Source organism: Nicotiana tomentosiformis, chromosome 12 (assembly GCF_000390325.3).
Source record: "Nicotiana tomentosiformis chromosome 12, ASM39032v3, whole genome shotgun sequence".
Classification (NCBI taxonomy): Eukaryota; Viridiplantae; Streptophyta; class Magnoliopsida; order Solanales; family Solanaceae; genus Nicotiana; species Nicotiana tomentosiformis.
Window position 1 is genome coordinate 129,867,023 of NC_090823.1, and position 72,089 is coordinate 129,939,111.

General features: G+C 36.1%; 3 protein-coding genes and 1 long non-coding RNA gene across 5 annotated transcripts in view; 2 read left to right on the forward strand and 2 right to left on the reverse strand.

The window, feature by feature from the left end:
- LOC104116199 (protein arginine methyltransferase NDUFAF7 homolog, mitochondrial) overlaps positions 1-11,179 on the reverse strand; it is a 12,464-nt gene extending 1,285 nt beyond the window's left edge. The window contains exons 1-14 of the mRNA XM_009627011.4: positions 10,971-11,179; positions 10,778-10,854; positions 10,344-10,455; positions 9,552-9,634; positions 9,055-9,120; positions 8,785-8,885; positions 5,823-5,941; positions 5,699-5,739; positions 5,287-5,372; positions 4,638-4,815; positions 4,440-4,556; positions 3,334-3,378; positions 2,796-2,927; positions 943-2,706 (exon numbers count right to left, since the gene is read on the reverse strand). Coding sequence (XP_009625306.1) covers positions 2,572-2,706; positions 2,796-2,927; positions 3,334-3,378; positions 4,440-4,556; positions 4,638-4,815; positions 5,287-5,372; positions 5,699-5,739; positions 5,823-5,941; positions 8,785-8,885; positions 9,055-9,120; positions 9,552-9,634; positions 10,344-10,455; positions 10,778-10,854; positions 10,971-11,028 — 1,350 coding nt within the window. The 5' untranslated portion in view covers positions 11,029-11,179 and the 3' untranslated portion in view covers positions 943-2,571. The remainder of the gene's footprint in view (positions 1-942; positions 2,707-2,795; positions 2,928-3,333; positions 3,379-4,439; positions 4,557-4,637; positions 4,816-5,286; positions 5,373-5,698; positions 5,740-5,822; positions 5,942-8,784; positions 8,886-9,054; positions 9,121-9,551; positions 9,635-10,343; positions 10,456-10,777; positions 10,855-10,970) is intronic.
- Positions 11,180-13,751: 2,572 nt separating this feature from the next.
- Positions 13,752-16,339, forward strand: LOC138903397 (uncharacterized). Its single transcript, XM_070191370.1, has 3 exons — positions 13,752-14,698; positions 15,446-15,740; positions 16,274-16,339. The coding sequence occupies exons 1-3, from the start codon at positions 13,752-13,754 to the stop codon at positions 16,337-16,339; spliced, it is 1,308 nt and encodes a 435-aa protein (XP_070047471.1).
- A 25,573-nt stretch (positions 16,340-41,912) lies between these two features.
- LOC104116200 (protein PHR1-LIKE 2-like) lies at positions 41,913-47,397 on the forward strand. 2 transcript variants are annotated; one of them, XM_009627013.4, is made up of 6 exons: positions 41,913-42,239; positions 43,701-43,777; positions 44,293-44,344; positions 45,320-45,398; positions 45,485-45,554; positions 46,663-47,397. In XM_009627013.4, the coding sequence occupies exons 1-6, from the start codon at positions 42,041-42,043 to the stop codon at positions 47,071-47,073; spliced, it is 888 nt and encodes a 295-aa protein (XP_009625308.1). In that variant the 5' UTR covers positions 41,913-42,040; the 3' UTR covers positions 47,074-47,397. The 2 variants fall into 2 exon arrangements, with proteins under 2 accessions (XP_009625308.1, XP_009625307.1); XM_009627012.4 differs by having other exon boundaries at positions 41,914-42,239; positions 45,482-45,554.
- Positions 47,398-53,620: 6,223 nt separating this feature from the next.
- Positions 53,621-56,345, reverse strand: LOC138903704 (uncharacterized). Its single transcript, XR_011413056.1, has 2 exons — positions 56,147-56,345; positions 53,621-55,478 (listed from the first exon to the last, which is right to left on the reverse strand). It is a non-coding gene; the product is annotated as an uncharacterized lncRNA (long non-coding RNA).
- Between the last annotated feature and the right edge of the window lie 15,744 nt (positions 56,346-72,089).

The window sequence follows — 72,089 nt, forward strand, 5'->3', positions numbered from 1 at the left end:
AATCTCCCTTTCTATCCTCGTCTTCCTTTGTCAAATTTCTACCCCAAACACATATTTGATGGGTGCCAATTGGGGAGAGGGAGGAGAAAAGTAAAAGTAAAAGTAAAAGACAGACAAAAAAGAAAAGGCTAAAATGAATAAGCAAAAACAATAAAAGTAAATGAAACCACACATTGTTAAGTTGGTATTTTACCTTAGTTAAAATGATGTCATTTAAAAAATAACAACCGTGAAGCAAGAGACTCAAGACGCCACAAAATAGTGTCACAAAATTTTAAGCCTGTTTTGTTTTCGAGCTTCATTATTCTTAATTCAACTTTGCTAAATTCTGCATCTCCTTACATGTCCAAAGCTACTTTGGCACATAGAATAAGTGAAGCTATTCCCTCGAATACAACCAAGTCGGTTAAACTCATCAAATGTAACACTGGTAAAAACATTTCAAGAATAAAGTGCCCATCGCTGCTCACTCTTTCACCGTTATTACATATTGCAACAAGATTTTTCTAGCTCCCCTGCACCATATCTAGTGTGAACATTATCACCTCAGCTTGGACTACCATCAGAACTCGCAAGGGCGGTTAAGAAGTGGCAGCTCCCCAACTTTTCATGTTTAAAGTTTTCACCTTTCAAATCTCTAAAGGATTTAAGTTATATACATTGACACCGTAAATAATTTTTACACTATCAATGACAATTTAATCTGTTATACTATGTTATTATTCTATTTTCTTGTTTACAAAAAGTTACTCTATCGTTGTAAGTCAATTTAACCTGATAGTGTAAAAACCCTATAAGTCTCAGTACATAAATCATATATTCATTTCTAAAAGATGTGGATATTCATAGTCTGTCATTTTAAGCATAAATCAAATAGTAACCTGATAAATAAACTAAAATTGCAAAATTCCAAATTAAGAGAGATAGAGAGAGAGAGCTTACAACTCAATTACGCCGGAGAAAAACTGCCGATGAAAAAGGGGCAGCAAGTAGTACCAGCTTTGCCGAAGAAGACTAGCAAAACTTGACACTTCAAGAAACTTGAGGTCCTTATCTGCAAAAAATAGACTCGAAACCACCTACTCACCGTTGAATATAATTTCCGGCGCCGGTGAGAGAGAGTATACTCTCACTGTTTTCAATCTCACACACTAAATTAGTGAGCGCGTCTTTATATTCGGATAAGAGAGGTACTATAACTCAATGGTCATTTCCAGAAGAGGATTCTATTTATCCCTTCAAAAGAAGGGGAAAAAAAACAATATCTTTTATACTTATTTATTTATTAGATTTTCCTTTTTTCACCTATAGTATATGGTACTTTGGGCAGTGACTCATCTGAATTTGCATCGAAAAATAACACTCAGTGTTTCCTAACAAAGGTAACTCCATTCTTATGATTCAAATCCGAGACCTCTCATTAAAAATAATAGTGTATTTACCTGTATAAAATATATCTTTTATGTGCTCTCTTTCTTTAAAAGAAGAAATAGTTTATTTTACTTATTAAAATTAACAATTAAATGAGTAAACTCACTAGTTATGACATTTTTTTCTTTTCAAAATGACCAAAAAAAAAATTTAAATACTTCATTTTATTTTAATCTCAAATTAGCTAATTTTGAATTTACCATAATTAGATAGAAAATAAAAATTGCTAGAAACTTGATTATGTTTATGCTGGCTATTAAGAAGCACATGCTTAATAATGATTTGATAGTAAACATCTCATATGCACATAATCTAATGAATCTTCCTTCTGATTGATGTTAGAGGAAATAGTTTTTCTATTCCTCTGTTGATATTTAAAAATAATTTAAATTTTTTAAATATTAAAAATTAAAATTACAATGCCTGGTTGGGACATTCTTTCCACAATGCTTACATTAAGCAACTGGTTTGATAGACCAAAATCTAAAACAAAATTGATTAGACCAGCTTGAAAGGGTCCTATAAAACAAAATCTTAGAAAAATAAAAGAACATAAGATTCTCATTATTTCCTGTAGATAGGACAATATAGGGAGAGAAAAAAAAACCACCTTGCCAGTGCTAGAATTCCTGTTACAAAGAACTCTCTGATCTGTAGTCATGTTTTAAATTTTCATACTTTCATCACATTTATTTTGACTAAAGAACTTACCCCAACTCATATCACAATAATGTAGCAGTAACTCTAAAGAATCTGAAACATAAAGAATATCAATGTCTTCCACAACTCTCAGCTCTTGAATACCATCGTTCGAAACTAGGGGTGGCAGTTTGAACCCAAACCCATTTAACCTGTTCAACCCGCCTAAGGTTGGGCCAGTCATTGACCCGTCCATTTGACACCCCTACCCGAAATCAAGAACCACAAACATTCTTAATCTGATCAAACAGGCTCCCTTTGCTATAAAAGAACTTCACAAACTTTGTAACTCCAGCCTCTTTAGACTTTGTTACAGATGCTCAACTCAAGCTTGTACAATACTATGTTTTATCAATTTAAGCCACACTGAGAAGTGTCCTCTCTACACTGTGTAGCATGTCTCCTCGACGCCCTTGCTATAGAAGAGGAAAAGGGAATAGTCTATTTGATGTTATGTGTAGGAACGCTCAAATAAAATTTGGTGTTCTTGAAGTCATCAAGGAGAGGGTTATATCCATCTTTAGTTCTCGTCTTTGTTGGGAGACCAAATTCTTCCATGAACGCTGCTGTACCGAGCTACAACAATTTTTTACATGAATGAATATATACCAACAAAAAATAGATAAGGGAACTTTGGTTTCTCACAGCTGAAGAGTAGGACTTACCGAAAGAGTACGTCTTTTCTTTCCCCGCTTCAATGACGTGTCATCTTTTTGCAGCTTCATCCACCCAGAACAGTAATGATCCATCTGTTCCAAGAGCAAAAAATCTGTAGGAAAGAATATGTCGGCGTCCCCCTGCAAATAAAAAAAATATAAAACATTTCGGCCAAGTACAGATGTTGTTACACAATAGATATTCAAAGTTTCACATGTTCAAGAGCATAATGATCGAAACATCAAATACAAACACAACTCCTACATAAGTTAATAAAACAATTATTCAGATAACAAGTACATGCAGTGGTAGCTTAGGGCGTGTTTGGTATGAAGGAAATTATTTTCCACGGAAAATGTGTTTTCCTGGAAAATAAGTGGTTTCTTACTTATTTTCCGGTCCAAGAGCATTTATATATAATCTAGGCTGAAATAAAAAACAAAGTACTCTCTCTGCTGGAGTGAAAGTCCAACATACAAATACCTCTATAAACAACATTTCATGATAAAATCCAGGGAGGAATACAAAAGATAAGGATCGGATCACCTTTGCATCCAAATAACTGTTGTAATCAGAGCTGCTGCCATCTTTCTGCATTTATTTAATATGAAAAAGGTAAATGAATTTATAAAAATTATGTTAACTTGTTATCATAAAAATGCCTAAAAAGAGAAAATACATAAAGCAACTTGCCGTTTAAGATGACAGAGGATTATATTATCCCATGTGACATTTTGCAAGAAAAGGGTAAGTGCTAGAAAATAAATCAAGTGGAGATGCACGTACATGAAAATTGCAATCAACACTCACATTGGTTCTTCTGATACCAATCTTTTCTTTTTCAATCTCAATAGTTAACAGGTAAATTTGTAACCTACATGCTTTCAGAAGGGCTGAAGAATAGTGAAACAGTTCCGACACAACAACCACCACCCAACCAAACTTGCCTTGCGACTCACTAATTTAACCATTAGAACACAAAAATGTAAGAGCATGACTTTTTTGTCAGTTTAAGGCTTTAAAAGAATATCCAGGTTCTGCACAAGGACATCTATAAACCGGACCAGCTATTTGATTTAAATTTATTGATAAAACCAAGTTGCTCTTGGGCTTTGGTCTAATGGTAAGAGCGTAGCTTGTGATGTATAGGTTAGGCGCATGTCACAGGTTCTGAACCCCACCACAGGCAAAAAACCTAGTGTTTAAGTGGAGAAGGGTAGAAGGGCGGGGCCCATTACTCACCGAGTTACAAATGGTGCACAACTGTCAGAGATTTCTGAGTTATCAAGCCTATAGAATAGGAGAAATGATGGATCTACAGGCTCCTACCATGGCTTCCTATTTATTCTTGCATCACTTCTAGTGCCACGTATTCTTGACGTCTTATTTGCTCAAAATTTTCTCCAACTTCCAAATTAAAGCTATGCTATGTATTCATATATGAGGGTATGTGCAGTTTCTTCTACTTTTAGTAATTTTTCTTTTTTTTCTAATTGTTAGAGGGTTTAGGAGTCCAAAACATACACCCTTGTCTTGATTGATAAACTAATTTGACTAAGATGTTTTAGTATTACAAGTATTAATCAAAGATCGAAAGAGGCTACAACGAAGCGCAGAAAATCAATGGCATACGGAGAAAAAGTAAAATGTACCTTGGTTGAAACCAGAGGAGCTCTTTCACCAGGAATTTTAACATCAGGTAGATAACTGAAATCGGAAGCAATTAAAGACATCTTCGGTAAAGCTCCATGTAAAACTTCTAGAAGTTTCTGAATTTTAGGAAGTAGCACTGCATGAATATGTTAATCTAAACTGAGGAAAGAGCTCAATCAACATTGCAGAATTATTACCAAGCAACCAGTGGGAAGCCAACACCATCTTGGCTTAGGAAACACTTTTGCCCAAATACTTTTCATCGCTGAAGAAACCCTGCTCCCACCCGTTGTAGCATCAGGCATATCTATGATCTCCATGCAAGATTTGATTAAGGAGTCTTGAATTGGCCTATACAACTCTGAGAGTTTTTCCCTGTTAAAAGAAGACAGGCGTGTTTTAGCATTATATGCAGATTTGACAATCTTGCTTGGCCATCATATTCATACCTACTACTAATGGACAAAATCACCAATCCGAAATGATTCAATATTAAGCTAAATCCCGCTATAAAGCAAAAATATCTCTCTTATCTTCTCTTACTTCTTTGTGTAGTTTTCCTATTTTCCATATTTTTTAGGAGTGGAGTGGTATAAGAAATCCTTATGAAGAAAAGAAAACAATACTTACTGCTACTTCTATTACTAGTTCTCAGGATTTATCAACCAAAAGGCAAAGATAACTATGCTTGTGCAAATACTACATTGTTAGCAACATTCATAAGGCTATCCACCTATATACTGTTGAAGAAACATACCAGTCAAAAATGTAAAATTTGCTCAGCAGGAAAAAAAATTCCAGAGTACAAACATCAATATGTTGTTTCAACAGTATAAAGTGAATTACCCTTCTTTGCTTTCAACCCACACTTCCGTCCATGGCGAAATTTGATTCTCAGAGTAAATGAGATCATGCGGAAGATTGTCAAGCACCTAAAAGATTACTCGATCGTTAATAAGCTCGATGAATAAAGTTTATGACAGAACCTTTCAGGCCCGCAGTTTAATGGTATTGCAGAAACCAAGATACAAGAATTGGAATTGCATTCGTGTAGAATTTGTAAAGTGCTCATAGGAGCATGCCATATATTTGTAATCGGCATTTTAAGAGGAGTCAAGTTTTCACCAACTACCCAATTTCTCTCATCATGATTGAGCTTCATAAACCAAGTAAGGAAGCCAGTCGTCAATTTCAAAACACACCATATCTTCCTAGAGAAGAACATTACAGACAGAAGAAATAGAGAAAGTAGCCATACCTCTAACATGATAACCCAACAAGGTTGTTCATTCACATCTCCTGCTTCAACAAGATAACTTCAGTGTGCAAAATATATTAACCTTTAAATAAAAAACAGGGTCAGATAATTAACAGCATCATACCCCATCCACTCATGTCCGCAGCATCACGACACTCTACTCTAAACTTGGATAAGTGGCTATCAACTTCGCCAACAGTTTGAATCTGTTTCGCTGCAAGTGAGGAACTGATTTCAACCGAACTGTACTCAAGAGAAAAGGAGATTTAGTAGTTCTTTATGAAATGATTGAATGAAGAGCCTGCACAGAGAACAACGATAAAAGAAGAGGAACAGCATATGCTATGTCGCACTGCTATCTGACACTTCTGAAGCAAAACAATTTGCTCAAAACGTGTTTGAAACTCACAGACACCCTTATCAACGTGTAAGGTTAATATTAAAATAAGTGTTATCAAAGGTGAAAAGCGCAAAAAAGCTCTAAGGTCTGTTGGGGCTGTAAGCGCAAATAAAGCGTGGGCTTCACGTGCAAATGGAGAAAAACTATCAATATGTATGTGTAGTTGATGTTTGGCCAAAATGTTATACTTTTAGTACATTACTCGCCCTATATTTTGTTGGTTTAGTGATCGATTGTGCAACATTTGAGCTAAATTATGTTGTTTTATGTGTAGGAGCATCGGAAGAAAGAGTCGAATGAAAGTTGCACGAAAAGAAGACGAAAACGCAAGAAAAGATGCAAAATAACACCAAGTACCCAAGTTGTGCTACAGGCCAAGCGTAGCCAGCTTTGTAGCCAACTTTACCGTGCTACAAGGCCAAGCATAGCTAACTCTATAGCCAGCTTGACCGCGCTGCAGGCCAGGCGTAGCCAGCTTTGTAGCCAGGTTGACCGCGCTATAAGCCTGGCCTCGCGAGGTCTATAGCCCGATGATCAAAAATCGCGGATTAAAAGACTGACCCGGATTTGGACTCAAGGACTTCAACCCTAGCCTATAAATACTCCTTAAATATGTCTAAGAAGGGTGGGACGTTTTTGAGAGGGGATTAAATCTAAGGAGGCAAGAACATGCTAGGAGCAAGGCGGAAAATTCTTCTACGAGTTTTTCACTTTCTTCTTTTTATTTCCATTATTGCTTATGAATTATAGTATTGTACTTTTGCATACTATTATGAATAGCTAATTTGTTATCTAGGGTTTTGATGGAACCTTTTGTAGGATGAATTCTTATTACGTTTTTATATAATTGAGTCGTTGGATTTCTCTACTTGTTCAACTACGTGTTTATTGTTGTTTATTGAATGGCCATCAATTGACTGTGCTTATTTAGTGTGTATTGCTTGAGAGATGATACATATTTAGGTAGTTGTTGAACAACATCACTCCTAACATCACTCCTAACGTATGTGAGAGATCAATACGGAGGGTTTAAAGGCAGGATTAGAGATAACGAAACATTGATGCGAGCGTAGTGAGCGGTGAATTAAGGTCAGCTAGCGTAGTTCGAGAGAATACGTCTAGTACATTGTGGTAGTTTCTCGAGAGAGAGCTACGACACCCTAAGTACTCACGATCGGTAGAGAATACTTAGACGAAATTATATAAAATGTAGCGGGAAGGATTCCAACAATTGGGGAAATCATAATTCTAGACCTCCTTAATCTTTTCTCCAACCCTTAGTATCTCTAGTTGTTAATTTACTACTTTAATTTGTTAGTTAATTAGTTAGACATAATAATCTTAATAGTTATAACTTAGAAATTGTCCGAACTTGTCTTCTTAGTGATACTTAACAATTATAGCGAAGCCTTAGTTCTCTGTGGGATTCGACTCCAGACTCTTAGACCAGATTATATTTGCAGCGACCGCTTATCCTATCTAGGACTAGAGTTGGACGTGATCAGTAGTCCAAGACTAATATCTATAAGCATGAATACCAGATATATGGACAAAGAAATTGAAGAAAATTTACGACAAACGAAATATCAATTGTTTAGTATCGCATCTTCAGGATAACGCTCATGGGCAAGGAAAAGTATGCCTTAGAACCTTGATAACAACAATGAAGCACTTGCTAAGCGAGGCGAAGCGTTCAACATGTTTTGAGCTTCACTTCAAGGCTTAAGCGCGCCTTTGATAACATTGATTAAAATTATCACCTTCTATAAATCATTTCTTGTTGTAACGATAAGAAGATATAATCATTTTATGTTTACACTTTTGATATGTATTCAGCATCACTTATTCAATTTACCAGGGGGTTTTGAAATTTCTTAATTGATGAGAAACATATATAACATGTATTTTACTTTGACGTGTCATGTTGATATCAGGAAAATAGAAAGAACTTCAACATTTCAGTTTAATATGATATTCAAGTACTTGAGATGCATCATTTCTTGCTTAACTCTTTTTTTTTTACAACGGTGGTGTCCGGCCAGCTTGTACGTACCTCGACTAACTCCACCAGTTACCTACTATCTCCCACCAGTACAGGTTCTGGATAACTCTATACACCAAAGCTTAGACAGATGAGAAGAAATATCCTAGTGTCTTTGTCTCCACTAGGATTTGAATCTGAAACCTCATGGTTCTTCATCCACTTCATTGACCACTAGGCTACACCCTTGAGTGTCATTTCTTGCTTAACTCTACAGTTGACTGTAATATGTTTTAACAAAAGGCATGAACTGATATCACCACAGCACAGACCTGCTATCATCTTCCCAAAATCTAAGGAGTTAGACTTCTAAGTTATATTACTTCAAAAAACCTAGCAAATCTAATAAGTAATGTTGAATTTTAGAATTACATTTAAAAGTGCTTGCTAAAGGTCTACTCTAACACCATGTGAAAGAATCTAAGCATTCGACCAAAACCTTAACACCGTGAATGGAGTAGTGCAAGACTTTTATGAGCCCTTTTACCTCCAATGTGAAACATTATCAATTAGCTAAGGTACCTCAACAAAATTATTTCATAACTAATTTGTACAAAATGCTTTACTATGTAACGCTAAGGCCATGCAAACAAGTTCATCATCTGCAGCATTCTCAATTAGGTGAAGCAAAGCGTTATCACATACGTGTAACTGATATTATCATAAATTCTTGTCGGTGCATTTAATTTTATGTAATCCAAGATGCCTTTCGCACAGGTTCCTGATCCACCACCTATTTCGTATATCTACACCCAAAAAAAAAAACGGTCAAAATGTAAAGCAAGTGAATGATTGATCAATTAAGTCAAAATTTTAAGAAGAAAAATAGAGAAAAGAATATTAATAAGTTCCAGTGGACAATTAAAGATTGTATGCAGCTAAGAAGCTACATTCTCTAGATGTTAACGAACTTACTTTCAGTGGAACAGATAGGTTTGTAGTACGCAAAATGGCTTCAGCAATCCCATGGGCATACCAAGGCTGCAGAGAATTCCATATAACATGATTGCGACTAACAGGTAAATTGGAATACAGAATAGTAAATAATAAAAGGCGGTGAAAAAAAAAACCATATTGATGAATTTTCTGACTTCTGGTTACATGAACTAAAAGTGCCTATAAATTAAAAATAAAGTACTGTGGGGAACATAACAAATGAATGCATGACAAGATAGTTTCAGTCCATAACTTGCTTAACAGTGAAACAAGAAGAAAGAGAGAAAAACTCTTTGGTTGTTGGCAATATACAAGAGGGGCTCCTCATATTGGAGTCTAAGTAATAAGGTAAGTAACTATTCTGTGCTTCCATTATGATAAGTAATCATTCCAAGAATATTCTAAGAAATAGTCTACATAATTTCTCACATATAAAGAGCAATTACATCTAGAAGGACAAAAGATAGTAATATTACCTTAAAAAGCTCCACTGGAGTAAACCATGAAACGTCGCTCTGCTTGTAAATCTTATCCAAATGCTTCATGTATGCTTTCCTACCTAAAATATTCAAAAATCATATTTTCCATCTTCTAAGGACAACTTTTTTATTCTACAATCATGCCACTGAAAGTATCATAATATTTCATATTTCCTTTTTTTTATAACCACGGTGTCCGGGCCAACTTACGCGCACCTCCATTAATTTAACAGAATACCTGGTACTTTTCCCAACAACAGGTACCACCAGGTAACTCCGTCCACCAAGGCTTGGACAGATATGAAGAAATCACCTAGTGTTTTCGCCTCGACTAGGATTTGAACCTGAGACTTCAAGTTCTCAACCCACTTCATTGACGACTAAACCACACCCTTGGATGCATCATAATATTTCATATCTCCTACTTCCTTATTTTCAGTTCACACACAGGTATGACAAAATGCTTTTTCAGCTGGACAAATATAGTCAAGATTGCTATAACATTAAAACCCTGAGACGATTCACCCATAGCTAGTCCAAACTCAGATAAAGGAGGAGTATTGTAGCCTGACGAAGTTTAGAAAATAATCAAACCATGACAAAACCTCTTAATTCCACTTGAATAGAGCAAAATGTATGCACAGAATTACATAGCTGACTCCAATTAATAAAGGATTAAAGTGTAGAAATTGATTGGTTGCATCTGCCTTGTATCATTGAGAACTTACATCGCATTACAACTCAAGAATTCCCAATTAATTCACAAATAGATGAAGAAACACAAATTACCTTGGAGCTGATTGAACTTAATGCTTCTATCAAGCACTCCAACTGATGCCGATTTCTGGGAGAAATACCCGACATTCGGATCATACAATGACTTGTGAATAAAATCCCTAACCTTCAAATCACCAAGAAATGAACATAAGTCATAATCAAAGGTGTGTTTGGTATGCCAGAAAAAAGGCTTTCTTTAAATAATTCGTTTCCGAAATCATTTTCACTGTTTGTTAACTTGAATACTGAAAAAGTGTTTTCTCCAAAATAAAGTCATTTCCTTTGACAAATATGAACATTTTCACTAAATTAGCAAAGTTATTTTCTTTTACAAATATCGTAAGAGAAATGAAATCATTTTCCAAAATACAAATATTTTCCAGCATACCAGATGCACATATTTTATAAACAACAAAAATAGTAATAAATAGAATTAGAGAAATTACAAGAATTGGTGTGTCCCCAACAATGTGAGTAGAGAACAAAGCTGAAGAATGCTGACCCAAGAATTCAAAAGGAATCACTGAAGATAAAATTAGGTAAGTGTCAGAAAATCTTGAAGAAATTCTAAGTATAAAAAGAAAATTAATAGAAAAGAATGGAAAAAATTGTTTACAGAGCTAAAGAGAGAGAAATAACCTCTGGGTTTGTAGAAGAGGGAGAAGAGATTTCGTGAAGAGAACGATAGAGGGGCCATAATAATGGAAGATTAAGAGGGGATTTGAGGATGTTTCGAAAAGTTTTTTATTTTGTTGATGATTTTGAGTTTCAGGTTTGATTTGGAGGGTTTTGTTGCTCTTGAGGGTTTAAGGAATTTGCTTCTGTTTTTTATTTTTTCACTTCAAAATATAGTGTCTAGCCATATCTACTTATTCCATTTTGACATTTACAACAACAACAACAAAAGCCAATAAAATTACATAAATGGATCTGAATAGAATAGTGTGGGTGCAAAACATACACCTAATCTGGAGAGATAGAAAGTCTATTTTCAAAAGAGCCGAGAGGATGAATAGAAAATAATTAAGTATCAACAACAATAACTAGAAAAATAATAACAGAAAAATAGATGTAAGAAAGTAATAGCACTAGCAATAGCGATAGTAATAGCTACAAGCAGTAATCATGACAAGATACTAGGAAACTGAAGCGGAAAATAATAAGAAAACAACAATAATACTAGCAATCTAAGAATAACGACAAGATACTAACAGACTAGTCCTAAACAACCAGTAAGGATCAGAAAAATGTCTGACTACCTATTACCGTTCTATCCTAATTCTCAACCTCCACGCCCTCCTGTCAAAGGCAATGTCCTTAGTAAGTCGAATATAATATTTTTCATTTTCAAGCTCGATCAACTTTTTATGGAGTATAGATGAACTTTTACTATTTTACCATACCCTCGAGAGGTGAATTTCTTTAGCTAATTGAAGTTGGAATTCTTCTTCATTGGAGTTTAATAAACTCTAAAATTTACCATTCAAAGTTGAACCATATGGCTTACAAACGACTTGAACGTTGCAACCAATTAGGTCTTATTTTTCATACGAGATCTTGGTGGAGTTCTTTTTTTTTTTTGAAATAATTTAATGATTTTATTTACCAGTATTAATATGTACAATGTCAAAAAAGCACGATTTAATGCTTGCACTCAATGTATTATAAAAAAATTTATTTTGTGTCTCGTACAACTGATACTAGTTGTATGAGGGCTTTTTTTTGTCTCACAATTTTGTGGACCCAAAAGTGTAATTTGTGGATCCACAAATTTGTGAAATAAAAAAGAGTCTCACAACTAATGTTAGTTGTGGCACACACTCAATAAAACTTCTCATGTTTAATGATTGGCAAGTCTGGCTTCGCTGTAACATTTGAATTTTGACGTACCATTTGATAGGTTTTGGCACTAATTGGGTGTAGTTCTTTTGAAATAATCCAATTTAAAGGTTTATTAAAAGGAGCATTAAGCTATATTAGAAAAAGAAAGAGTTAAATTAATTTTACAACCCTACAACTGCACTTGAGGGTAGCTTAGCCATTACTGAAATGAGTGCAAAAAACAATGACAATAGGTAATTTTTTCCATTTAAGTCATAACGGGTACAATACCTATATTGATGAGAAATAGCAAGTATTAGATAGAATAGTCAATATATGCACAAGCTGATCCGAATAAAAAATGAAAAACTTCACAACTCCACAACTAGAAATTGTGGAGACCTTTTGCGGGAAAAAGTAGGGGGGAAGTACAGAGTTAGCCAGTAATAAGAGATGTACTTACTTTTAAGCTACTGTTTAAAATGTCTTTAGTTTTAGCCACTGCTTTAATAAACTTTTACTCGTCCGGACGAAAATACCCCTCGCTGAAACCTACGCTCCTTATTTATGTGATAACTTCGCGCAGCTTATTTGCGTGCAGAGAACGTAAATAAGCGTTTTGGGATTGCAGAGAACTTCGCTCAAACTTTGCATGTGATCATCCAAATTACAGAAAGTTTTCTCCTCCTATTTCAAACTAGAGAATTCAACTTTCTCGTCCAAATTTCGTCATAAAATTACAGTAAGTTCTAAAAATTCAGATATCTCTATATGCTTTTGTGTGTTTGTGTGGATTTTTATTTGGTTGGTGGAGAATAATATGCAAGGTATTTGATTTAATTTTTTTCCTTTTATGGATTGCATTGTATTGATAAAATTTCCTGTATTTACAACTTGTATTGATAAAGTTAAGGACATCGTGTCCTTAACTTTATAACTATTATGTAAATATTGAAGACAAAGTGTCCTGTATTTGCAACTTTTATTGATAAAGTTAAGGACATTGTGTCCTTAACTTCATGATTGTTGTGTAAATATTAAGGACAAAGTGTCCTGTATTTGCAACTTGTATTGATAAAGTTTAGGACATCGTGTCCTTAACTTTTATGACTACTATGTAAATATTAAGGACATAGTGTCATGTATTTGCAACTTGTATTGATAAAGTTTAGGACATCGTGTCCTTAACTTCATGACTGATGTGTAAATATTAAGGATAAAGTGTCATGTATTTGCAACTTGTATTGATAAAGTTTAGGACATCGTGTCCTTAACTTTATGACTACTGTGTAAATATTAAGGGCATAGTATCCTGTATTTGCAACTTATATTGATAAAGTTTAGGACATTGTGTCCTTAACTCCATGACTGTTATATAAATATTGAGGACAAAGTATCTTGTATTTGCAACTTGTATTAATAAAGTTTAGGACATCGTGTCCTTAACTTCATGAGTGATGTATAAATATTAAGGACAAAGTGTCATGTATTTTCAACTTGCACTGATAAAGTTCAGGACATCGTGTCCTTAACTTCATGACTACTGTGTAAATATTAAGGACATAGTGTCCTGAATTTCTCATTTTCTTGACTTGCAGGATGGATACAATATATATTATAGTTGCTTTTAATGGAAGATGGACCGCAGACTATAAGTATCTGGATCATCAAACAAAGGTTGTTCTAGTATCTGAGGCAATTCGATTTGAAGATTTTGTCAACCAGGTCTTTGAAGTTATTGAATTGGATAGAGGCAAGTTTGAAGCAATGATATGGTTTGATATCAACCTGGGAACAAGCAAGGGAATGCTTGTATCCAAAGATTTAGATCTTCACACATGTATAGAGTTACTAAAAAGTCATTCACTCTTCAAGGGTTGTCGCTTAATTATTGATGTTTCGGAAAGAGTTTTTGGCTCTACAAGCACCTTTGAACATGTCAATTTAGAAACTCAACACGACAACCAAGACAAATGCCAACAGATAATGGAAATAGATGTGGTTGAACCTAAACCAATAATTGAAGAGGTGCTTCAAACATTTAATTCTATTCAAGTGGAAGGACAAAGTATTATAGAGATTGACAACCAACAAGCTTTGGGTATTCAAGTCTTAGAGAGTGCACCAATAATAGAAGAAGTTGCTGAAAACTCCTCTACTCAACTAACTAGACAAAGGTCAAAGTCGAAACAAAAAGAATCCCCAAGTACAATATTAAGAGAAAATGCTTCGTTGGATGAAATAAAAATGGGATCAATATTTGACAAAAAGAATAGTATAATTAACTATTTTTCGAATATAGCAATTAAAGAACATTTTGAATTCAGGGTTATTAGATTAAGCTCAACAAGATATTCTTTGAAATGCAATGATGAAAAGTATGGGTGGTGTGTGCGTGCTTTCAGAATTAAAGATTTAACACTATTCAAGATAGTAAAGATTGAGAAAACTCATGACTGCTCGGTTAACACTATGAAAGCTGATCAAAGGCATGCAACTTCAAAGTTGATTAGTGGTTACATTATTGACAATCTTCGATACCCAAGGTTTGAAGTTACACCAGCCTTTGTCATGGCAGAAATACAAAAATTTGCATGTACACATCAAAGTTAGGACATGGTGTCATTAACTTTGATGTTTGCACTATAAATATTTAGGACATGGTGTTCTTAACTTTGATGTGTGTAGTGTAAATGTTAAGGATATGGTGTCCTTAACTTTGATGTGTGCATTGTAAATATTAAGGACATAGTGTCCTTAACTCTGATGTTTGCACTTTAAATATTTAGGATATGGTGTCCTTAACTTTGATGTGTGCAGTGTAAATTTTAAGGACATGGTGTTCTTAACTTAACTTTGATGTGTGCAGTGTAAATATTAAGGACATGGTGTCCTTAACTTAACTTTGATGTGTGCAGTGTAAATGTTAAGGACATGGTGTCCTTAACTTTGATGTGTGTATTGTAAATGTTAAGGACATGGTATCCTTAACTTTGATGTGTGCAGTGTAAATGTCAAGGACATGGTGTCCTTAACTTTAATGTTTGCACTGTAAATATTTAGGACATGGTGTCCTTAACTTTGATGTGTGCAATATAAATGCTAAGGACATGGTGTTCTTAACTTAACTTTGATATGTGTAGTGTAAATGTTAAGGACATGGTGTCCTTAACTTTGATGTGTACATTGTAAATGTTAAGGATATGGTGTCCTTAACTTTGATGTGTGCAGTATAAATTTTAAGGACATGGTGTCCTGTATTTTCACCTTCTGTTGTTAAACTGTATTTTCAGGTTTCTTTATATGTTTTATGCATATGGATCAGCAATAGCTGGTTGGAATCATTGTAGACCAGTGATTGCTGTTTATGGAACTATTTTGAAGTCAAAATATCGTGGTATTTTAATGATTTCAGTTTCAATGGATTCAAATAACCAAATATTCCCACTAGCCTTTGGAATTGCAGAATCTAAAAATAACAACTCCTATGAGTGGTACTTTAGTGAGCTTCATAATGCAATTGGGAACCGTGACAATTTAATTTTTTTATTAGATATGCATCAATCTATTGCACATGGCATCGCAAAGGTATATCTTGAAAGCCACCATAGAATTTGTATCTATCATTTGGAGTAGAACCTAAAGCGAAGGATAGTCAAAAGTGAGGTCATAAAACTTTTTCAAAGTGCTGCAAGAGTATACAGGCGCAAAGAATTTGATCTATACATGTTAGAGATAGCAAAAGTTGAAAAGAAGACTTTTGACTACTTGATGGAAGAACCACCGGAAAGGTGGGCGCGTTCTTGTTGTCCACGACGAAGATATGATATGCTCACAACAAATATAGTTGAGTCAATGAATTATGTGATATTAGAAGCAAGGGAGTTGCCTATATTGATAATGATGGATTTCATCCAAATGAAGCTACAACGTTGGTTTTATGAAAGAAGAAATGAAGCGAAAGAAACTTTTTATGATGTTTCATGTTGGGTAGAAGAGGAATTGAAGAAAAAGATAGATTTAACTTTTACTTTAAATATAAGTATTATGTTCTTACTTTAGCTTATTATTTTAATGATAATTTAACATAATGTACTAACTTATAGTTTTCAACTTTGAAGGTCTTCCCTGTTGATTCATGCGTTCTAGAGTTGAGGAAGAAGGAAATACTTTCTTGGTGGACTTAAACAAAAGAACATGTGGTTGTTTTCAGTTTTAATTTGATGAATTACCATGTATACATGCAATTGCAGCTATCGAGAAGAGAAACATCATGAAGTCCAATTTTTGCTCGGACTGGTACTTAAAGGAATCTTGGCTAAAAATATATGAAAGACAAATACATCCGGTATAACATACAGATTTTTGGATTGTACCAGAGAGTGTTAAGTCACAAATTATTAAACCTCCAGATTTTAAGGTCCCGTCGAGTAGAAGGCAGAAGAAAAGGCTTGTTCCAGCTACCGAATCATCAAAAATAACATTCAAACGTGGTCATTGCAGAAGAATCGGTCATAATAGAACATCTTGTATATATTCTCCGGCAGTCCACCTATTTTCAAGGAAGCATAGAGAATTATAGATATATCCACTTATGTTTATCTAGTCTTTTAAGTTTTTGCTATAAATTAGATTCATTTAGATTGTTTTTATTTGAGCAAGTAAACTTTAGCAGATGGTTATATAAAAAATGTCCTAAATTTTCAAAGTTTCTTTGTGCTTACGTGCTCTTTATTTCTATATAAAACTTGACGCCTACAACTTGCTACATCTTATTTTTAAAATGAGATTGGTACAAGTAAACTTCAGGATATAATTTTTTGAAATATCCTGAAAGTTTGAAGTATGAATCTAATATTAAGGACATAAATTTCTAAAATATCCTTAACTTTTGGAAATCTTAGTTTAGTGTCTAGATTTCCAGAAGTTCAGGACATTTCAGAAAAATATGTCCTGAATATAATTTTCATACTTCAAACTTTCAGGACATTTATGAACATTATGTCCTGAAGTTCTACAACAGTCAATGTGTATTGCTTTATCTATTCCATCTTGGAAACAGATAAGAATCTTTTGCAATAGCTCTACAGATTTGCAAGACTGTGCAAATCAACAATAACTGAACGAAATCTGAAAAACTTCTGGACAATTTAATCAAACATTGGCAGTTTAAAACTATGCAATAATGGACAGATCAGTAGTTAATAGAAAGAACCAAATTGAACTAATGAAATTGTCAATTATAAAGCTGCAGATTTCATTAAAACTGGGCAGAACTTCTGAAAAAAATACTAGACAAAACTACAATTGTGCACAACTGAGTTGTCGAGGCAAGTACAGCTGTTAAACTCTTCAATTCAATCCACAAGTGTTATCTCAACATCCTCCTAGAAAACTAGAAATCCTGCTAACAACCTGAAATTTCTGTAGAATTATTGCTCAAGAGTTCAGAATTTTTAGCTGTGCAGAATTCTTCCCAAATACTACAAGTTGAGCTCAAAAAAGCTCACAAGGTTCACCTCAAAGATCACAAACCAGTTGTCAAAAATGTTGATCATAACATAAGCAGAAATTTACCTAGACAATTGCTACTCAACTGGGACACATTGACCAGTTTCAGCAATTAAAAATTCAAAAAGCTCACATTGACCATCAGCAATATATATAAAGAGAGAAATTAATAACATGATGCCTTCATATTACTGTTGAAACTGTTATTTATCAAAGTTGCGACCAAAAAATTATGCTATGCAAATAAAATAAAGTGGCTTATGAACAATTTGCAAGACATTTTAGAAATATACTACTAGCAATTCCACTACAGCTAACTTTCTATACTACTACACTACAGCTCCTTTGGGCAAGAAGTTTCATTTTCACTATCATAGTCGTCGCCGACTTTTTCTGGTGGTGTTTCATAACCATAATTTCTTTTTCACTCTCCATGTGCCCAAAGATTTACTGCAAGTTCTTTTCTGAAGTTTGATATGTCCTCAGGTTGGAATTTCTCCACATCATTTCACATAATCAACAACTCGATATACTTGATTAGGAATGCACCACAAACAGTCCTAAAAAAATTAAGATAGGGAGTCAATTAAACAATATCTTTAATAAATAAATCTAAAGTACATATAAATTATATAGCAAATGACAACACTTACGATCCAGTTTGTTTCGGTGATATTTGCCACTGAATATCAAATTTATTGAATGCATTTCTAAAGACTTATGATTTTTCTCAAATTGTGAGAACTTTAGCAAGTGGAGGATCATGTGCGCATACATTTCAATGTGTTTCAATCCATCCTCATATGGTTCAATATATATGGAATTGTACACATCAATCTTTATCTCATTCAAGTCCAATACCCCCAAAAGAAAATGTGTCACATCATCATTATCTTTTGAAGGTAGCCGACATGAAAAAAAGATTTTATCAACCTCTGTCCAAGTAATTTCACATCTACGATTGTTACCCCACACATATGGTATGAGAACCAATTGATTATCACCACACCAAAACTCATCTGAAGCATCTTCATTGAAATCCTTATACACAAGTAGCATATAATTATCAAAAACTATATATGTAGTTGTGCAACGAAATGGATGGGCACAAGGGTGATAGCATTCCTTCTTTCTCAAATAATACAAGGTAATGTCAATATGCTTCATAAAAAGGCAAAAAAAAAAATCTACCAGTCATAAATAATTAAAAAAAAAATTAATAAGAAAGAAAAGAAATGCCTTGTAAATTATCAAACCTTATCATCAAGTACATAGCTGCTATCTGAAAGCTCAAGGAAGAACATTTTGCTACTGATTTTGTGATTGTACAATTTATATGGATTCTTTCTCACACTACTATCCTCAGCATATATATTAGTTTGTCCCCTGAAAATTTGAAATAATATCAAAGTTAGAAAGCTTATAAGTTAGTCCTCAATTCCTAATTAGAAGTGCATAAGTTCAAAAATTAAGGACACTTGGCCCTGAAGTAGAGTTGGAAGTTCAAAAATTAAGGACAGGTAGTCATGAACTTAAAGTTGGAAGCTCATGAATTAAGGACAGTTAGTCCTGAACTTAGAGTAACAAGCTCATAAGTTAAGGACACTTGATCCTGGAATTAGAGTGAAAATTTAAAAATTAAGGACACTTGGTCCTAAAGTTAGAGTAGGAAGTTCAAAAATTAAGGACAGGTAATCCTAAACTTAGAGTTGGAAGCTCATAAATTGAGGACAATTAGTCCTGAACTTAGAGTAACAAGCTCATAAGTTAAGGACACTTGGTCCTGAACTTAGAGTGGAAGTTCAAAAATTAAGGATACTTGGTCCTAAAGTTAGAGTTAGAAGTTCAAAAATTAAGGATAGGTAGTCCTGAACTTAGAGTTGGAAGCTCATAAATTAAAGACAGTTAGTCCTGAACTTAGAGTAACAAGCTCATAAGTTAAGGACACTTGGTCCTAAACTTAGAGTGGAAGTTCAAAAATTAAGGACACTTGGTCCTGAAGTTAGAGTTGGAAGCTAAAAAATTAAGGACATGTAGTCCTTAACTTAGACTTACAAGCTCATAAATTAAGGACAGTTAGTCCTGAACTTAGAGTAACAAGCTCATAAGTTAAGGACACTTGGTCCTGAACTTAGAGTGAAAGTTCAAAAATTAAGGACACTTGGTCCTGAAGTTAGAGTTGGAAGTTCAAGAATTAAGGACAGGTAGTCCTGAACTTAGAGTTGGAAGCTCATGAATTAAGGACAGTTAGTCCTGAACTTAGAGTAACAAGCTCATAAGTTAAAGACACTTGGTCCTGAACTTAGTATATTGGTTAACGACTGCAATTTTTGTATTACTCTACACGGAACACTACATATATATTAGTTTGCTGCAAGTCCTCAATTCTAGGACAAATTGTCAAATGAAGAAACAAAAAATCAGGATATAATTTTTGAAATGTCCTGACAATCAATTATTAAGGACACAATTCTCCAAAATGTCCTTAACTTCTGAAATTTCACCTAAAGAAATGAACTTAATACCTGTGTTGGCCACCGTGTCTTATAGTATTTCTTTAACAGACAATGGAGCTGAGATATTGCTTATGCTTGTTCCATCCATTGCATTTTCTTTATCTTACAACTGTTCTCCATGTTCTTCGCTTGCAAGTTCACAAGATTATGCAAATATTTACAAGAGCTAACATAATTAGTACTTGTTACTAATCTTTGACTAAAACTAACATGTATAAGATGGAAAACAAACTCCGTCTAAACTTTTGTAACTGTCAAGATCATGCTAGTTAAATCATTATCTTGACTAGCATTATTTTGACTTCCAAAATTGTCTCTAAGAGAGAGAAGTGTAGAGATATCATATGTTCCTTCTACACATCTGCAAACAATCTCACTTATGCTTGTTCCTTGAGTATTTTCTATGTCTTGAGATTGTCCTCCACTTCTCTCTTTTGAAATTTCATCATCTTGATGTTCCACTCCATCTTCCTTTCTTTTAATTTGCTATGCAAGCAAAACTATAATAATTAAGAAGGGAAAAATTAGCAAATCATGTCAGAATACGGCCTTGTTGAGAGTAAACTGGATACAAATTTACAATTAAAACAATCAGATATTTCTCGCAAAATTGGGGCAGAATTTCTGACTCTCAAATCCACACATAAAAATCCCAGTAGCAAGACAACAATGGAAAACCAGTTATCGAGCTTCACTAGTTAGAATTCAGTTGTCGATCAAGGTTTCTAAAGACTACAAATCAACTTCAGCATATCAATTTGAATACCAAATTTTCAGCTTCAATACATACACAGAAATCAACTTAACTCAACAGACCTTAAACAAAAAATCTCAGTCTGTTGAAACAAAGAAGAAATTCACCAGTCAACAGCACCAAGACAGAAATATATAAACACTCCCATAAAATCTAAACCCGCATCCAATGCAGCTGAAAGAACATAATTATACTTCTGCCATAATTTCTTTTTGTATCATTCATATGTTCAAAATAATTTAATTTTTCAAAGAAAGAACTTAATACTTATGTTGTCTACCCTATCTTCTAATATTTCTTTAAGAACTGACGGAGTTGAGATATCGTATGTTCCTTCAGCATGTTTATCTTGAGATTGCACTCCAACTTCTTTCCTTGCAGCTTCAAAAGATTTTGTAACATTTACAATTAATACTTGTTACTAATAGTTTACTGAAACTAACATGCAATAGATCATGAAAATTCCATTTAACCTTGATTAGCATCATTTTGAATTCCAAAATTCTCTTTAAGGGAGAGAGGTGTAAATAGATCGTATATTCCTTCTATACATTTGCATACAATCTCACTTATACTTGTTCCCAATGGATTTTTTACATCCTGAGATTGCACTCCAGATTTACAAATTATTTCTGTTACACTTCTCTCTTTTGGATTTTCCTGATCTTGACATTCCACTCCATCTTGACATTCCACTCCATCAAAAGATTCTACACACATTGCAAGCGCAAAACAGTTAATATTTATTACGCTATTGAATATAAATTTACAATGACAACAAATTCAAAAATTCTATCTAGCCTTTCCCAATTCCGATGCCCATATCATTTTTATCTTCTAGATGCACATCTCTATAAAATCTTTTATAACGATCTTCTAGATGTACATCTGTATCGTCACATTGATCATCAACTGCATCTTTGCTAATTGGAACACTAGGCTTTGTTCCTTTCATGAGGTTTCTCAAGAAGTTTCAATAAAGTATCAACCTTTGACACTAGGTTTTTCTTTAAAGCCTATGAGATAGTATTTAAAATAAGAATCAGAATGTTAGCAGCTTATAAGTTAAGGATACTTAGTCCTAAACTTAGAGTTACAAGCACATAAATTAAGGACATGTAGTCCTGAACTTAGAGTTCCAAGTTCAAAAAATAAGGACATGTAGTCCTGAACTTAGAGTTACAAGTTCAAAAATTAATGACATGTAGTCCTAAACTTAGAGTTACAAGCTCAAAAATTAAGGACATGTAGTCATAACCTTAGAGTTACAACTTTAAAAAATAAGGATACTTAGTCCTGAACTTAGAGTTACAAGCTCAAAAATTAAGGACACTTAGTCCCTAACTTAGAGTTACAAGCACAGAAATTAAGGATAGGTAGTCCTGAACTCAGAGTTCCAAGTTCAAAAAATAATGACATGTAGTCCTGAACTTAGAGTTACAAGTTCAAAAGTTAAGGACTGGTAGTCCTAAACTTAGAGTTGCATGCTCAAAAATTAAGGACAGGTAGTCCTAACCTTAGAGTTACAAGTTCAAAAATTAAGGACGCTTAGTCCTGAACTTAGAGTTACAAGCACAGAAATTAAGGACATCTAGTCCTAAATTTAAATTTAGAAGCTCAAAAATTAAACACATGTTACCTTGATGTCATTTTGAATCCTTTTTTCTGATAAAGTTACTTTTTGATGTATTCTAACACTTTCTGCCTGCAAATCCTTTTTGAACTTCTCCGATAATCTCTAAATCAATAACCATAAAACCAAAAAAGTCTCTTAAGCAAAAATAAGCAAATAAAAAACTAATGGTATTCAAAGACAGAAAACTTACATTAACAATTTCTTTAAGCAATCCTTCATCAAATTGTGTTGAAGGCATTGAACTTTGATCTTGAGATAATTGCACATGCACACTAGCGGGCTCCGCATCTTCTTCAGAAGAAACAAATGGTACCATTTCGAGCAACTGAAACACCTATTATATAAGGGGGAAAAGTAAGTATTTAGAACCAAAACACATGAACAAAAAGATAGCTAGTAATCTTATTAACTAACTTTTTCATTATGGAAGTACTTTTTACATAGGCTGTCATAATGCGGAGATTCCATATCTGAATAACATAGCATCCGAGGGAACCCACATTCTCTGAAGTTCATAAATGGGTTTTCCTGAAAAACTGGGAATACTTCCATAATTCAAACACAAAAGGCGAAAGGGAAGCCAAATATAGTATAACTGTCCTTCTCTTTATCTTTCTCTTTCTCTGTCTCATTCTCATTCTCATTGTCTGAAGTATTTTGTTTGGGCTTCAAGCAACCCTTCAATGATTTGAGTAAATTTTCATAACAAAGAGAGCCCAAATTGAAAGAAGAGAAGAGTTAATCGTCATCAATGATTTTCATTACTCGCTCAAACACATTCCGAGTCTTGCGCTTCCCCATCAACACAGATTCAACAAAATAAATTGCTGCCAACTTCACTGCATCATCGTCGCTGCCTAAAAATGATGCAGTTGTATAAGATGGGTGACTAGTAATAAAATGCCACAAATCGCCTAACTCAGTTCTATCCTTTCCGGGGAAGTATACTTTAGAAAGCCTATTATCTCCTTCACTCAAAAATTTAAAGTCCACTGAAGAAGAACATTTCAACCCAGTAATTATCTGAAAAGATTCACGTGTAAACTTCACTTCATGATCAAAAACCTTGAATGTCATTGAATTCGTGTCATTGCTTACAATTTCAGAAAGCAACACACAATGAATAAGTTTGTCGCAGAATTTCACACCTTCCAATTAGAAAAAGTGTCCGGAAACACCATCTCTCAACTTTTCCATTGAGTGTTCGACAAGAAACTTTTTATTGTTTTCTTATACTGAAAATCTCTTTTTTAATAGATCATCAAATTACGCCAATCATCAAACTCAAAAACACGATCTCCTTCCATTAGCTCACTACAAATAAGGAAATAGAAGGTAAAGATTAGGACTATTTTTTTTTTGAAATGTTCTTAATATTTAAACTAAAAAACTAAAAGTCAGGACCTAATTAGATGCATCTTTAATAGAAGCACAGTTAATAATACAAGTATTTAGGAAAATTCCTAAACACAGTTAGCATAAAAATTTATCTTTAGCCAAAATTCTCAACGACTGAACTACTCTGATTGCATATTACATAATCAATATATTGATTGAACCACAAACACAATTCAATGCCCAAAGGTTCTCAATAACTTTCTCAGAAAATTCACTTCTTATTCCTCAGCGAATCAAGTTATAATTATTATTTTAGACATTTTTACTTTTACTGCTAAGACGCACATACTTGATCACAACCACAGCATTATGACCCAATGTTATCGCTGAATTAGAGATATACAAAAAGAATAATGCATAAAGGCAAAATGAAAAACATACAATTCGATTCACAAAAAACGTCGACAAGTTCGCTGCAAAGAAGATGACAAAGGAGTACAAATGAAGTTGGACAAAGGATGTGAGCTCAGGATTAAACCCAGTGCTGACACAACTGCAATCTTCGGGACTAAAATTTCTCCTGTGATCTGGCTTATCTTCCCTCCAAGAATGAAATTTAATGTATTCGATGTAGAGAATATGACAAAGACTTACTGCATGTAGGTAGAGAAGTAACAAGATGAAGTTCTGGAGAGAGAAGCGAGGGTTTTGAACTTTTGATAAAGGGTTTGGGAAAGAAAAGAGATAGAAGAAAGGGTAAAAATATCTTTTCATATTAATTTTAATAGAGTATTGGCTATTTTTTTTCAACATTAGAATTGTTGGATAAAAAATAAATACCACCTTAAATAGTAGCTACCCCACGCCATTTTTACGAAAAAGTAGCCTGAGTTTTCTCCAATTTTGAGCCCAAAATCAACTAATTGATGATGAGGTCCATTTCAGCCGACCCGTGTGTAGATAAACCCACCTACACTCATGTCTATTTCATTGGAAATCATTAATCAAAGCCACATTATTTTATAGGAGTACTTACGTTTTATCCCTAAATTGGATAACAATTGAATTTATACGTGGTTTAAAGGATATTTGATTTAATTTAATACGAATAATCAAAAATAATAGATAAATGAATTAAAGATGAAACAAATAATCAAAGCACTCGCGATGTTTTGTCTTCTTCAAATCTTCATACATTGCTTCCTTGAACCTTTGTATCTTCACAAATTCTTTTCAAATTTTCATAGATCTTCTTTGAATCTACAAGCCAGACCTTCATATCTTCATCCCATCTTCAAATCTTCATCGTCTTTTCTTCAAGTCTTCAGAGATTTTTCTTCAAATCTTCATAGACTTTCCTCAAACCTTCATATTCCGCGGACTCGATGGTAAAAAATTCCAAGTCTGTGCCTCAACAGCCTGCCCCTTCGTCTTCCAACCCGCCCACAGATGCCGAGGTAGCATTCCTGAGGTGGCCCCGGAGCCTCCTTTGAAGAGCTTCGTCCCCGGAAGTTGCAGTATCGAGAACGACTTCCATGTTGAGAAGGCCTCTATCCAGCAAGACCGAGACTGGGGAGCATGGAGGTACATATGTTCTGTCATCGCGGAGACACTACCCATAGTTCGGCTAGATTGTAGCTGGGAAGGAATTATTTTGGTCGTACCCAAGCCCACGAGGACATAACTACGCACGTGGAGGGGAACCTGAGTGCTTACACTTACCCCTCAAACTCGTCCCGGTGGACCCCGCAATCCTCAATTTTTGTAAACGGTACGAGGTTTGCCGCGGGAAGATCCATCCCTCTTTTTGGAGTATCGTGATCCTCCTTCGACATTTTATAAACAACACCGAAGCACCTCGGTTCACTCTCGACCATTTGCTTGGCCTATACAGTCCCCCGAATCTTCCGAGGCAGTTTGATCAAGCTCGTTCGTCGAGCCAGTAAGGCTTCATTCTCAAGCATCGACAAGGACCGAGATCGAGGCTGGCAGGGGAGGTTCGTTCGAGTGAAGACCAAAGACCTCATCCCCTCCAAATTTTTCCCGTTCCACGAAAAGTGGAACTCATCCCCTAAGTCTTTTACTTATTGAATACTTGGAATTCCCTTTCATTCCCTTTCTAATTACCCGTGTTTGTTGTTGTGCAGCGGTTGCCCGAGATCTGCAAACAGATGCCCTACTCCGAGCGCGCGTGGCGCAAGCTCTCAAAGGGCAAGTGGGTGGCCCGTTCCCATGGTGAGGTTCTCTTTGAGTGATCACACTCATAGGCCTAATTTATATTTCGCTAAGTCTTTTTCTTTCTCACAGGTTTGCCCAAGACCACTAAGCTCAGGCCGTTGAATGAGGATGAGGGTCCGTCCAAACTTACCCAACCTTCCACAAAGGAGGATAAAAAGAAGAAAAAGGAAGTCCTCGTGCTCCATGGATGCTGAGGTGAGGAAGAAGAGGGTGGCCATCCGGATCCGAAAAAACAAAAAGAGCATCAAGTCCATGGTACTGGATTCTAATTCCCTTTTTCAGCTCAGAGACTACCCCGAGGATGAGGACCTCGAGTTCATGGCTCATGAGTCGACCGTCGACGAGAAAGAGCGGTCAGCGGCCGAGAGAGATGACCACGAGGTTGATCCTCCTCTAGCTCGGGGGCCAAAGGGAGAGACGGAGGTTGCAGTTTCCCGAGAAGTTGCTCCCATCCCAAAGGAGGTAGTTGTTGTCATCGACATCATGGAGAGGCCATCCTATACCAAGTCCATGCTCGAGGAGGCCCAAGCAGGCATAAGAGAAGTCAAACGAGATGGTGCCAGGCCTAGATGATGCCCTCAACTCGTTCTTTGACGGCATAGACATGGCTGCGTTGGAAGACTTTTCCAGGCTTGATCACCTGGAGGTCTGATGGTAGGCTAGAATCACGTGTTTTAGCCGAATTTTTCACTCTAATTACTGCACTTTGAGCATGTTGGAGCTTAAGTGATGGTGATTTGCACTTATCACGTGTTGTGTGCTTTGTAAGAGATGATTCCGAGTTAAGAAGATGTTCTGAAGCTAAATCAAATAATTTGGAGCTTTAAAGTATGAGTAAAACCTCAAGGAATTAAACCAGGATCGCGTCCAGGGCTCCTGGATCGGCGTTACATACAAAATTTGGAAGAAAGAGCAAGGGCTAGAGCAAAAAGTACCAGTGCGTTGCATAATGCGTAGCATTAAGCGTCGCATTAGTACAAAATTTCGTTAGAAGTTTGAGAAGTTCAGAGACTTAGAGTTCTTGGGTTTGACAGAAAAATACACTAATGCTAAGCATATTGAGTGGTATAATGCGAGGCATTAGTACAAAATTTTGTCAGACAAGCTAAGTTTAGAGAGTTTACAACCGAGCAAATTGCACTAATGCGACGCACCCTGCGTAGCACTATGTGATGCATGAAGTATAAAAAGTTTCCACTTCGGCTCAAAAAGGGTAGTTTCATCTGGGTTTGTTCCTACTTGGTATAAATACATTTCAAATACGTTTTTGAAAGGACTTTTAACCTTGGAAGCTTTGGGAGAGCATTGGAGGCTACAAGACACAATATTTCATCATCTTTCTATTAATTCAATATAGGAGTTTGGATTGTAACATTAGATTGATATTTTCTTATTCTTTAATTATATTTGTGATGACTTCCTCCATGATTATGGAGTAGTCTCCCTTAGGGTTTGACGGATATGGTATTTTGATTGATATTTGTGGATTTTAACTCTAGTTCTTTGCTTGAATTCGTTTATGGAGCTTAGAATTATTGCAACTTTATTCACCGGTCTATTTAATCGAAAGAGAAATATTTTGGTGATTATATTTGCATTATTTTGTTTGATTTAGTTCATTGATTCTCTTAAGTAATCAAATGAGCTTGTTGAATTGTTGAATAAATCATGTTAGGAGAATATTCGAGAGACGTTTTTCTAAAGACTAATCCATTAACGCATTCTTGCATACTTTAACAATGCTTATATTAGTTCACCTCGTACATCTAAGATTTAATCGAGAGAGGATATTTGACTACACGTTTGAACTAATCATCGAGTAAATTCATGTGAATCATTAAAATATTATAGTGAATTAAACTAGAGTTAAATCTCAAATAACTATCTTGCACCTATCCTGTCAGATCCTTATTCCTCACATTGATAAGAAATCAACTATGCTAATCTCTAGTTATTTATAGCCAATTGTCAATTGCTTTACTGTAGTAGTTAATCATAGTTCGTAATCAATCCAAATCAAGTATTGATCATCCTGAATAACCGTTAAACCATAAATTACTAGAGCATTATTTAAATCCAATTCCCGTGGAGACAATAATTAAATTATACTATCTTTGAATAGCGAGCATCAATTTGGTGTTGTGTTTTGCGCTTGTCAAGGTCCCAAAAAAGGGTGTGCCATAGGGGGTGGGCGATCCGAACTCGAGCCCAAGACTGGTGAAGCAATTCCCTGCCCCAAGCGTGGACCCCGACCGCAAGAGGATGGTCGTTCTTACTATCCCGGCGGACGCTCGGGCACTGTCCGCTCCGGTGGGTATAGCCAGCTACCTTCGTTGCCTAGTGACTGAGGAGGACCAGGCAAAGATGAATGAGGTAGGCACGTCGAGCCTCTTCAACAAGGAGAAACATGCACTGAATCGGGTAATACGTTTTATCCTTTGTATCTGTTGCAGATTCTGCTCAACATACTCTAGTTGCCTTGTTGTTTTTTCAGGCTTCGGTGCTTTACCATGAAAGCTTTCTTCGGTCTTGTTTGGAGATAAGTCAGCTCGAGTTAGAGCTTAAAGAGCAAATACGAAAGAAGGACATGTATATGGCTCTTAGTGAGCAACAATATAAAGATATTAAGGATCTCCCAACACTCTGGGCCGAGCTAGAAAAGGCTCAGAAAAAGGCCTCATCCATGAAATGGGAGCACGCCAATCTAGTCGAGAAGGTAAGGATCTTTGAGGATAACAACGAGAAACTACTCATGATGACTAACAATGCAACCTCGTAGGTCCAAGAGAAGGTATATTTGATCGACCAACTTCAGGCTGAGATGGACGAGGTTAAGGCTGAGACCGATGTATGGAAGGGTAGGATGGATCTGCTAGCTTCGGAGAAAGAGGCCATAAAAAGAGAAGTTGGCATCGGTCAAGGACCAACTTTGGGTGGCAAAGGACAAGGCCGGCAAGTGTTCTCGGCTAAATGATAAACTCCGGGCACAGCTGAACTCAACTATCATGGAACGAGATACCCTCAGCCAAGAATATACTTCGCTAAAATCCAAATTGGAGAAGACTTCGATTGAATCCTCCGAGGTTGAAGAAATGTTGGCCTAGTATAAGGCTGATGTGGAAGTAGTCGAGGCTCACTTAAAGATGAAGGCCGAATATGTTAGGCAGCTGTCCTGGAGGAAGACCCTAGAGGAGATTCCCGCCAGAGGTTTTGACCTGTCGGCCAAGAAACTCGAGACTGAGGCAAAGGAAATCTACGAGCCTGCGGGTTGATTTTGACGGTTCCGGTGACGAGTCGAGCCCTGATGAAGACTAGGCGTAGATGCCTTAGTTCTCTTTTGTTGGGTTTTCTTTGTATATTTTCTTTTTTTGTTTATTTTGAGGACGTCCTATCGTGCCTTTGTAAATAATTTTTTGAAATATATAAAATTTACCCCTTTAGCAATATTGTATCTTTACTTTCCAGCATCTATTTGTAATTTTTTTATTTGCACATTATTTTAAAAATGCCTTAGCATAAAATCAAATATAGACTGGAGTATCCGTTTTCGGAGATCCGTACGAGGCCCGATTTTGATGGAAACTGTGGTTTTGAGATTTCGATAGAGTTGAAGGCTTTTTTAAGATGCTCAAGTGTCTTAGATGATATTTTTTGCCGAGGGCAACCTCTTAATAGATTTCGATTTTATATAAAGGCCTTAATGTCTTAATTTTTGAGTATGGGCTTCGGACGTCTCCGAGACATTTTTAGGATGGTTGTAGCCTTTTGTATTCGTGCATAGCCTAATAGGCTTAGTGCCTCCGGGATTCTATTGCCCGGATCATCCGAATTTTTATCGGTCGACAGTCCCCGAGTAGGGGTAGCCCGTGGGATTTAGGATCCAGGATCGGAGAAGTGAACTGTACAGTAATAAAGTATAATGGAAGTAAAGATTTCTTTCATTAATTAATACATAAGGTACATGATCGGAGGCGCATAAGCCTTGTGTTGTGGCTAGAGAGGACTGTGTGGACACAGTTTGTATGATCGCTTGACCCTTACAATGAATCCTAACCACCAAGCCTTAGCTTTTGACACATAAAATTTTCTTTTCCCTTGCTAAAGATCTTAACCTTGCTAAAGATCTTAACATATGGGTAATGGCCCCAGTATTCGAGTGTGAGGGCTTGGATACTATTGATTTGGAGCCAACGATCACCAATTTCTGTTTAAGGCCAGCCATTAAAACTAAGGTAGCATATTTTACTGTTGCCTCGTTAAAAACCTTGCTGAAATCCCGCTTCAGGACAAAACCGGTTCAAGGAAAAAAAGTGCAACACGTGCTTTCAGACCTAATAGCCGCATTCGCCACTAGTCGAGTACCTGCATATGTCAGTCCGTAATTTAATGAAATTAAAAAGGGATTTAGGTTCGTACCTTAGCAGTAGTACCGCTTTAAGTGTGCCACATTCCAGTTGTTTGGTAGTTGTACGTCATTTCCCGCTTCGAGTATATATGAGCCTTTGCTAGTTATTCCGACAACCCGATATGGTCCTTCCCAATTCGGGCCCAATTTTCCTTCGTTGGGGTTCCTAGTGTGCAGTGTTACTTTTTTATAATACCAAGTCCCCGACTTGGAAGTGTCGGTGGTTGGATCTCCAGTTGTAGTACCTTCCTACTCGCTAATTCTGGGCGGCCAACCGGACCAGGGCGGTCTCCTGCTTTTCGTCTAATAGTTCCAGGCTCATTGACATGGCCTCGCCGTTTGACTCCTCGATAGCATACTAGAACCTGAGTCTCGGTTCCCATACCTCGACTGGTATTAAGGCTTCATCTCCATAGACCAGAGAAAACAGGGCCGCCTTGGTGCTCGACTTCGAAGTTGTATGGTATGCCCACAAGACGTCGGGCAAGATTTCCTTCCACTTTCATTTCGACCAATCAGCCTCTTTTTTAAGTTTTGGAGTATAGTTTTGTTCGTTGATTTCGCTTGCCTGTTTCCGCTATGGTGTTAAGGCGTTGATAGTATCTTTTTGATCTTGTGATCTTCGAGAAACTTACTCACCTTACTACTGATGAATTACTTCTCGTTGTCGCAGTTGATCTCGATCGGTATCCTAAATTGACATATTATGTGGTCCCAGATGAAGTCGATGACTTCTTTCTCTCAGACTTTTTCGAACGCCTGAGCCTCGACCCATTTGGAAATATAGTCGGTCATAAATTGTATGAATTGAACTTTACCAGGCACCCATGACAGGGGACCGACGATGTCCATTCTCCACTTTATAAACGGCCACGAAGACATCTCCCCCGGTTGATGTATCATTGGGGCGTGTCTTTGGCACTCGTCGCATTTTCGTACGATGTTTTTCGCATCCTTCTCCATTCGCCTCGGTAGTAGCCGGCTCTGATTAGCTTCTGAACTAGGGATTCTTCCCCCGAATGGTTCCCGCATATGCCCTTGTGAACTTCTCTCATGGCGTACTCGATCTCTCCCGGCCCTAAGCATCTGTACAAGGGTCCGAAGAAAGATCTCCTGAATAATGCCCCCTCGACTAAGCTAAATCTGGTCGCTTTAGTGCGCAGTGCTCTCGATTCTTTGGGATCCGAATGTAATTTTCTTGTCTTCAAGTAGTCTATGTATTTGTTTCTCCTATCCCAAGTCAAACTCATTAAGTTTACTTCGGTGTGACCTTCTTCTATAACCAAGTTCATTAGCCACTACCCTCGAGCTGAAATCATCGAAGTCGACTAACGACCCCAAGCTAGCCAGTGCATCGGCTTCACTATTTTGGTCCCAAGGTATGTGCTGCAAAGTCCATTCCTTAAATTGGTGCAGGGTTACCTGCAGTTTGTCTAAGTACCACCGCATCAGTTCTTCTTTTACTTTGAATGATCCTTTTACTTGATTTACGACGAGGAGATTCGCATTTGGCTTCTATCATTTCGGCCCCCTGGCTTTTAGCCAGCTCTAGACCTGGAATCATGGCCTTGTACTCGGCTTCATTGTTAGTCAATTTTACAGTTCTAATAAACTGTCTAATTACGCTTCCCGCAGGTGGTTTCAACACGATGCTGAGCCCAAACCTTTTCGTGTTGGAGGCACCATTCGTGAATAGAGTCCAGATTCCCGAATTAGGCCTTGAGGTGAGAAGTAATTCCTTCTCAACTTTGGGTATTAAGGTCGGCGTATAGTCGGCCATAAAGTCTGCCAAAACCTGAGATTTTATGGCAGTTCGGGGTCGGTATTCGATATTGTACCTGCTAATCTACACGACTCATTTGGCCAACCGGCCCGAGAGCTCGGGTTCATGCATGATATTCCTCAGTGGGTAAGAGGTTACAACATATATAAGTGGCATTGAAAGTACGGTTCGCTTAGCAAAGCGAGTGCTAATTTTTCCAGGTGGGGATACCTCGATTCGGCATCGCCTAGAGTTCTACTAACATAGTAAATGGGGAATTACTTACCTTCTTCCTCCCGAACCAAGACGCAACTTACCTCCACCTCGGAGACCGCCAAGTAGAGGTATAGCTATTCGTCTGCCTTCGGAGTGTGCAATAGTGGGGGATCAAGATGTGCCGTTTGAGCTCTTCCAAAGCTTGTTGGCATTCCGGAGTCTAGGAAAAATTACTCTTCTTCTTCAATAGTGAGAAGAATCGATGGCTTTTGTCTGAAGACCTCGAGATGAACCGGCCTAGTGCGACTATATGCTCTGTCAGTATTTGAACCGCCTTGACGTTGTCCACTATCGTGATGTACTCTATGGCCTTTATCTTGTTGGGGTTGATCCCTATCCCCCTATTGGATGCCATAAATCCGAGGAATTTACCCGAACCGACTCTGAAAACACAATTCTCCGGGTTTAGCTTTACGTTGTATTTCCTCAGTATGTCAAAGGTTTCCTGCAGATGTTTCAAATGGTCCTCTGCTTGCAGGGACTTGACTAACATATCATCAATATAAACTTCTATTGATTTCCATATTTGTCCTTCGAACATCCGGTTTACTAGGCGTTGGTAGGTAGCATCGGCATTCTTTAACCCAAACGACATTATGTTATAGCAGTAAGTACCGAGTTTGGTTATGAAAGAAGTTTTTTTTTTATCATCTGGGTCCATCCGAATTTGGTTGTACCCGTAGTAGGCGTCGATAAAGCTGAGTATCTCGTTCCCGGCCCCATTGCGTCGATCATTCGATCGATACTAGGCAAAGGGAAATAATCTTTTGGGCATGCCTTGTTTAGGATGAAAGAATCTTTTGGGCATGCCTTGTTTAAGACTTTATAATCCACACACATCCTTAGTTTATTTCATGTTTTAGGTACTACCACTACGTCAGCTAACCAATCCAGGTATTTGACTTCCCGGATGGATCCTATTTTTAAAAGTTTAGATACCTCATCCTTGATGAACGCATGTTTGATCTCGGACTGTGGTCTCCTCTTTTGCTTAACCGAATGGATCTTCGGGTCCAAACTCAGCTTGTGAGTGGTTATCTCCGGTGGGATTCCTGTCATATCAAGATGGTACCAAGCAAAACAATCGGCATTATTCTTAAGAAAATCAATAAGTTCTTTCCTAAGCTCGGATGTTAACCCAGTGCACGCATATACCTTTAGATCCGGCAGGCACCAGGATTACCTCATAGACAACAAACATCTCCCTTGCGGTCGACTTCTCTTTGTAGATCGTTTTGACTCCACTTGGTGTGGGGAATTTCAACACCTGGTGCAAGGTCAAGGGCACCGCACTCATATTTTAGACCCATGGCCTTCCGAATAGAGCATTATACCTCATGTCCCCTTCGATCTCGTAGAACTTCGTTTCTTGGATTTCCCCGGCGGTGTTTACTGGCAAGGTTATCTCCCCTTTCGTGGTCTCGCATGGCATGTTAAATACATTCAATACTCGGACTGCCGATACGATTTGGTCCTGTAACCCCAGTTGCTCTACGACCCATGATCTGATGATGTTGGAAGCTACCTGGATCAATCAACACACGTTTAACTCGAGATTTATTGATAAGTACGGATATTATCAGTGTATCGTTATGAGGCCGTACGATACCCTTGGCATCTTCATCACTGAATGAAATGGCTCTCTTCGGAATATAATCCCGAGTTCGTTTTTCCCTTTTGATAGATACTTTACTGTGTTTCATCATTGGTCCTTTAGGAATATCGACCCTTCCGACGATCATGTTGATCGCATGTTGAGGCTCCTCTAGTTCGACCTATTTGTTGGCATCCCTGTACCTGAAGTGGTTTTTGGCTCGCTCACTCAGGAATTCTCGGAGGTGCCCGTTGTTGAATAATCGGGCAACTTCTTTTCTCAATTGTCGGCAATCCTCGGTCCTGTGAGCATGAGTGATGTGATACTTACACATCAAACTAGGATCCCTCTAGGTAGGGTCGGACTGTAATGGTCGGGCTACTTAGTCTCTTTGATGCGCCATATGGATGACACGATGCTGGAAGCGTCCACGCTGAAGTTATATTCCGATAATGTCGGTGCTTCCCTACTCCCAAGTGGCCTGTCGAACCCATTTTTGCTCATCAGTCCTCGGCCACCGGGTCCTCGATAGCTCATTTTCTCGTTCCTTCCGGGCTGAAGCCCGAATCCATTTCCTCTTCGATCCATGTTGTATGGTCGATACTGATCTCAGACCGGTCTTGGCTCTTGATCAATGGCTCTCTTAGATCAATCATCGGACCTGATGGGGTAAACAGATTCAGAAGGGGCCCCAAGTTGATCGTCCTCGACCCTGATCTTCGATTAGTACCTGTTGTGGATGTCGACCCAGGTTACCGCTGGGTACTCTACCAAATTTTGTTTTAACTGCTGAGAGGCCAAGGAACTTCGGGGGTTAAGTCCCTGAGTTCCCCTAAATTGCATAACAATTGAATTTGTATGTAGTTTAAAGGATGCTTGATTTAATTTAACATGAATAAAATCAAGAACAATAGATAAATGAATTAAAGATGAAGCAAACAATCAAACCACCCGCGATGTTAAGGCAAAGACTGATCTTAGATTGAACAATAAGCTTATCCTCGATTATGCCCTCGATTTAGACCCACTCATGAATAAAGAACATAGTTAACGAATAAAATTGTCAACAATAACTAAGAGAATAAAATGTCCCAGATACAAGAAAGGCTTCCCCTTTATATAGTAGGAGAGTTTCAGCCCTAGTACAAGTCTACAAAAGGTAAAAATCTTCTTTTCCCGATAATTGTTGATTCATTAATCGACATCAAAATAGATTCACACCGTGCTATCTGGTTGAAGGCGGATATCATGGTCATCTATCTATCATGCATAACTGTTCATCGTGTCTCCCGAGGTCTGGAACTCACACTCGGGCTCGGGTGTGCCGTTTTACTATGTCCGATGTCGGATATACCGTTCATTCTCCCGGGGTACGGAAACGAAAGGCCTTTCATCTCGACCGCAACCTCCCGGTTCTGTGCTCTCCCTTCGTTCGCTCATCGGGGACTCGGGGTAGACTTCACTCCCGATTTTACCCATACACAACTACAATTTAAATTATTTTTAACTTGAGCATAATTTTCAGGGTATTTTTTGGAAAGCATTGATGAATGATGATTCAATTAACTACTACTAACACATGACAGTTTTAAAAGAAATAGTTATGTCCCTATAAGTATTTAAAGAGTTAAACAAAGTTTTGTTTTCTGCAAAATTTTGAAATATTTTACACCAGAAATGTTGTTATATGCATTAACTCTCTTGGTTAAAACTTTGTTTCCTTTTACAAATGGATGAAATGCTTAATAAGATTGACCAATTCCAACAGAGATTTGAATTTCAGATTTTCACGCTTTGACGCCTTACCCTTTTCACTTAGGTCAACCTCATTGGCCATAATTAAAGCTTCCTAGCGAAAGCAACAAAATGTTAGATTATTTAGTCTAATCTACACAAGCTTTGTTCGACAAAGTTACCTGTTAATCGTGTTGGTGAAAGAATAAGGTGCCTACTAAAATAATCAAGGTGCTACAAGCTAACACAAATATTACTATCATAAAAAAGTGAATTAGAACTATTTAAAGATGTAGCATTACCATATTATCATATTTTATTCTTTGTCTCGTGTCAAATTGGAGGCGGATAGAAGGGATTAAAATGTAATGACTCGATCAGTCGTTTTGAGCATTTGCATTTCGCTCGGCAGTTTGAGGGCATGAGTAGCTCCGTATGATGTACTATGACTTGCGTGAATCATCGGTTTTGGTTTTCAAGTTATTCAGAATCGATTTGGAAGAATGAATTTCATTGTTGAAGCTTTAAGTTGGAAGAGTTGACCAAGTTTGATTTTTATGAATTTGACCCAGGAACGAAGTTTTGAGGGCTCCAATAGGTCCGATGGTGATTTTGGACTCGGGCATATGTCCGGATTTATATTTGGATATTTCTAGAAGGATTCGACACTAATTGGCGAAAGTGGAAAAATTTGAAGGTTTAGAAAGTTCACAAGTTTAACCGGGAGTTGACTTTGATGGTATCAGACTCGGATTGTAGTTTCGAAAATTGAAATAGCTTCGTTATGTCATTTGGGACTTGTGTACAAAATTTGAGTTCATTCCGAGTTGATTTGATATGTTCCGGCACGAGATGTGAAAGTTAAAAAGTTTAAAGTTCATTAAGTTCGATTTGAGGTGCGATTCGTCGTTTCGATATTGTTATGCGTGATTTGAAGCCTCGATTAATTCCGTTTTATGATATAACACTTGTTGGAATGTTCGGATGGGGTCCCGAGAGGCTCGGGCGTGTTTCAGATGGTATTAAGATCATTTTCCTTCATTTTGGCACTGTTGGTAGCTGTTATTTGCTGGTGTTTCAAACTTTCTTTGCGATCGCGAAGATTGGGACACGATCGCGTAGTGTATCAGAGGAGTTGGCCTTTTTCCTTCATCGCGTTCACGCCAGTGGCATCGCGCTCGCACACCTTTGTGAGGTCTGGGCATCGCGTTTGCGCCCTTATGACTGTGTTCACGTAGGGTAGAGATGAGAAGCTGGGACTGGGGAGTATGCCTTCGCGTTCGCGAAGTAGCTTACGCTCGCGTAAGGTGGACCTGTTGTGAATCGCGTTCGTGAGAGCTATGCCGCGAACACGTAGAGTATTTTGGTAGCAGATTATTTTTGTTCATCGCGAATGCGATGGATTTTTTGCGTTCGCATAAGAGGAATGCCTGGGCAGAATTATAAGTACTCTATTTCGGTGGGTTTCGGCTATTTTATCATAATTGGAGTCGTGGAGCTCGAATTGAGACGATTCTTAAAGTAATTTTCACCATGTGGATTTGGGTAAGTATTCTCTACTCATTTTTAATTTTATATCATGAATCTATCTTCATTTTTGGCAATTAGTTGATGATTTCAAAAGAGAAAAATTTGGGGGTTTTGCCTAAAGTTTCACAGAGTGAGTTTTTGAGTTTTGAACATACATCGATTCGGAGTCGGATTTGAGTGAAACAGGTATGGTTGGACTCGTAATTGAATGGGTTGTTGGATTTTGTGAGTTTTGTCGGGTTCCGAGGTGAGGGCTCGGGTTTGACTTTGGGATGATTTTGGGCTTTTGATTAAAGATTCGATCTTTATCGATTGAGTTTGTTTTCTTTGGCAATAGTTTATGTATTTGAGTTGCTTTTGGCTAGTTTCGAGCCGTTCGGAGGTCGGTACGCGCGTGATGGCATTTTGGAGCATCGTCTGGTTTTCTCGATATTGGATTTGACTTGTTCGAGGTAAGTAACACTTCTAAACTTGGTGTTGAGAGTATGAAACCCCGAATTACGTGTTATGTGATTAATGTTGAGGTGACGCACATGCTAGGTGACGGGCGTATGGGCGTGCACCGTGTGAGTTGTGATTTAGTCGATTCCGTAGAACTGTGTAGTTATCTTATCTTAACGTTTTTACTGTACTCTATATGTTAGAGCACTTGAGCTGTAATTTATGCTAGAAATCATGTTTAAGCTATATGCTGGTACGATTGGGATCCACAATGGTCGTTCTTTGCTGTCGAGTTATGTACTTAATTGCAGTTATGTATTCAGTCGCATTCATCATTTCATATCATATCTCAGTCTCTGTTATCATATATTATCACATCCCGTATCATTTATTAGGGCTGCTTAGCATGAGCATTGTGAGCCTGAGAGACTGGACTGAATGAGGTCGAGAGCCTGATTGTGAGTGATAATTAAGGGATCGGGCTGCACGCCACAACATATTTTTTTTTGTTATTCATGCCTAGATCTGGCTTATTATAGCGCTTGGGCTGAAGGAGCCCCTCCGGATTATGTATACCCACAGTGAGCGCAATTGCGTTTACATTTGGGATAGATCTTCCCTAAGCATTTACATTTGGGCATGGATCTTGCCTAATCATTTATATTTGGGATGGAGTTCCCTGGGCTGGATTGGCCCTATACAGTAGTAATGTGTGACTGACGGTCAATTGCTATTTATATTGAGGGATGGATCTTCCCTGTGCTGGACTTGCCCCATACAATACTGAGTGATTGAATACTCTGAGAGTGTGAGTACATGAGTTCATCACTGAGATGCATAATATTTGACATGCGTACTTGAAATCTATTTTTCTGTGAACGAGCCGAGTTATTTCTTGTACCATATTTATTATACTATTATGAACTGTTGCTGGTTATTAGAGTCGGACTCTGGTCCTTTTTCCCAGCTCGTCACTACTTTCAACCTAAGGTTAGGTTTGTTACTTATTGAGTACATATGGTCGGTTGTACTCATACTACACTTCTGCACCTTGCGTGCAGATGTTGGATGCTGATGTAGTTGCGTACGACGAGAGCTAGATTTGAAGATGTACCTGCGTTCCAGTCATAACTGACTTTTGATCTTGGTAGCTTTAGTATTTTAGATCTATTCATGTATATTTCAAATAGATTGTGTGTTTTATTTTAAACCAGCTTTGTAAACTCTATATCTTAGAAGTTCATGATTTGTACTACCAGTCTTTGGAAAATTCATGTATAAAAGCAGTTGTATTATCATTTCTTTTCTTAATAAATCTCAATAAATTGGATAGTTGTTAACTGGCTTACCTGATGGGTTGAGTTAAGTGCCATTATGCTAGTTAAATTTTGGGTCGTGACATAAAGCCACAAGCTCTATACTACACCAATAACAACAATACGATACCTAGTGTGATTTCACAAGTGGGGCCTGAGAATATGGGGTGTATGCAGACCTTACCCCTACTTTGTGTGATATACATAGGTTATTTCCGATAGACCCTCGGTTAAAAAAAAAACATTCTCAAAAATGTGTTAGAAAAATATTAGAGTAAAAAACTATGATAAAAATACTGAAGAAACGAAAAAGATTGACAACAAAATAATAAATATAATTGAAGTAAAAGAAACAATAGTAATAAAATTTAAGAATAAGATAATAATAAAATACTAAATTAATCAAATTCGGTAATTGGAACCTTAATTAAGACAAAGATGTGACACTTTAACTAATGTTTATTTAGTAAACTAAAAGAATGCTTTTAATTATTCCTAATGGAAAGTCCCCTCTTCTCTTTCTCTTGAAAATGGTTAAGTCAACTTGCTTCGGCGTGAATATTCGACTATATTATGTCTCTTTTAGTCACACAGTCAAACCTCTTTATAACAATTTTGTTTGTTTTAAATATTTTTTGGATGTTATAGTGAAGTGTTGTTATAGAGAGCATATATTAATAACATAACATAAAAATTGGTTGCGAAAAAGCTCGACTTTTATAGTGAAATGTTGTTATATAAGGATGTTGTTATAAAAATATCTTACTGTATTAGGCTCCTTAATTACGTTAAGTTATTCATTGATCATTTGTGGGGCTTTTTGAATTTGGTTTGGCTTTGCATTGAGTTTTTTCAAAACTTGAAAACAATTTAGCTCCCGTTTGGTTATAGATTTGGCTTCATTTTTTCAAAAAATTTCGAAAACAATATTTGTTTATGAAATATGATCATGTTTTGCGGAAAAAAAATAAAAAAATTTCAAGTTCCCAAATTAAAAACTAGTGTCGGGCAGTTTTTGGGTGAAATTTTTTCCTCCACTCACAAAACTTCAACTTTTCTTCAAATAAAATACATATCCAAACACAACTTCAACTTTCAAAAAATATTTTTCAACAACTTTAAAAACTCTTTTCAAGTTTCAGTCAAATGTATGTCCAAACACTAGCTTAATATGATTTAAATAAAGATAATGCTCGAGAAACAAAGTGATCTTGTTTTCTAAACACAAAGAGTAAGCTTAGCGGTCAGCTTCCATTTGATCCCTTTGATGTTTTCTATATAGATTTTTAACAATAGATAATGAGGTTAAAAAACGAGTGATTAGAAGAAAGTCTTGAGCAACAACAACATGAAATCCCACAGGTGGAGTTTGAGTAGGGTGGAGTATACGTCTTATCGGCTTATCCCTACCTTGTGAGAGATAGAGAGATTGTTTCCGATAAATCCTTGAACCCTAACAAAAAATTTTTGGTTGTGAATTGGACGAAGACAAACAACCAATGATTCTAAGAGTTAGAAATTGAGTAGATGATCGTTTATGACAAATGCACGTATTTATGATAGGAAAAATTAACCCAAATAGCCGTCCACCCTACAACTTAAACTAAAAATAGCCGAATTTATTTTATATGCATAATTTATGTATTAAATATGTATAATTATGTATAATCAATGTATAATCTATGTAATGGCTAGAAAAAGTAAACAATTAATATGACCGGCTATTTGTGTAAAAATTCCTTATGATAGATGATGGATATGAGCAGTGACGGATCCAGAATTTTCATCAAAGGGTATCAAAATATAAATAATTAGATATATCGAAAAGTCAAGGGGAGTCAAAGTATAATAAATATACATAAAATAAAATAAAATAATCTAGCAAAATAGTGTAATTTTCTGGCGAATGGGTGTCGCTTAACACCTCTTGAGAGGTCTTTGATGTTAAAGCAAATAGAATTGGTTAAGATGAATAAATAGTCATTTTACCAGAACTTGCAATACGATAAACTAAAAACTAAAGAGTTTATTACGTTATGAGTATTCTGTTAAGTAAAGGTGTTTAACTAAAATAAAAAAAGTTAGAGCGATTTCATTCTTATTGAAAAGTCATCCTCACTCAATGTTATTAATTCAACAAATACATGTACCAAGAAATACATGTATTTATCCTCACTTGGTACATGTATTTGTATGGAAAAATTATATCGTATAGCTAACTTATACACTGTATTTATAAGTAACTATACTTTTAGAAAATCACCTTTCATAGCATTATTTGAATTTTCTATCAAATCCATCTGCATTACTGTATTCCGATTGAGGAATTTTCCGGCAAATCCCATTTTGCACTATATATGTATTTTTTTCTAGGTATGAAATGTTTTTTTTGTTTATCATGTATGTTTGACTGTATTTTTGTAGTTATGTACCTACGTATATATATACCGATATATTTTTGTTGTTTGTATCCTTGTATATATTTATGTATTTTTATATTTCGCCTTTATTATATTAAAAAATATGTGATACAGGTTATATTAGTTGTGCGAACCGGTCGCGCAAACACAGCCCCCTTCACTGTGTTGTGATTGGATACGTACCAGAGATAGAGACAGCATAAAGAGACAAGAAAACGACAGTACAGAGAGCAAGACATCGCTGTCTTGTCCTATCTCTACCTCCTACCCCCCTCCCCAACCCCACCCCCCTCCCCAACCCCACCCCCAACAGTCGCCTAGGAAACACCATTTTCAACGTTCTTTGCTACACCCATTACCCACCCAAGGCCATTAATTAGTGAAATTAGAGATTCTTTGGTTAGTATAGTTTTTGGAATGAAAATGTACTCGGCTTTGTCTTTTTGTATGGAAGGAAACGGCAGCGGCGGTGGCAGCGGCGGAGTTGGTGAATATCAAAATATGCTGGGGGATGCTTGCTTGGTTTTAACGGCGGATCATAAGCCTCGTCTCCGGTGGACGGCGGAGCTCCATGAACGGTTCGTTGACGCCGTCACCCAACTCGGTGGCCCTGATAGTAAGTTTACTAATATATTTTTTTTCTCTTTTCTACTTTTGGTAGGATCATTTTTCTTAGGGGAAAGTATTTTCTAGGAAAAATAATGATAAGTGAAAAGTATTTCTCAAGAAAATGCATGTCATAATATTACAATGTTAGCAGTTTGGATAGTGTTTTGATGAAATTTTCCAGAACTGGAGATTGATAATAGTAACATCTAACGGACAGTTAGTTGGAGCAAATGATATGAAATTAAAAGCTAAGATAGTTATGAGTATAATGACTTCTGGTAACCCAAACACTAAAGACTTTCTAGGAAAAAGTATTTTCCTGGAAAGTTGACAATTTCTGATGTAGACACTTTAATGGGCACGTTTGGCCATAAAAAAATTTCTTTTTCCCCCTATTTTGTAATTTTACAGTTCTTATATCCAAATGCCCACTTAGTGTTTAGCCACGAAAATTTCAAATTTCATTTGAAGTTGAATTTCGTATTTTTCAGAAATTTGAAAAACTCAAAAAAACTGTTTTTCAAAAAATTTTCTTCAAATTACAGCTTCAAAGTCTATTCATGTCCAAATACAACTCTAATTTTTAAATACCATTTTCACTTGAAAAAACTTTCACCCAAATTTCACAATTCTTATGTCCAAACGCCCACTAAAGTTCTCATTTTTTTCCTTGTACGTGTAGTATACTTTATACAACTACACCAGTAATTTTCCAACGTTAAATTTTTATTTTGGAAATGTGCAAATTGCTTCAGTAGTATAAAAGAAATGATAAATTGATTTGATTAAAACGAAAATCAACAGATTAAACCAACTAAGAGAAATTTAACATCTAATACATAAACTAGGGAAGGGAAATAGACTGAAATAAAGGAAAATTCAGCTGCACTCCAACTCCGGATTCATAGCTTCAGCTCATATTTCAGCATACAATATGAGAATAGCACAATAAAACCTTAGAGCTCATGATAAAAGAAGAAACATAAAAAGTAAAAAATTACAAGAAAAAATTGAAGCCACAAATAAATGGCAATTAACTTTCTTTGATAAGTCAAACACTACAGTTTCGAAATGTACAAATTATGTATCTGGCTCAACATGAGTCGAACACATAAGATAGTGGTGGATCATTGTATGAGTAAACTAGTGAATTGGTATGCTAATAGACGACATATTAGTATATTACACATACTGATGTTACACTACACATTGCTTTAGAATAACATAACATTTTTAGGCTGCTTAGGATGCAAGTTAATATGAATTAATGGCACTTGATTACAGAACTGTTTGGGTTTGGTTTGGTTCTGCGTTTTGCAACAACAATTAGTGCCAACCATGTAGTCTTGCTATATGTAAATCTTCAGAATTTTCATAAATTCTTCTTGAATTGTACCTTCTATTTACTTGTCCTATTAAGGTAAGGCAGTGACAATGTTGACTGTGTAATTTTTGCTTCACTTTGCAGAGGCAACGCCGAAAACAATTATGAAGGCAATGGGGGTGAAAGGACTCACCCTATATCATTTGAAGTCACATCTCCAGGTTCTTTTCTCGTCTCATGTTTTCTGAACAGAATCTCCATTTAATTTTGAATTTGCTTAAACAAGAAGCTAGGCCTTAAATCGTTTAAGTTCAATGCGAGTCATGAGGATTGAAATGGTTATAGGTTTCACCGATTTCACCACTTTGACAAAATGGTTATCGTGATGAATTAATGATGTCACTGAATTTAAATGGAGAAACATGGCAAATGAGGATTCATATAGCAGACCACAACTTGTTTGGGATTGAGGCATAGTTGTTGATAGAAGGACTATGTACAGTTCAGTTTGCTTTCAGTTTTAGATGAAGAAGAAAAGAAAAAGTTTCAGACCGAAATAGAAACAGATGAAGAATAAATACTTCACACAGCTCAGTTTAATTCTCAGTTTTAGCCAAACAAGAAAGCACAAGGATTCGAGTCGAAATGGAAAGAGATCTACCATAAGCAGTTCAAAGTTTTTCTTTTATAGTTGCAACCATACCCTGAGCTCTTTATATTTTACATCTCGTTGCAGAAATACCGCCTAGGGAAGCAATCTAAGGAGGCAGCTGAGAACTATAAAGATGGTATTGGAGAACATTTCTTTGAACACTCTTGACATATGCTGCAATTTATCCTAATCATTATGGCTTGCTTGCAACTTCTCCATTTCCTTAAATAGCATGTTTATTGACTATGTACCTACAAATTTAATGCACTACTTGAAATCGTTCTTGTGAACGCTGTTTGGTTGATAAAAAGCGTATTTGAGGTTGAAGTTGGAAAAGCATATTTGGAAATTGAAGTTGTTTTTGGGCATAATATCTCTTGGAATAGAGTTGAAGATTTGTGAGTAAAACCCATTATTCACTTGAAATACTACTCAAGCAAGTGTTCAACATTTCACCATTTTTCAAATATTGAAGCTCACTTTTCGCAAATACTGACGGCCAAACCAGTATTGCAAATACTACAACACCAACAACATACCCAGTATTATTCCACACTGTGGGGTTTGGGGAGGGTAGTGTGTACGCAGACCTTACCCCTACCTTGTCAGCAAATACTAAAGTATTATTTATAGCCAAACGGAGAAATACATGCAATTTTGATTTTTGAGCATGCTGCATATGTAATATATGATATATCTCCGCAACAATGTTGAAAGGATTTCTGAGCACCATCCGATCAATGCTAATTCTGTGTAAATTCCAGTGTCTGATTGCCGTTCTTCTTTTGTTGCTCTCTTTCAATTCGCTATGCTATCTGTAGAGGAGACATTTTGTCCACTCTAAATAGTATATTTTTTAGGCCATTTGCTTTAAATATAATTATTGTCGTTGATATGTTTACTATTGACAACTCCGAGACGAGTATATAAGGGCATGAGAGTGTATGTGAATTACGGGAGGATATACATAGATAATAGCGGAGTATATGATGGACATGTGAGTGTGGGGATTACTATCTCCATAAGGAAGAAAAGATGGCGGTTGTTATATCTTACCCTTCTGAGCAGTTGAAACCTAATTCTTACATTGTTACTATATGTGTGTTAACAGCATCATGTGTGGCAGAGAATCAAGATACAAGTTCCTCTGCATCGGGTTCATCAAAAGTAGTCACCCAGGATGTAAATGAGTATGTACTGTCATCAGAAGTTCTTGTTCGGAAAAGGTTTTGTGTTGTTTGCATCAATTTTATATGTTTTTAAATCTTTTCAGCAGTGGGTACCAAGTTACCGAGGCTTTTCGAGTACAGATGGAAGTCCAGCGAAGACTACATGAGCAGCTAGAGGTTGGTCCCTTCCCCTCTTCTTGCTCAAATTTTATTGTTTGTAATTATGTGTTTAACTTCCTGTCGGGCTAACGCGACCCAATTAAACTCTTATCATGGTGTGATATTGTCCCCTTTCGGTCAAGCCTGCACGATTTTTTCTAGAAGGCTTCTCACTATTAACTATTAAGACTATCTCTACCTTATTTGTAGCTTCTTTTTCTTATCAACTTCCAATTTGGGAATTTGTTTACATCCAACACTTCCGACCTTAGTGCCTAGCGATCAAGATTCTTCTATGGCTTCATGCCGTTATTGACTAATAGCTTAGCCTTCGACCTAAGGTTGCCAGACTTTGTGAAATCTCTCAACCAAAATGCAGTAACCAAAGCTCCCTAATTTTGAGTAGAGGTATTTTTGGGAAGAAAAAAAGGAAATAAAACACAAAACACATTTACTACCTGTACTGAATTCCCACTCTTCAGACTTCAATCAGTTGAGACATATGAGCTGGCCTTTCACATACCGAATGCATGTAAATATGTTTCGGCCAACCGTCAAGGAATGTTTATTTTCTTGTTCTCTTTCTATTTTTCTTTTTCTCCTTATTAACTTTTGAGGTTGGGGAAGGGACTTTAAATTACAGAAGGATGTAGTCTTCCAAGTTTCATGTATTTATTAATATCAGAGTAGGTTGCTTTGTTGAGTAATGCAGAATAAATAGTATTGAAGGGGAGCCTTGACGTAACTGGTAAAGTTGCTGCCATGTGACCAGAAGGTCACGAGTTCGAGCCGTGGAAACACCCTCTTGCAGAAATGTAGGATAAGGCTGCGTACAATACCCTTGTGGTCCAGCCCTTCTTCGAACCCCGCGCATAGCGGGAGCTTAGTGCACCGGGCAGAATAAGTAGTGTTATATTTTGTTAAGTTACCGATGACAGTTCAATTTAGTTACCAAACATGGCTGAGTTCTATGCCTTTCGATCATTTCCATCTGTAAATCATTGAAGTGCGACATGCCTTTTTAACTTGGACCAAATGTAACATCTCTTGATAAGTTCTTATATGATGGTTAATTTATGGTATGTTATTATAATCAAACAAAAGTTTTTTTGGTTTATCAAAGTAGGTACAGCGCCATGTCCAGCTTCGTATTGAAGCACAGGGCAAGTATTTGCAAACAATACTCGAGAAAGCATGTAAAGCTCTTAACTACAAGGCCATGGCATCTCCTGATCTTGACGCGGCCAGGGAACAGCTTTCTGAATTGGCTATTAAAGTTGAGAGCGACTCTGATGGGATTGTTACAGTTCCTTCATTACCCGAAGTTGTTACAAGTTTCGAAAACAAAAATGCTCCAAACATGCCTGCTAGAATTGGAGATTGCTTGATCGATGTCTGCTTTCCATCAAATAGAAGTCCGGTTTCTCCCACAAGCATCGGTGCTCTAAAGAAGAGACCACGAGTTTTTGCTAATGCGGATGCCTTGCCTGCGGAAAACAATATGAGGCAGGTGCAATGGATGATGACTAATTCCTGATTGAAGTCGGCTAGCTATATGAATCCTCATTTTGGCGTGTCGCTCCATTTAAGCTCATCTCAATTCAATATTGTATAAGATATGTTCCCCTCTATCCGCTGTTTGATCCAAAAAGATCAGAAATGTTGACTTCCACATGCAACTTTTATATTCTTTAAGTTACTTTCTTTGTATATTCTGTAAGTTTTATCATTTTAACTACATTTTCTTAGGAAGATCATTCTTGTACTTTGACTGGACTTTCTTAGAGACTACCCATTTTTCTTCGGATACATTTAACTACTTTGGGTGTGTTTGGTATAAAGGAAAATATTTTTCGGAAAATGTTTTCTAATTTTTCCATGTTTGGTTGGCTTAAATGTTTTGGAAAATATTTTACTCATGAACTCATTTTTCTCCAATTGGAGGAAAATATTTTTCCTATCAAAAGAAAGGAAAATATTTTTCAAAATTCCTTCTCAACCTTCCCATCCTATTCCCCATCCCCACCTGCCTCCACCCCCACCAACCCCGCCCTACCCCCACGTACTCAACCCCACCCTCTCCACGCCACCTCTACCCTAAATAAAAATATTATTAATAGTACTTTCTTTTCATCTTATAGATAGATTTTGTTTTTCATTTCAACATATGAAGAAAAAAAATACTTTTTTTTTCATGTAGAAAAAATATTTTCTTTTCATGATGTAAAAAAGTATTTTTTTTTTTAACAAAATGAATATTTTTTTTTCATGATATAGAAAAAGTATTTTCTTTTATTTCAATAAAATGAGTGATTTATTTTCATGTTGTAGAAAGAGTATTTTCTTTTTCAACCCAAAAAAAAGAGTATTTTCTTTTTAGGTATGAAGTACAAATTTCAATGTTATTTTTGCGTAAAAAAGGGGCTTGTGTGAATTTTTAGAAGAATAATTAAATTCTTGAAGAAAATAGAGTTCTGAAAACGTTGGTTATTTGGAGGGGGAGCAAGGAAACATAGGGACTTGGGGGAGAGGGGGAGATGAAGCGAGTAGCATAAAAAAAATATTTTCCTAAAAAAATATTAAAAATATTTTCTACTCTCTAACCAAATATTAGAAAATATTTTTCGGAAAAAGTTTTTCACTCACCAACAAACAACGGAAAATAAATAATAAAACCATTCATTTTTCATGAAAATATTTTTTCCATTGAAAGCATTTTCCTTCGTGCCAAATACACCCTTTGTCTGCAGATTGGGCTTTGCTTCGCTTGTTCCACCCAATTATGTGAGCACAAATAGCTGGTCGTATTCACTGTTTACTCTTTTTTAGCTAAAGACATAGATTATATATTAATTATACACATATAATACATGAAATATGTATATATTATACCTCCACTTGCTAGTTTTTGGTTAAGCAGTTGGGTGAGCGGCTATTGGGGTTAATTCGGCTTCTATTATAAACATAGGGGACAAGTGCATACATAGCCGTTTTTAGGACCCCTATGTAAAATGTAGCCAAAGTTTACATGATTTTGTAAGTTTAGCCGCTTCAAAATGATTTTCAATTGTGATAGTGCAAATTAGGGGCGTACATTGTTGGTTCGGATTTACTAATTACCAAACCAAACCAATTGTATCGGGTTATTAAATTTAAATACCCAACCAATAAAAGTCGGATTTTTTAATCTCGATTTTTCTCGGATTTTTCGATTTTTTTTCTTCATAAAGTCTTCATAGCACAAAACGTAAAATTTGTGCTCGAAATATTTCTTTAATCCTAATAAGACAAAATTATATAAGGCGTTTTTCAATAAAATAACATAAATATGAGATGAGTCATGGCATTGTACTAAAATATTCAGCAATAAAAATAATAAAATCGCATAAAATAAATATTATTAATAAGCCATAATGAAAACAAACATAATTTAAAATTCCGACTAATAAGTACTATTATTTACATGACTAACCACTAAAAGAAAATAAGTTATACATTTTATCTAAACCATGGAAAACCTAAAAAAATAGATATCCAACATTATTTTCATTCATAGTACAATTGAATTGAATGATTTTTATTAGAATTAGTATTGATTTGATTTTGATTTAGGATTTATTTTAGTTACTAATTAATATTTATGGACTATAAAACTTATTGGATCATTAAAAAATTATAAGCTCAAGCTTTAAATAATACGTTAAAAGATAAAATTATGAAAAAACTTAAGAAATATTTATGAAGTACACTACAATAAATATTTTTATGTTTAAATATATTTCAAACTTCTAATAATATAATGTCGGATTGGTTTGGTTTGGTTTCGGTTTGATTTTTTTTAGTTAAAACCAAACCAAACCAAATATGGTTATTTTTTGCCCAACACCAAACCATAGTCGGATTTTTTTCCTCGGTTTGACTCGGATTATCGGGTTGGTGCGGGTTGTCAATTTCATTTGTACACCCCAGTGCAAATTATTAAACTAAACCGAACAATTTAACTTAAGTAGTTAAATAAGTACTAAAGTTGAATATGTTATAAATATAACTCAAAATAACAATATCGAACAAGGAAAAACAAGCTAAGAGATATAGAGAGAAAGAGAGGAAGAGAGATTCTTATTTCTTCTTCAATTGTGTGTTTTTCCTATCTATTACAAGGCCTTTATATAGGCATGAAAAGTGAATAAAAATATGTCATTGAATATGTCATTAAGCATAGAAATATGTCATTGAATATGTCATTAAGCATTTGAGAAGATCATGGAGGAAGAGTAGACATCCAACATAATTTGATTTCTCTTATAATACTCCCCCTTGAATGTCCATAGATAATGTGCCTCGCTAAAACCTTATTAGGAAAAAATCCTATTGAAAAAAAAACATAGTGAAGGAAAAAGAGTACACATGTTTAGAAATATACCTTTTGGTTGCCTCGTTAAAAACCTTGCAAGGAAAACCCAGTGGGACAAAACCTTGTAAGGAAAAAAGAGTACAATGCGTATTAACTCCCCCTGATGAGAGCATTAATTCACATCCTTGAGCTTTCGCATCCCAATCTTGTACACTAGTTTCTTGAAGGTTGACGTCGGTAGAGATTTGGTGAACAAATCAGCCATATTATCACTTGAACGGATCTGTTGCACATTGATATCACCATTCTTTTGAAGATCATGTGTGTAAAATAACTTTGGTGAAATGTGCTTTGTCCTATCCCCTTTTATGAATCCTCCTTTCAATTGGGCTATGCATGCTGCATTGTCTTCATACAAAATTGTGGGTAATTTATCACACTTTAAACCACACTTGTCTCGAATAAGGTATATTATAGACCTCAACCATACACATTCTCGACTTGCTTCATGAATAGCAATTATCTCAGCATGATTAGATGAAGTAGCCACTATTGATTGCTTAGTCGATCGCCAAGATATGGCAGTGCCTCCATATGTAAACACATAGCCTGTTTGAGATCGAGCCTTGTGTGGGTCAGATAAATACCCAGCATCGGCATAACCAACAAGATCGGGACTGCAATCATTACCATAAAATAACCCCATATCGATAGTCCTTTTTAGATACCGCAATATGTGTTTGATTCCATTCCAATGTCTCATTGTAGGAGAAGAGTTATATCTTGCTAAGACATTAACTGAAAAAGTTATGTCAGGCTTTGTAGTGTTAGCAAGATACATAAGTGCACCAATTGCACTAAGATATGGTACTTCAGGACCAAGAAGTTCTTCAGTCTTTTCTTGAGGTCGGAACGGGTCCTTATTCACATCAAGTGATCGAACAATTATCGGAGTACTTAATGGATGTGCTTCATCCATGTAAAACCGTTTCAATACCTTTTCTATGTAGGCAGATTGATGAACAAAAGTCCCGTTTGCCAAATGTTCAATTTGCAAATCAAGACATAATTTTGTTTTTTCAAGATCTTTCATCTCAAATTCCTTCTTTAAATAATCAATTGCCTTTTGGAGTTCTGTAGGAGTTCCAATAAGGTTTATGTCATCAACATATACAGCAAGTACAACAAACTCTGATGTTGTTTTTTTTTATAAAAACACATGGACAAATGGTATCATTTATATAACCTTCCTTTAATAAATATTCATTAAGGCGGTTATACCACATTCTACCTGATTGTTTTAGACCATACAAAGATTTTTGCAATTTGATTGAAAACATTTCCCGGGACTTCGAATTATGTGCATTAGGCATTTTAAATCCCTGGGAAATTTTCATGTATATCTCATTATCCAGTGAGCCGTAAAGGTAGGCTGTAACCACATCCATTAAATGCATGTCAAGCTTTTCATGGACAGCAAAACTAATGAGATAACGAAACGTTGTAGCATCCATAACAGGAGAATATGTCTCTTCATAATCGATACCAGGCCTTTGTGAAAATCCTTGTGCAATAAGGCGTGCCTTATATCTTTGTACCTCATTTTTCTCATTCCTTTTACGTACAAAAACCCATTTATAGCCAACAGGCTTAACACCATTTGGTGTTTGGACGACAGACCCAAAAACTTCACGTTTCGCAAGTGAAGTTAATTCTGTCTGGATAGCATCTTCCCATTTTGGCCAATCATTTCTCTGTGTACATTCATCAACAGATTTTGGTTCAAGATCCTCATCTTGTTGCATTATTTCAATAGCGACATTATAAGCAAAAACGTTATCGATAATCATATTATTTCGGTTCCATCTTTTTCCCGTTAAGACATAACTTATTGAGATCTCTTCATTCTTATCATTTTCAGGTACCTGAACCTCCCTTGAGGTTTTATCATTTGTTATGTCTTTGTGCTCTTCTTGAGTCACTACCTCCGTATTATGATCACTTTGATCATTTGCTCCTTTTCTTTTTCGAGGATTTTTATCCTTAGAACCGATAGGTCTACCACGTTTCAAGCGTGGTTTAAAATTATTTGCTTTAATTAATTGTTCTACCGGGATATCCACTCGAATTGGAGCATTAGCAGCTGGAATATGTGACTTAGTCACCTTTGGTAGGTCAGTGAATGCATCTGGCAGTTGATTTGCAATATTTTGCAAATGAATTATCTTTTGAACCTCTTGTTCACATTGATTTGTTCGAGGATCTAAATGAGATATTGATAATACATTCCAATCTATCTCCTTTCTCAGCTGCTTATTTTCTCCCCCTAATATTGGGTATACTGATTCATCAAAATGACAATCAGAAAATCTTGCTGTAAATAAATCTCCAATCATAGGCTCCAGATATTTTATAATAGAATGAGATTTATACCCAACATATACTCCCAACCTTCTTTGGGAACCCATCTTTGTGCGTTGTGGTGGAGCAATTGGAACATATATTGCACAACCAAAGATTCTAAGATGAGAAATATTTGGCTCCTGACCAAAAGCCAATTGCAATGGGGAGACTTTATGATAACTTGTGGGCCTTATCCGCACAAGTGCTGCTGCATGTAAAATAGCATGACCCCATATTAAAATGGAAAGTTTTGTTCTCATAAGCATTGGTCTAGCAATTAATTGGAGGCGTTTGATCAATAATTCCGCTAGACCATTTTGTGTATGAACATGAGCAATCGGATGCTCAATTGTTATCCCAGTTGATATACAATAATCATTAAAGGCTTGGGACATAAACTCACCAGCATTATCAAGACGAATTGTCTTAATTGCATAATCTGAAAATTGTGCTCTTAGCTTTATTATTTGAGCCAACAATCTCGCAAGTGCCATATTGCGAGTTGATAGTAAGCACACATGTGACCATCTTGTAGATGCATCTACCAAAACCATATAATATCTGAATGGTCCACATGGAGGGTGAATGTGCCCACATATATCACCCTGTATACGTTCCAGAAATGTAGGGGATTCCATCCTAACTTTAATAGCTGATGGTCTAATAATTAATTTTCCTTGAGAACATGTATCACAAGAGAATTCTTTAAATTGAAGAATCTTATAGTTCTTCATTGAATGTCCATGTGAATTCTCAATTATTTTACGCATCATAGTAGAACCAGGATAACTCAACCGGGCATGCCAGATAATAAAATTATCTTGATTAGTAAACTTTTCATTTACTATGGCATGCGTTTCAATCTTGCTAATACTTGTGTAGTATAAGCCGGAGGAAAGAGTAGGTAACATTTCAAGCACATATTTCTTACCAGACATTATTGTAGTAATATAAAGATATTCAATCTTTTCCTCATTTGTAGTCTCAATATGGTAGCCATTTTGGCGAATATCTTTGAAACTTAATAAGTTTCTTTGAGATTTACTACAATATAGTGCTTCATCAATAGCCAAATTTGTTCCTCCTGGTAGTAATAAATTGGCTCTTCCAGAACCTTTAATTAATTTTGTACTACCGAATATTGTATTAACATTGGCTTCTTTCATTACCAAATAAGAGAAATATCTCTTATCTCTTAAAATAGTGTGTGTTGTAGCACTATCCAGAAGACATATATCATCTTTATTAATCTTGAGTCCAACTGAAGACCGAAAAATTTTCATATTCTTCATAAAAAAAATCAAAAAGTACATTATAAGAAATACGAAAGACAAACAAAATATATATTAAGAAATACATTAGGAATGTAGAAACTAGCAACACATGATACATTAGGAAAATACACTTAAGAAAAATAAACTAGTTGCAAACATAACAAAATGACAACTTTTATTATAGCTTCATTCCCAGTAAGATGATTAGTTCTTCAGTCAATATCCTCAAAGAAGTCTCCAGCTTCTAAATGAGTAATATTTGCTAGGCCTCCAAAATCATCATCTTTATATGCAAGATGTGCCTCAGAATCATATTTGTTTGAGGGACCTGCTTCATCATCATTATTTTAAAAGGTCAAGTGTGCCTCCACATTATTTTCTTTCTTTCTAAGGGAGGCTTGATAAAGTTTGACAAAATAATCTGGCGTACGACAAATGCGTGCCCAATGACCCTTCATACCACATCGGTGACACATACTAATTTTACCTTTTGAAGGATTAATTTGAGAACCCTTATTATTCTCCTGTTTACTTCCACCATAATGTCGATAATTGTTTCGTCCCCTGCCACGTCCACGTCTACGACTATGTCCACGACCACGGTAATTATTTTATTTTCTTTCAGACTTATCATATGCTGCTACAGCATTCATTTTCGGGAATGGTGCTGACCCAGTGGGACGGGCTTCATGATTTTTCATTAATAAAGTATTATTCTGCTCTGCCACAAGTAGGCATGTGATTAACTCAGAATATTTTTTAAAACCCTTTTCACGGTATTGTTGTTGTAGCACCACATTTGAAGCGTGAAAAGTAAAAAATATTTTTTCTAATAAGTTCTCATCTGTGATAGTGCCTCCACATAATTTTAATAGAGAACTTACTTTAAAGATAGCCGAATTATACTCACTTACGGTTTTAAGTCTTGCAACCTTAAATGTATCCATTCATACCGAGCTTTCGGTAATACCGTAAGTTTTAGGTGGTCATATCGATCCTTCAAATTAATCCATAACTCAAGTGGATCTTTTACAGTTAAATATTCAGTTTTTAACCTTCATGTAGATGATAACGAAGGAAAATCATGACCTTCGCTTTATCCTGATTTGATACTTCATTTTCTTGTATAATAGTATTTCGAAGACCTTTAGCGTCAAGATGAATTTAAGCATCAAGGACCCATGATAAATAATTCTTCCCGGTAATGTCTAGTGCCACAAATTCAAGCTTTGACAAGTTTGACATATTGAAACTAATCACAAAAGTAAATGGGTTAGAACAAATAAAAATAATTTTCAATGAAAATATACTTGTAAAAATAAATCAGACAACTAATTAAAAAATTGATCACTTCAAACATGTAGTATAAAAAGTAACATATAATATATATATCAAATAAACAAGAATTATGGAGTATATGAATAAACACAAAGAGATATATTTAGTATGGTAAAAGAAAAATAATTTATTATAAACGTGGATTTGAGGAATAACCATATACAGTGATAAGAGTGAATGTATTCAAATATTACTTTCTACCAATTGTAAAGTAATTTAAACTAGTATGTACAATAATTACTTTGTCACCTTGGTTATCACTATTTTATTTTTGTAGAATGTCTTGAAGATAAGTTTTGCTCTACGCAAGTCCACACATATTTATTAAATTATTTTTTGTTAGTTTAACGCACTTAAGATCTATATCTTATATTTTCTTTAACAATAAGCAAGGTAAGAGAACTTCAGTAACATGATCAACTAAAATAAATGCTTAACAATATATGAATTTGTTAATAAATAGCATATTGGTGCATATATATTACCATAAACTAAAAGAATATATAGTGACATACCTGAAGGAGAATCGAACACAATTAGGATCTGATTATAAAAATGAAGGTGACAATCGTGCTGATAACGTGTTATAAATATAACTCAAAATAATAATGTCGAACAAGGAAAAACAAGCTAAGATATATAGAGAGAAAGAGAAGAAGAGAGATTCTTATTTCTTCTTCAATTGCGTGTTTTTCCTATCTATTACAAGGCCTTTATATAGACATGAAAAGTGAATAAAAATATGTCATTGAATATGTCATTAAGCATAGAAATATGTCATTGAATATGTCATTAAGTATTTGAGAAGATCATGGAGGAAGAGTAGACATCCAACATAATTTGATTTCTCTTATAACAGAATACATATTTTGCATTTTTTGATTTGATGGTTGTGAGCATAAAAGTTTTGATTATATTTGAATTTTTATCACCTTTCTACTGTGTAAATATTTTTGACAAATGATAATGATGATAAACTTTATTCCATTTAATTCTTGAAAATATATACACTTAGCTGATCAATTATTGTCTTTCCTTATATTCTCTAACCAAAAGAACTTCAATGAATTTAAATCACTATCCTCATTTTTCTCAAAAAACAACATACCATACATGAAATCAGCTAAAATAATTGTTCTACTACGAATCATGTCATGTCGGATTGCTATATATATCTTTCTGCTAGGGGAGAAGAAAAGGGGAGGAAAACGGCGTGAATGAAACAAAAGAAATGAACTTACATGTCATCACTTTGGCAGTTGAATATCTTATCCACTTGACTCCATTAATATCGACTCATATTATATACTTAAATAAATTCTTAAAAAAAACGAAAGATTTGGTTATTTTTTCTTCTTCTCTGGTATGGAAAGGCTCAGGATAAGATAAAAGAGGGGGAATAATCTAAGACCAGATATTCCAACTCTACCGTCTCTTTGACTAGGAGCAATAAAGCCCGTGGTGCACACGGCCCAACATTGTAATTAAAATTGTGATGAAAATAAGAAAATTCTAATATTATACTATTTTAAGTGTTTTCATAGAACATATCGTGTAAAAAAATATTACTAACTTTTAATCAATGTTCTCAAACATCAAGGAAAACGTCGCAAAATATTTAGCTGCTTAGGTGTGCTTTGTCTATATTTGCTGATGAATAAGTACTATTTGAAATATTCGTGTCAATTTTCTCTAGATTGAACGCTACATATCATTTTGCGATTCAATAATTTTAACTAAACTTTTAGATAAAGTTATTATATCTAAATTTCGAGTATGATATTAAAGATAGTTATAAATAATAAGTGAGTGTAAGATACAGTTCGAGGAGATATTATTTTTATATTAAAATTAATAACTTACATTAAGTCATTCATCAAATATTTTGAGTATGTTCAAAGTTGAAAGAAATCAATAATGACCCAATTCATCATTTTATTGCTAGGTAGTGAAACCATTTGGACATGATCATTCTAAAAAATCATTTGTGTAGCCCAGTTGCTTTAGTATCACAACTCTATCAAAAGCTTTGACAAATAACACTAATTAGGAACTAATAGATGACTATATTTTTAAGTTTGAGTATACAAAAGTTGATACGACAAAGTATAGAAGCATACTAAATTAAGAATGAATCATCTTTTTCCCTTTTTATTAATTTTGCTTGATGTTATAATTAAGAACTAATGAGTGAAGAGTAAAAACAATGGTAAAGTATTAATAAGTCTTTCAATGGTTACCACCAGGTTCTTAGCATTGCTTTTTCATTTCAAACAAAGTTTAAGGATCTTTCTATTCTTGTTTTTGTTTAAGCTTAGCTTCAAAAATACGGAGCAAACGTTTGGTTTCACGTGGAGTAAAATCTCTACATACAACACAATTGGGGCTAACAATTTTGGCCATAAACATGGCTCAAATGTTTTCTTTATTTACTAAAATGTACGATATCAATTGAAGTAATAATATATAAAACTAGGGGCAAAGATATTTTTTATAAAGCAAACATTCAGGGAAATACAACACAAATGGGGCTGACAATATGGGTGCCTAAGAAGTTTCAAATATTTACAAAACTTTGTGATGGCAATTAGAGTAATAATATACAAAAGGAGTGACAAATATATTTTAGGTAAAGCAGGCATGTTAGGCGAAGACCGCCCTGCTTCACCTAGTGCACTCGCACTTCTAATATAGTAGAATATGGAATAATTAATACACAGAGAAGCTTCCCCATGAAATTATTGAAGGACGTGTTTTCACTTCTTTGCTTCTTTTTTTTTTCTCTTGTACAAAATTTTAACATTAACATTTTTTATTTAAAAATAAAATCTAACTAACAACACAACACGATTCACACATAGGTGTTATTATTTGATATTCTAAACGACCTAATATGAATTGGAATTAATATCCTTGGTATTAAACGTTTAATAGGATAGTACTTTATAATTGTATAATTATTTTTCTAACCAAAAGCAATAAATTACAAATCAATAATCATGATATAATACTCATTGTGCGACGAGAATGCTAGGAGCATGAATTGGAGGTAATATGGGGTTCAACTTGTTTTAAGGGAATCACAAGGGAGCACGTTACGTAGGGAATCGCTAACGTACGCCTACCCTGATGACCAGCGAAAATGGCGCAACGACCCAATTGCAGACGCAAATACGATAATGAATACATGACATATGTTGGTTACACCGGAATCGGGGATTCCTCAAACCCTAGAACCAACTCAATTGGTCCAATAGATGCAAGGAATGTGAAGTGCCCCAACAATACTACAAGCTTCGGCGAGAGAGGATTTGATGAAAGAGCATGGGAATCCAAAACCAGTGGATATTGATGCGACTTCAGCAACACAGAAATTAACATTTTCAGCTGAATCGCATGAAGCGAAGGATACTTTAGCATTTGTGGTACGAGGGAATCGATCCCTACAACAAGGATCGAAACTCGAGTACTACCCACATGTTATGAAAGATGGAGTAAAGATGATTCGGCTCAATCAAATTGAAGTAGAAGAAGAGACCCGGAAGTGGAAATCAAGCTTAATTGGCTATGTACTCGCTGGCTCACCTTCCTTCAAGGAGATGCTGAAATTCGTTTATGATGTTTTGCACTTTGTGGATACTCCACAGGTGTATTTACATGATGACAAATACTTTATCTTTCGATTTCAATCTGATGAAGACAAATTGAAGGTATTAAAGTATGGACCGTACACGTTTAATAATAGACCTGTGATGCTGAAGCAGTGGGTACCCGATTTTGACATTAGTAAGGAGTCCAATCGTATTGTTCCTACATGGGTAATCCTTCCTGGGTTGCCGATACAATATTGGGTAACTAAGAATTTGGGCAGAATCGCGAGCTATCTAGGTAAACCAGTATGTACTGATAAGTTAACAACACAAGGAGATAGAATTTCCAATGCTAGAATTCTGGTGGATATGGATATATCACAACTACTTCCTAATTTTATACTGATCGAAGACGAAAATAAGGGTTGTAAGGAGCAGAGGTTAGAATATAAATGGAAGCCTTCTTATTGCCAAGTACTGGTAATTGCAAGAAGGAGCATGAGTCTGATGATAAACCTGAACTTGATAAGGGAGAAGAAAAGTATTGCAAAGGAAGAAGACAAAAGCAGAAAAAACAACAACCAACAGCACAATGGAAAGTAAAGACTAGCAATGATCCTAAGCAACTAGTACATGAAGCCCAATAGATTGAAGAAAGTCTAATTCATGTGGATAAAAATGATAGGGTGGATACTAGTGAGCAAGGCAGATTAGCTAAGGAGAAACTGAAAGTAATACCTCAAAGAAGTAAGCCTCAGAAGGGAGCTATGTCTGATACAGAAGTAGAAAAATTACTTAGACAGAACATGTTCAACTCTTTGAGAATACAAACGAAAGATACTACCAACGGAGTAGTAAAGAATGCTAGTACCTATGATAAGTTTCTCCTATGATAGTCCGCTCGTGGAATATCAGAGGGATAAATAAGCCCTTTAAGCAGAAGGAACTCAAGGCCTTTCTGCTTAAGAATAGAGTCTCTATAATAGGCTGCCTTGAGACAAAGGTAAAAGACAATAAGGTGACTAAAGTAAGGAGAACATTTGAAGGTGAATGAACTATATTTACAAACTATGTTGCAGCACCTAAGGGGAGAATCTGGGTGTTTTGGAAAGCTCATATGGTGTCTATATAAGTAACCATGGCCAACTACCAGATGGTTCACTCATGTAAATGATAGAGGATCTAATTTTTCTTGTGAGTTGACTTTTGTCTATGACTACAACACCAACTCAGCTAGGAAGGACATATGGGAGCAGTAGAGATGTCCCAGTACCAACATAACTGAACCGTGGCTGATGATGGGAGATTTCAACACAATGCTGTCAGTTAATGATATATTGAATGGGAACCCAGTCCACCAAGCAGAAGTAATGGATTTTCAAAACTGTGTCATAGATGTGGGATTGAGACAATTGAATAGAAAGGGATGCCAATGGTCATGTTGTAACAAAAGAGAGGCAACATCGAGAATATATAATAACATTGACTGGGCTTTTGGGAACCCTCAATGGTTTATGCTAAATAACAACATTAAAGCCTTTTATGACTTTTCTGGAGTTTCAGACCATTCACCAATCATCCTAAATACTAATAGAGCTAAGCATAGATTGCCTAAACCATTCACATTGATACATGTGGTAATGCAACAACAAGCTTTCAAGGAGGATGTACAACTGTGATGACCCAAAAAAGGTCATCTTATATTTTAAAACTCGAATCTGCACTCTTAAGCCTTAATATTTTTATTTTTTATCCTTTTCAATTTGCGTGCGCAGTCCGGACAGGTTTCCGGAAAGCTTTTATGTTAAAAATTAATGAAAATAAGAATTTATGCCTTAAAAGTTAATTTTAGTTAACTTCGATCAACGGTTTTGGTAAACAGGTCCGGATCCATGTTTTGACTGTCCCGGTAGGTCCATATCGAATTATGAGATCTGGGCGTATGCCCGGAATCGAATTCAGAGGTCCCTAGCTCAAGTTTTGAATTTTTGATGAAAATTAAAATATTTGGAAATTATTTATTTTTAAGAATTGATTGATGTTTGGCATTATTAGTACCGGGTTCGTATTTTAGTTTCGGAGCCCGGTACAAGTTCATTATGATATTTAAGACTTGTCTGTGAAATTTGGTGAGAAACAGAGTTGATTTGACGTGATTCGGACTTCCAGTTGAGAAGATATGAACTTTAAAGTGTTCTTGAGAATTTTATTTGATTTGGCGCTCAATTTAGAGTTCTAGGTGTTATTTTGACGATTTGATTGTGCGAGCAGGTCCGTATGATATTTTTAGACTTGTGTGCATGTTTGGTTTGGAGCCTCGAGGGCTCGGGTGAGTTTCGAATAGGCCATGCGATGTTTTGGACTTTGGAAAAATTTAGTTTTTTTTGCAAAGTTTGGGTTCTGGCATGTCCTTCTTCGCGTTCGCGAAGGTCCTCTCGCGAATGCGAAGAGTAAACTGATGAGGCAGGGATTTTTTCTTTGCGAACGCGAAGGCTTGGTCAGGAACGCGAAGCGATTGGGGTGTTACCCTTCGCTAACGCGTAGTGTTAGGCACTGGGGAGGGGGAGTCAACATTTTCTTCATCGCGAACGCGAATACTGTCTCGCGAGCGCAAAGACCAGGGAAGGGTAGCCTACGCGAACGCGAGCACTGTATCGCGAACGCAAAGACTTGGCAGCCTATTCTCTTCGTGAACGCGACAGTGCTCTCGCGAACGCGATGAACACTGTCGCCCAACACTTTTAACAGAATCCAAACACAGGATATAGCCAAAAATTCATTTTTCTCAAAAACCAAATAGTGTGAGGCAATTTTTCAAGATTCATTTCTTCCCCAAAGTGTTGGTAAGTGATTCTAAACCATTTTCTTTCAATTACCCATTATATTTCTTGAAGTTTCAACCTAAAATCTAGAGTTTTCATGGTAGAATTAGGGGTTAGGTAGAAACTAGGGATTTCGGAAATCCATGTGAGCGGCGTATATGTGAGGTGACGAGTACTTATGCGCCGCCAATTTATATGTTTTCCATGTTTCTCCGTTTTTTCTTATATTGTCTCTTTCTTATGCAAAATTGCTATGTGTTATGCTAGTGTTGTTCAATTAATTGTTCTTATAATGTTTACGGATTTTCTGGTGATAATTGAGTTTTTATTTCAAAGTTGAGATTGATATTATGGAACCAAATGTTGAATTAAGGTTGGTACTGGTTATTCTATCTCCCTATTATTGTTTATGCATTGCATTATAATAAGGGAGAGTGTTAATGCACGAAAGGTGATGTCGTTCCATATTGTGAGTGTTAATGCACGAAGGGTGATGGCATGTCATATTGTGAGTGTTAATGCACGAAGGGTGATGCCGTGCCATATTGTGAGCGTTAATGCACGAAGGGTGATGACGTGCCATATTGTGAGTGTTAATGTACAAAAGGGTTATGCCATGCCATATTGTGAGTGTTAATGCACGAAGGGTGATGTCGTGCCATGATATGCGAGTTAATGCACGAAGGGTGATGCCGTGCCATTTCTATTAATTTTATAGTGAGATTGAGAGTAAAAGCACGAAGGGTGATGCCGTGCATTTTTCCTTACTGTATTCATTATTTATGTTGATTCATGTTATATTGACTGCTTCGGTGATCATTCTGTTGTAGTTCCTTATCTTGTATTCCCTTCAATATGTTTCCCTCCCGACAATTCCTGTTTAGTTCTTCATTTATGTTATTTATATATACACTATTAAATTGTACATGTTGATTTGTAGGTGCCTTGCCTTAGCCTCGTCACTACTTCGTCGAGGTTAGGCTGGACACTTACCAGTACATGGGGTCGGTTGTACTGATGCTGCACTCTACACTTTCTGTGTAGATTTTGATACCAGCTCAGGTTGATCGAAGTTTTGTTATTATTCCACTATCCGGAGACTCAAGGTAGATCTTTCGGCACTCACAGACCTTGAAGTCCCCGTCTATCTTTTATGCCCTACTGTTTTCTTTCATTCAGACAATTGTATTTCTTTCAGACTATTACTTGTAATAAATTCTAGAATGCTTGTGAATTGTGACTCCAGATCCGGGTGGTAGTAATTAATACAATTTTATGATATTCCGCACTTATTATATATCATCTTAGTTAATTATTGTTAATTACTGAATAAAAATAAGGAGTTGGTTTAATGATTCTCTAACGTTGGCTTGCCTAGCAAGTGAAATATTAGGTGCCATCACGGTCCCGTCGGTGAAAAATTTTGGGTCGTGATAACAACAGACTTGGGGACAGCCCATAGCTGGACTACTATGTTTTGCAGACGACTTGATCATGTGTTGCAGGGCAGACATAATTTCAATACAACTGCTACTTCAGGCATTTCATCATTTCTCTGTTGTATCTGGACTACAAGCGAACATGGAAAAAAAATCATTCTATGTGGATGGAGTAACAAAAGAATTCAAGGCCTCAATTCTTTCAGAAATGCATTTTACACTGGGGGACTTCCCTTTCAAATATCTGGGGGTGCCACTGTCAATAAAAAAACTATCCACTCATTAATGTATGCCCCTTGTAGAGAGAATCATTGCAAGAATCAAGTGTTGGACCAACAAATTTCTATCATATAATGGCTGATTACAATTGATCAAGAGTGTCCTATTTGAAATGCAAATATATTGGGCACAAGTTTTCGTGCTACCAAAGAAGATACTACACATGGTTATCACTGCGTGTAGAACATTCTTATGGACGAGAAGTAATGAACCATAAAAAAAAGCCTTAATATCATGGGAAATACTGTGTATGCCAGGCTCAACTGGAGGTTTGGGTATTATTGACTTCTACTTGTGGAACAAGGCTGCTTTGTACAAGCTTCTGTGGGCTATCAATGCCAAGAAGGACATCTTATGGGTAAAATAGATTCACAACTTCTATATAAAGAGGAGAAATTTCATCACAATGCCAACTCCAAAACAAGCTTGTTGGCTTATTCGAAAGGTATTTGATACAAGAAAGTGGTTTCGTTCTGTGAATACTTCTGAAAATTTCAATGAGTACTGCAAACATGGGAAATTCAGCATTAAGCAGGAGTACGTAGCTGCAATGCCACAATTCCAGAAGACCCCATGGAAGAGACTAGTGTTGGGAGCTGACATTATACCAAGACATCAATTCACATTGTGGTTAACTCTCCACCAAAGACTTGCAACAATTGATCGATTGAAAACATGGAAGATAGATGTGCCAAATGCTTGTGTACTATTTACTGGTCAAAAGGAAGAAACTCTAAATTATTTTTTTTTCGAATGCGAATAATATAAATTGTCTCGTTTCATTTCAAAATAAATGCTTTGTGATTATACTTGGAGTAAAGTTCCTAATGTTATTGCAGGTATTGCCTTTTCTATCATGACAGATTATATTAGTAGTATCGGAATAATACTTCTAATTTGTACTCCAAAGATTTTTTAATAAAATAGGAGAGATGACTATAACAAAAAACTAGAAGAAAATTTAAATTATGCTAATAACTTTATAAAAATAGAGGAAAACTTCAAGAAGCTTTATACGTTTGATCCAAAAAATCAGAAATGTTGAATTCCACATGCCATTTTTATATTCCTTAACTTTACTTTGTTTGAATATTCTCAAATTTTAATCATTTTAACTACCTTTTCTTATGAAAATCATTCTTTCTGTACTTGACTGTAGGATTTTCTAAATGACTACCCATTTTTCTTTTGATACATTTAACTACTTTGTCTGTAGGATTGGGATTGCTCTGCTTGTGCCTTCCACACAAATCCATTCTCTTTTACATTATTTGTCAGCCCTTTTCTGTAACAGTTCTCTAATACGGGACAAGTGCACAAATAGCCGCTTTTTGTGCCCCTATATAAGACATGGCGAAAGTTTATAAATTTTTGTAAGTTTAGCCACTTCAAATGAACCTCATACCTTAAGATCTCGGTTGGTGATACTGCAAATCGTTGTACTAAATCAAACTATTTAACTGTAGTGGTGAGCACCCTTCACTTCTAATCAAGAGGTTGTGAGTTCGAGTCACCCCAAGAGTAATGTGGGGAGTTCTTGGAGGGAGTGAGTCGGGTGTCTATCGGAAACAACCTCTCTACCCCAGGGTAGGAATAAGGTCTGCTTACACACTACCCTTTCCAGACCACACTAGTGAGATTATAATGGGTTTTTGTTATTATACACTGTTATTATACACTAACTGATCAATTGTTGTCTTTCCTTATGTTCTCTAACCAAAAGAACTTTAATGAATGTAAATCACTATCCTCAGTTTTTTTCTAAAAACAACATATTATACATGAAATCTGCTAAAATAATTGTTCTAGTACGAACCATGTCGGAATGCTTAGATCTTTATGCTAGGGAGAAGAAAAGGGAGGAAAACGGCGTGAATGAAACAAATGAAATTGAATTACATGTAACATGTCATCACTTTTGGCAGTTGAATATCTTATCCACTTGACTACATTATATCGACTCATAATTATATGAGTAGTTATTATTAAATTCTTAGGAAAAATGAAAGATTTTGCTTATTTCTTCTTCTTCTCTGGTATGGAAAGGTTCGGGAGAAGATAAAAGAGAGGGAACAATCTAAGATAACTTATATACGAAGTTAGCTAAAATAATTGGTTTACTTCGACTTCATATTTTGTTAAAGATATTACTTCCACTGTTGCATGATTTTATGTGAATACGTTTGATCGGATACAAAGTGCTACAAAATCATATTATTAAAAATAAAATAAAAAGTTTAAAATTAAATTACTTTTAAAAAGATGTGTGTCGTAGGGATTTGGAATTTAAAGAGGATGATTGGGTATTCTTGAGGTTTCCCCATGAAGGGTATAATGCAGTTTGGTAAGAAAGGGAAGTTGAGACCGAGTATGTCGGACCGTACAAAATCATTCAGAGGATTGGTCGGGTGGCTTACAAGCTTGAACTACCTCCAGAGATGTCTTTAATGCACCTGATGTTTCGTGTCTCCATGTTGAAGAAGGTGGTTAGAGACCCGTCACTTATTGTTACAGTTGAGACTATTGAGGTTAATGAGGAATTGACTTATGAAGAAATTCCAGTTGCCATTCTTGATAGGCAAGTCCGTGAGCTGAGAAATAAAGAAATTGCCTCCGTGAAAGTGTTATGGCGAAACCAACAGGTTGAAGAGGCCACCTGGGAGGCCGAGGAAGAAATGAAGAAGAAGTACCCTCATTTGTTTGAATAGTTATGTATTTATGAAGTTGTGTTGTATGAAGTTCTAAGAGTTTACCTTCTATGAATTATGTTTCACTTGTATAGTTGATGCTAAGGGTGTTCCTTTTTGGTAATATACTGCTTATGAGGCCACGGTTGGCATTGTTTTCATGTTATGTTGCATCGTTGGATTATGTATATGTTGTTAGGTTTGGTTTCTGGGATTATCTGATAGGTGGACATGCCCAATTACAAGGGAGACTCTAGCGAAATATTTGGAAATTTAGGGAGTCAGTCAAAAATTTAGAACTGTTGGTGTGAAGTAATAGCTGAGTCACATTTGATGCTAATGGTGAAATTTGACCCTCATTCGAGGATGAATGATCTTAAGCGGGAGAGGATGTAAGGCCCCGTAACATTTTACCTAAAACCCGGGGTTTCATTTTGCAGACCATGGCGTTTCTGCGGTCCGCTATGCGACCGTAGAACCACTTTGTGTGCTGCAGATCAGCCGCAGAGTGAATCAAAACTTGAGCTAATTTTGAGGACCATTATGCAGTCCATTATGTGGCTGCATAACCATTCCGCGGTCCGCACAACCCATCATAGATCCAGCATGAGAAAACTTCGGAAGGAGGTTCTGCGGTCCATTATGCGACCGCAGAACTGATTGGCGGACCGTAGATCCATCACAGACCTGTCCAGCCCGACCCAATTTTTGGAACCCTTTCTGCGGTCCCCTTTGTGGGATGTATACCTATTTCACGGTCCAGTCTGTGACCGAAGACCCGACTTCGTAGAGTTTATGTTTTGAAAAATTTCACTCGATCCCATTTTTATAAAAACAACTTGGGGTTTATTTTGCTGGTTCTAACTAACATTTTAGAGAGAAAAAAGTGGTCTAGAGTGAGAGGGATTTTTCTAAGCTAATTGTTCATCAATCTTTGCTCAAGACATGGAGAATTCACAAGGAAAACTCACAAGATCTTCATCCAAGAGGTAAGGTTCCATACCCTAGTCTTCAATTTCGAGTTTGGGGTAGAAGATGGGTAATAGGGAGTGTGATTCTTAGGCATGGTGGTGTTATCTATGCATGCATGTACTAACAGAGTTGTGGGAAGGTTGTTGAGCTCAAAAGGGTATATATTGGATTGTGGGATGAAGGAATCCACCATATAAGGACCTTGAAAAAATAATACACACCTAGTGCTTGATAAAATGCTTAAGTGAGCTGAACCTATGAATATCTTCCTAATTGTGGCTCAATTTTATCATGTCTCTAAATAGATCAAAGTTGCTAGGATTTTCGGAACTGTGTAGTAATTTAAGGAGAGCTCAAAGCGAGGTATGTTGGCTAAACTCCTCTTGTAGAATCGAATTCATGATATCCTTGTAAGTTATAATTATGATTGGCTCAAGATCTTATATCTCATGTTCCGAGTTATTCATTATAAATTTGACTATTCTGAATAAACTCTGTGTCTAAAGATATATGTTCAAAATGTTTTCCGAATGCTCTTATCATATTGTGTTATTCTTCGATATTGTATTCGAATGTGACCACATGTCAAAGTATTATGCATTCAATTATGTCTAAATTGCTAGTTATTATGCCAAATTGTGGAAGAAAGTATCATATGTGACCACATATCTTACCCCAATATTAAAAAGATGGAGATACTAGTTTCGATGGTCCGTCGATTCAAAAAATAATTTCTAAATATAAAAATAATTATTCTTTCCAAAATGAATTAAAATGAAAATAGTGTCATGTAAATAGTTGATATGTGTTCTAATCGATTTGCTAAAGTTAGTTATTTGACGTAGAAGATGTACTAGGAGTAAATTTTATGGGTGGTCTTCAATGTTGTATTATTACACAAAAGTCATTTTTTTCCTTTTTGTTACGCAAAAATCATTCAACTTTTGTGTTCATTACTTAAAAGTCACTTTTCTTTCTTTTGTTACACAAAAATCCTTTTACTTTGCTCTATTTATTACAAAAGTCACATTGGCCAGATTTTATAATACTTTTACTTGAAAAATCTATTATGCCCTTGACATTATAAATCCTCTCATTTATGTAATACCTCCTATATTATATATTATATAATATATTTTTACCTAGGTATTTTAAGTATAATTAAAATAACTTCAATTATTTATTTATTATTCTTATAATATATCCATACATTTAATTTTTTCATGGCACTCAATTTGTTTAATCATATTTAAACATGAACATATTTTAAATATAAAAACGATAAAAAATATTTTTTGTTTATCTGAAATAATAACAAAAAAATTGTTTAATAAATGAGAGTTTTTATAGTCAATAAGATTTTTTAAAAATAATTCAGAGATATTTGTGTTTAATATTAAAAAATTTAAAGCTTTATCTATTAATATTATTTATTTGAAAGTATTAATTTGATGTGTCATTGTGCTAAATGTGGATATTTTATTTATTGGATTAATGAGTATGGCTTTGTTGATAAATTAGTGAACTTTAATTTTATAATTTTTATTAAAAATATTTCATTAAGCATGGTTAAGAACATGGACTTGATATTTGTTCACGATAATATTGCTGACAAATTTAATAGTTCTACTTATATATCTTGAAAATTAATGTTAAGAAAAAAAATAAATGTATGAATATATTACAAGAATAATAAATAAAATAATATCAAACTAATTTAATTATACGTAAAATATCTGAGTAAAAGTATATTATATAGCATATAATATAGAAGGTATTACATAAATGAGAGTATTTATAATACCAAGGGCATAATAGACTTTTCAGATAAAAGATTTATAAAATCTGGTCAAAGTGATTATTGTGATAACTAGAGCATAGTAAAATAATTTTTGTATAACAAAAGAAAGAAAAATGACTTTTGGGTAATAAACATAAATTTGAATGATTTTTACGTAACAAAAGAAATAAGAGTAATTTTTGGGTAATGAACACAAAGTTAAATGATCACCCATGAAATTTACTCGTGTACCGGCAATTCTGACCAAAATTTGTAAGCATTTCTAATCAAAATAACAACTTCTATCTGTTTGGGCGGCTTTGCCCTTTCCCTTAATTTTCGTCTTCTAGCTATAGTTGTCATGCTCCTTGTTCCTATGAGATCAAAGTTAACAAATTGCTAGGTTCAAGGGTAATTAAGACAAGTTATAGTTTATGCATAATAAAGATAAATTATACTATTTTGGTTCATAACGTAGTAAATGTTTTAATTATATACGTCTGTGTAATTAAGCGAAGATTATCTAGTTAAGTTTTTAGTTTCTTCTAGATCTATAACTGGCACAGTTCAAAAAAAAAAAGAGCTCCTACTTCCTTGTACACATGGATATGACATGGCAGGTAATTGAGAAGGAAGAATGAAGGTAGTGGCCGATCTCACTACCAACCTCTTAAACACCATCAATGAGGTCTCTAACACAGAAGGCGAAGACATAACGCCTAACATCTCTCCCCGACGAAGTGGGTCTCCCTTCCCTCACAGCAGTATCACAACATCCTGTGGTAAAGGAACTTCCACGTCCACAACGGAAGAGGCGCCACCAGCGGTGAAGAAGCTACTCGAGGCATGGCTGACAAATACGCTGATCGGCATCCTCGACAAGCCCACTCAAGAGGCAGTAACGGCGAGGTAGACGAGCAGACATTGCCCTGGTTCTGCTTTGGCAAGCAACGGTGGCGATGATAGGTAGGCTTTTAACTCCTTCAGGCCTTGAACGCATTCGAATGTCCATAGGAGGTTGTTGTCCTTCTTGAGCACGCCAAAAAACTTGTGACATATATCAGATGATCGTGATATGAATCTCGACAAGGCGACGATGCGGCCGGTCAGCTTCTGAACCTGTTTTTTGCTGGTTAAGTGTTCTGGTATTCCCTCAATGGCTTTGATTTAGTCGGTATTGACCTTGATGCCTCTTTGTGATACTAGGAAGCCCAGGAAATTTCCTAAAGTTACACCGAGCGCATACTTCATAAGGTTCAGTTTCATCATATATCTCCTGAGTATGTCGAAGGCCTCTTTCAGGTAGTCGATGTGATCTTCCTTCCTTTTGGACTTGACCAACATGTCATCTATGTAGACTTCCATCGTCTTGCCGAGTTTTTCTTTGAACATTTTGGTCACCAACCTTTGGTATGTCGCCCCCGCGTTTTTCAGTCCGAAGGGCATCACCATGTAGCAGTACGTTCCTTGGTGGGTGATGAAGGTGGTCTTCTCCTGGCCCTCCTCTTCCATAGGGATCTGATTGTAGCCCGAGTAGGCATCTAAGAAGCTCAGCAATGCATGCCCGTCTATTGCGTCAATAAGCTGGTCAATGTGAGGTAGCGGGAATGAATCTTTGGGGCATGCTTTGTTTAAGTCCGTAAAATCTACACACATCCGCCACTTTCCATTCTTATATTTTTCCATGACCACATTGGAGACCCACTTGGGATATTTTGATTCCTTGATGGAGCCGTTTTCTAACACTTTTTTGACCTCCTCGCGGACTGCATCATTTATTGCAGAATTGAACTTTCGCCTAACCTGAATTACCGGGGGATGGAACGGGTCGATGTTCAACTTGTGTGTAGCGACCTCCTTCGTGATACCTGGCATGTCTGCATCGGAAAAAGCAAACAAGTCCGCGTTAGCAGTTAAGAATTGACGAAATTTACTTGGTTCTTGAAGCTTGCGGCCAACGTAGGCTTTCTTATTGTGGTCGTTATCATCAAGTTGGATGGGGTAGAGGTCTTCTACGGTTGATCCCGTAGCGTCTATTGTTTTGGGATTTCTGATGACGTCCGCTTTTTCATCACAGCTTGACCTCGACCATGTTAATTGCTATGTATCCTCTGCTCTGCCCTTCATTTGTTGGGTATATGTACAATCTTTGGCGATGCGATAGCATTATCGAGATGTGCGTTGTTCTCCTCGTATGATGAATACTCCCCACGGGGTTGGAAATTTGATAACTTAGTACAGGATGGAGGGGATAGCCTTCATGGCGTGTATCCAAGGTCGACCTATTACGGTGTTGTATGTCGTATCCTGGTCCATGATGTGGAATGTGGTTTCCAGAGTGGTGCCGCCGGCCAGGATGGGGAGTGTGATTTCCCCGGATGTTCGTTCAACTGCATTGTTAAAACCTGTTAGCGTGATGCAGCGCGACACTATCTTATCCTCGAGTTTTATTTGTGCAAGTACTCGAGGATGGACAATTCACGTGCCGCTCCCATCGTCCACCATAATGCGTCTTACATGTGTATCTAATATTCGTAAAGTGATAACAAGGGCATCATAGTGAGGGAAGACCAAACCGTGGGTATATGACTTATCGAAGATGATACTTTCTTCGAGTTCGTCATACCGTTCATGAGTGATTTACCGTTTTGAGCTTGTGGATTATGGCGAACTTTACTTTGTTGATCGAAACATCGTCGCCGCCCCCGATGATCATTTGAATTGTGGGAATCGGTGAGGGTGGTTTCAGCGGTCCCGGGTGTTGTTCACATCCTCAGGCAAAGTTGATCCTCCCTCGGTGGCTCAACAACTCTTTGAGGTGTCCTTGATGAAGCATGTTTACGACCTTCTGTCTCAGGGCATCGCAGTCCTCAGTTTTGTGACCTTGCTCTTGGTGGAACTCGCAAAGGGCGTTTGATTTTCTAGTGCTTGGATCTGACCTCATCTTTTGTGGCCACTTTACTTTTGGTCCAAGCTTCTCCAATGCGTAGACTATTTCTGAGGATGACACAGAAATATTGTGAGTGGATAGTAAAGGGAGCATACCTCTCTCGTTCCGGTGAGTCCTTATCCTTGGCCTAGATAGGACCTCATGGCGGGAGGGGGCATAATGGCGCTTCTGACATATGGTTGATGCCTTTCTCGGTTGGATCGTGGAGCTGCAAGATCTCTCGTGGCATCATTTCTTCGCTCCTTCCTGGTTTCGGCTTGTACCGAGGTCAATCTATGGGTTGGCCCATTTAGGTCGTCTTCGTCAGCACGGACCTCGACACAGTAGGCATTATGTATTTCATCCAAAGTGGTTGGAGGATATTTCATAAGCCTGTTCATGGTCGCCCTTGAGCCATTCCTATTCAGCCCGTTCTGGAAAGCTGCTACGGTCATTCCTTCTGATACATTCGGTAAGGTCATCCTTACTATGTTGAATCGAGCGAGGAAGTCCCTCAATACCTCTCTGAGTGATTGTTTGATGGCAAATATATCATTCACTCTTGCCTCCGCCTTTTTAGCCCCAGCGTGGGCCGTTATGAACTTGTCGGTCATCTCTTTGAATGTTTCAATAGAGCGTGCGAGCAGCTGTGAATACCAAGTTAATGCTCCTCCGGTAAGGGTCTT

Excerpts from the sequence above, each read along its gene's own strand:
- LOC138903397 (XM_070191370.1), top strand. The coding sequence starts at position 13,752 with ATGGATACAATATATATTATAGTTGCTTTTAATGGAAGATGGACCGCA. Across the intron at positions 14,699-15,445 it reads GACAATCTTCGATACCCAAG|GTTTCTTTATATGTTTTATG; the intron begins GTTTGAAGTTAC and ends CTGTATTTTCAG. Across the intron at positions 15,741-16,273 it reads TTGCACATGGCATCGCAAAG|GTCTTCCCTGTTGATTCATG; the intron begins GTATATCTTGAA and ends TCAACTTTGAAG.
- LOC104116200 (XM_009627012.4), top strand. The coding sequence starts at position 42,041 with ATGAAAATGTACTCGGCTTTGTCTTTTTGTATGGAAGGAAACGGCAGC. Across the intron at positions 42,240-43,700 it reads CCAACTCGGTGGCCCTGATA|AGGCAACGCCGAAAACAATT; the intron begins GTAAGTTTACTA and ends TTCACTTTGCAG. Across the intron at positions 43,778-44,292 it reads ATTTGAAGTCACATCTCCAG|AAATACCGCCTAGGGAAGCA; the intron begins GTTCTTTTCTCG and ends ATCTCGTTGCAG.